A 72,089-nucleotide genomic window follows, 5' to 3' on the forward strand; every position below is an offset into this window, starting at 1 on the left:
TGGATCTTTGGCCAATGTGTAGAACAAGTTTTGTAGACACAGCCCAGAATAGCTGCTGAAGTTTTCTTCAAACACCAGAGGGATCTAAAAGGAGGCTAGGAGAAAAAGAATTACTACTGCAAAGTGGGAGGAAGAGAGGCGGTGGTATGAGATAGGGAGACATTCCCACTTGAGGGGCGGGCAGTGGGGGTGGGGGCAAGTGACTTAGAAGTTTGTAATATCAAGAACAGATCATTTCCTGCCCATTCCCACCCCACCTCCTTGCCCAGCTCACATTCACAGATGCACGCACAAACAACTCTGACACACTCCTGCTACTCATACACTTTTTAAATTACTAAACTAACTAAGGAGCTAACTAACTTCATGAAGGTAGCTTGGGGATCTAACGAAGTAATTCATGCAGAGAGCAAAGCACAGCAGCAGACTCATAATAAGCTATCATCATGGTGGCTGAATGAAAAGGTGATCTTCACATTGCTTACACCTTGAGGAAATTCACAGATTTGTTTTATGCTACCGGTACATTTTCTCTTAATTAAATGCCATTCCATAGCTTTGTTTGAAACTGGGAAACATTGGGTGTACATGAGTCCTGCCTGAAGATGACGCTAAACAGTCCGCCACATGAAGATTCTGTTTTTTGAGAACATGGTGGAGAAGACAGTTTAGAGGGCTTGTTAACCAAAGGTTGGGGGCACTCCCTTTTCTTTTCCAGGCTCTAAAATAATCGGATCTTTTTGAAAGTCAGTGTGTAAACAGTCTAGAACTCCGAGAGACAAGCATCAAGTATAAGACTTTCAACTTAGATACCATTTGGTAGTAATTAGATATTCTCTGTATTGCTTTCTCAATGCTCCTCCAATGAGGTTTCTTTCCTGGAATTGTTTCAAATATCCAAGTAGAAAAGGAGACCACCTTTCTCCTCACCCTCAACCCCATGAAATTCTCATGCCAACTGTTTCCCCTGTAAATTAAAAGTTATTTAAAAAAAAAAAGTATTCTCTCCCATCCAACTCCAGGTATATAACAGCTGCTGCTTCCTTTACCAGGTTAGTGATAGCGACGCCCTGGTACTAATATATATTGATGGGTAAAAAGATGAGACTTTTATACCCAATGTAATTGACAGGAGCAACTTTCTTTCTCACTTGAAGCACCAGGAGGAAGATTTCCTCTGTTCCCTGAAAGAAATGTCACAAATTATTAAAATATGCTATAAAGTCTCAATAATTGAAGCAGTGTGGTACCACTAGATGAATAGACAAGAAGGCCAATAGAAAAGAATAGAAAGTCAGAACTAGAACCAAATGCCTGCAGGAATTGGATAAATGGTAAGGGCAGCATCTCAAATCAGTGGCGTTCAGACAGACTTTTTAGCAAACAGTGCTGGGGCAATTAGGTAGTCACATGCAAAAAGACAAAGTTAGATTCATAACTACCATAACATTCATTAGAAGAAACATCAAATAAATCAAAGATTTAAACATGGGGGGAAAACAGAAGAAACTGTAAAAATATAAGAAAACACAAGTGAATCCCTTTGTACAATCCGAATAAAGAAGACCTTTCTAACTATGATTCAAAATTCATAGGTGATAAGAAAGAATAATGATGATTTCAGCCACATAACAAATAAAAGCCCTCTGAATGGCAAAATAATAGTAATAATAATAGTAATAATTATGATATATCAAGAACAAGGTCAAAAGATAAGTGACGAACTGGGAAAGATATTTGTAATTCATATCTCAGGCAACATAATCTCCTCACTATGTATTTTTCACAGAAACACAAATGCCCTTAATCATGTGAAAAGATTCTTATTCTTAGTCACAAAAAGACAACTAACTGTAAATCAGAACTGTATTAGGAAACCATTTCTTGCCTATCAGATTGGCAAAAATCCAAGCATGTGACACACTCTGTTAGCAGAGCAGTGGAGAAAAAGGCTCTTATATAATGCTTGTTTGAGATTCCTATGAAGCAAAATTTGACAGTAATCATCAAAAACGCATTTATCCTCAATTTAGCAATCCTACTTTCTGGTATCCCACTGCATATGAAATAGATCACTTATACAGCTTTATTCATTGCAGTGTTGTTTGTAATTATAAGATTTCAATTTTAGTATTCATTAAGGTTATCTCAATGCCCTAAATACCCACTAAAGGGGACTAGTTAGATAAACTATGGTACAGCCACACAAATGGAATATTATGCAGATCTAAACAGTAAAAATTAGACGTTTTCTGCATTTTAATATGAAAATATCACCAGATGTGAAGATGTTGTATAATAAGAAATACGTATTTGATTCCTGGCAGAGCTCCCAAAACTCTTACAATTTCCCGAGTGATAAGAGTGATAGAAACATCTTTTTTTATCTTATTTGGTTTTTGTCCCAGGTTCTTGACAAGAGCTTGTAAGACCCTTGGAATTTGGGGAGTGATAAGAATGTCTCTTTTATGCTAATGAGGTGACTCTAGTTGGGCTCTTGGATAGCTTCAGGATGTGGCTGGTTTCCAGAGAAACAAGATCAAGGCAGGATTAGAAGGTTCAAACTTTCGACCTCATCTCCCAGACCTCTGGGCAGGAGAGAAGGGGTAGAGGAGATTGAATTGCCAATTGCCAATGATTTAATCAATCATGCCTATGTAATGAGGCCCCCATATAAATAAAGGGGTTCAGAGACTTTCTAAGTTGGTGAATGCATCCACTGCTGAGAGGGCGTATATACCAAACGCTACAGGGACAGAAGACCCTGTGCTCAGGACCCTTCCAGACCTCCCCTTATGTACCTCTTCATTTGCATGTTCATTTGTATCCTTTTTAATAAATCAGTAATAATAAGTGAAGTGTTTCCCTGGGTTCTGTAAACCATAATAGCAAATTATTGAACCTGAGGAAGACATCGTGAGAACTCTCTATTTGTAGCCAAATGGAACAGAAATGTGTCCCTGGTGACCTGGCGTCTAAAGTTGGGGGCAGCCTTGCACAACTGAGCCCTCAACTGGTGGAGTCTGCACTAACTTGAGGTAATTAGTGTCAGATTTTTTAATGTGAGGAAAACCCCTACACATTTGGTGTCAGAAGTGTTCTGTGGGTAGAAACTGATCACAAGTAGTATTACTGGAATATTTATTGAGAAAAATGGGGAAAGAGTGAAGCTTTTGTGTAAGAAAGGAAAATAAAAAATATATTTGTATTTGCCTATACTTGCATTTTAAAAGTGTAATATGAATACACAAGGAACTAAAAAAAATGCTTAACTAATTTGGAAAGAGAATCAGAGTAGAAAGAGACAAGGGTGAAGATAAAATAAATATATATAATTGTTTTATATTGTTTTGATTTTGAACCAAAAGAATATATTATTCACTCAAAAAATAAACTGAAATTTTAAAGGAATATAACATTGGCACTGAATAAGACCTAAAAACTAGAAAACAAAACAAAACAAAAAAAACCATGCTTCTGCTTCCTCCCCTTATTTGTAGCATATGAAAATCACATCCTCAGATAAGGCTCTGCACAACCCCTGCAGAACCTCTTTGCCTATTGACAGATGAACAGGGGTCTCTACCTGCAGGACATACTTGTTCAAGAATGCTCAGGCGCAGGAATGTGATAAAAGGAAGACTCCATATTTGAAGAGAAGGAAGAATGTAGGAGCATTGAATGCATGCTTGGAGATAAACAACCATAGCTACCCTTCACCCAAAGGAGGCAACTTAGGCCCTATTTTGCAAGAGTGGAACAAAGCAGGACTCTACGGTCTTGTGGATTCGGTCTGGCTTATTGGTTACATTTTCTAAGAGAGGCAATATACCGTGGTGCTCAAGACTGAAGTCTCCAGAATCAAGTGGGCTTGGATTACAGCCCCAAGTATACCATTGATGCGGGATGTGAACTTGGCTAAGTTACTCAATTTCTATAAATCTCAGTTTCCTCATCTGCAAAATATAGGTGATCATTAAGAAAATTATCCATATACAGGCACCTAGCACGATGCTTGGCACACAGTCAGGGCTTAGTAAATAACAACCATCAATACTACACATCCTATGCAAAAGATGACCTGTCGTCCTGCATCTCACCAAGAAACTATCACGCAGAGGCACTGCAGTTTTGAAGGAAACATACCAAAAATTTCACTGTCTCTGTCATTTTATTTTTCATTTTAGCTCACATTTAAGTTAAAGAATGTGAAGTCCTCATTTGCACAGCTCCTGTTGGAATCCTGTGTGTGAAGGTGTAGGTGTATGAAAACTCTTTCAAATAAACCTATTCTTCAGATGCAGTCCTAGAGGGCCCCCCTCAAAGCAGGAGGCAAACCATTTACAGCAATTTAACCATGTGGAGGAGAAAATCTCAGCTAAGATTGGACTTCTTTGACTGACTCAGTATATTCTTTAAAAGCAATTAAATCATTTGGCTTCAGAAAATCTTTTCAATACAGTTCAATACAGGTACAAATAGCAGCTTGGATATTTTTCCCCAGCTTTATTGAGATACTATTGACATATATGTAAGTTTAAGGTGTGCAACATGATGATGTGATACACGTATGCATTGTGAAATAATTACCATCTCCATCACCTTACATAATTACCTTTTTTTGAAGTGAAAACATTTAAGATCTACTCTCAACAATTTTCAAGTATGTAACACAGTATTGATAACTATACTCATGCTATCCATTAGATCCCAGACTTATTCCTCATATAGCTTAAAGTTTGTACCCTGCAGCCAGCATCACCACTGGCAAACACTAGTCTCCTCTCTGTTTCTATGAGTTCGACTTTTTTAGATTCTATGTATAAGTGAGATCATAAAGTACTTGTCTTTGTCTGACTTATTTCACTTAGTATAATGCCCGTAAGGTCCATTTATATTGTTACAAAAGGCAGGAGTTACTTCTTTTTATGGTTGAATAATATTCTGTGTTATATATATATTTATATATCACATTTTCTTCATTCACTCATCCATTGATGGACATTTAGGTTGTTTCCATACCTTGGCTATTGTGATTAACACTGCAATGAACAATGGGGTGTAGATATCTCTTCAAAATAATAATTTCATCTCCTTCAAATATCGACCCAGAAGTGGAATGGCTGGATCACAGAGTAGTTCTACTTTAACTTTGCTGAGGAAACTTCATACCATTTTCCATAGTGGCTGCACCAATTTCCATTCCCACCAACAGTGCACGAGGGTTCCCTTTCTTTTCAGGGTTTTATCAACTCTCGTTGTCTCTTGTCTTTTTTGATAGTAGTCATTATAACAGGTGTGAATGGTGTGGCTTTAACTGTTGCATAATCACCTTGGTTCTTCGATTCTCTCATGCCAGTGTTCATGGTAACAGTAATATCTGCACCATAGAAGGGACTCAGTAAATTCTATACTTGGTGACTAAGAACTGAGCCATGACCCAGAGAAATCATTTCACTGGCACACCAGTGCAGGGGCGTTTTTCTTATCTTCTGAGACATCACAAGCTCTAGGAGTCTGGTGTTTATCTGGGAATCCCACTGAGGGAAATCCAGCATACTTAACTCCAGTGGTGTTTCTATGGCCATTTCACAGTTATGCAAGGGGAAATCAGATTTAGTAAGGCCTTTATTGGAATCAATGCCTTTGATTGACCTAGTTTCACAAGCAGTTTGGCAATGCCGCATTGTCGAAAATCATTTGCTATCAATGTGCGTGCAAGGATGTTTATCAAGTGCTTAGTGAGACTAGTCATAGTAACAGAGAAGGTGAGGGGAGTCTGCTTTGATTTGGAGATTATTTTGCTGCCGTAGGTAATCTGATAAATTTTTTAAGTGGAATAATAGTTCTTGCTTCATATGGCTATTGTGGTTCTAAATGAGTTAAGATAGATAAAAGAGGCTAGAACTGTGGGTATCGTGAGAGCTCAGTAAATACAAGCACTTAGAACAAAGACTCCTCCTATTATGATACATAATTATTATCCAGTCCCACTCTGCAGAAGAGAGGTTATGCTGGAATTTAAGTTTTAATCTAATCAGTAATTTGAACTACATGAATTGCTAATATTTGATGAACTGGGACCTGAAAAACTGACAGCTTCTTATGGTTCAGCCTATTTAATTTAACTCTCTTTTAATTTAAACCTTGCTGTCTCAGAGAAGGAAGCGGAACTTTTCCCATTACAACCCAACCTCCTATGTGACATTCTAGGGTTGTAGTCTCGAGGACAAACCTCTTAGACTGGGTGTTTCCATCTAGGTCACCACTTTGCCATTTATGTAGCTGCCGCAAGATGAGCAGTGGTGCCTCAGTCGCAGGCTCCGTGGAACAACAGGCTGGGCTTTCCCCAGGCATGGCAAAACATAACTATATTAAATACCTAGTATGATTCTCTTTACCAAGCTCTAAATACTGCGTAACAACCAAGTAGTATACAATTCAGAGTAAGGCATTTGTTTTAAATAAAATTAGATACATGGGCTTCCTATGACTGAAGTAATTGAACTGCTATCTTTACCTGTTTAGAATAAACTTGGTTTTCTCTATTCTTCTCTGATGAAAACCGTTTAGTTTTTGACTTATATTTCAAAATTCAAAGAGATTTTATGTAGCTCCTCATGATTTTAGAGTCAGACTCTCTTGCAGTCAGTTTAACTCTACCATTTAGCTATCAATTTCTCACTGGTTTGAGAGAAGGCTGTAGGTGCCCCTTGTCCACTTCTCCATGGTGGTAGAGAGGAAGGTACATGGTTTTGGAGTTCAAAGAACCACAGGCGTGGCACCATTTTCATTACTTCTGAGCTCCTCTCATAAGAGCAGGACAAATTTGAGTGTTCTTTCGTGCCATCTGTGGCCATGGGAAATTCTAGGACGCCGTTTTACGACCTTTCTACTAAGATGCTCCACAGGCCACACAATCATTTCTAATTTTTGCCAAACATGGGCTAGACATGTGGCAGATTTCCAAAGGTTTGCCACCTCTCTAAATTCTACTCGGGAAGTGAGACAGAGATCCCTTTTCTCCTCAGTAGTTCCCAAACCAGTGATGTGCTGGTAAATGTTTAACAACTAGTTCCCCATGGGGAAAAGTCTTGATTTATCATGGTTCCCAATTTCTGCAGTATAAATATTTCCAGCACGGCCAATTTCAAGCTACCAATGTGAGAGCACTGAGGTGGAGTTGGGAATAGATGCCACATTGGCTCCCAAGAGCAGGAACAGCTGGCTCCAGCACACCATTGCCCCAAACTAACTGAATTGTCTATAAATCTCACTCACTCTGTCAACCCCAGACTCCAGGAGAGTCTCAGGGAAGGACCCCTCCTCAACAACCCACCAACATCTACCCTTCTCCTTCCCATTTCCATTCCTAATCTGGCCACTTTGAGTATCTAGGGGTCTAGAAATATTGGCTTTGTCTGGCTACATAATCATCTGATTTTTATCTTTTGAAGACAAAATTCAAACGCTTAACTCTCTACTTCACTAAATATTCAATGACAATCCTTTATAGGTAATAATGGCTTATGGTTTAATGCTCAATTGGGAGAGAAAAACAGTTTAACAGAAAATAGCACATTGGCGGATCAGGGAAGGCAGGATCTATATTTACTATATCAAAATATTAACTCACTACATTATAGAGAATTCACTCCCTCTCTCACCTCCTAAACCATCAGCGAGATTACACCCCTGCTCACTCCCCACGTGACAAAGTCACAGCATGTGCTTCAGGGGATGCTTAGACTACAAGCTTAGGTATGCAAGAAACACAATTTCACTTATTTTTCTCAATAATGGAAATTAACTTTTTAGCATGGTAATTTGGCCAATTTGTTAAAATTTAAAATGTACACACTCTTTCGACCCAATAATTTTGTAGTTTTTGATATATACCTGTTATAAGTTGAATTGTACCCCACCCCCCCATTCATATGTTGAAGTTTTAACCCCTGGCACCTCAGGATGTGACTGTATTTGTAGAGATGGTCTAGAAAGAGGTAACGAGGTTTAAATGAGGTCATCTTGGTGGACCCTAATCCAATGACCATTATCCCTATAAGAAGAGAAGATTAAGACACAGACACACACAAAGGAAAGACCATGTGAAGACTCAAGGTGAAAAAAATCATCTACAAGCCAAAGAGAGATCTCAGAAGAAACCAACCCTGACAACACCTTGATCTCAGACTTCTATTCTCAAGAAAAGTGAGAAAATAAACTTTTGTTGTTTAAACCACCAGTCTATGGTGCTTTATAACGACAGCCTTAACAAAAATACAATTTTCTAAAAAAAGAAAAGTACTTGCATAGATTTACAAGGCAGATGGTTGTAAAACAGAACTCCGACTTTAGACTTTTGGAACTTGACTTCAAGGAATCACAGTACTGCAATAGACCCTAAGAGTGCCCCTCTACCTGCCCCCCAATCTTAGTGCACCCCCACTGACTTAGGACAGAAGCACCTGCTCTCTTTGGCCTGAGAGTTTTCTCATCCCTTCCATGGCAGAAGTTGCCAGGAAGTTGATGCTATTGATGTTCATTCACTTGACTCCTCATCCCAGCCTCCTTCAGCCAGTAACTGATGTGAACTCCCACATCCCTCAATGCCTGAGATAAGCGCTCCCAGAGTTTTCCCAGCTGTACTAAGCTCCAGTTAGTAATAATACACCTCTTTACTGGCTACTTCTCTGACTAATCTCCAGAGTAGATGCATTGCTGCAGTTGTTTTCAGTATGAAAAGCATCCTCTTTCTTTTCTCTTTTTTCTAACTTCTCTTTCAAGTTCCATTCAGGTGGGTGGTAGAATGAAGTCAGTGGAGAGAATGCTTGCGGTCCGGACAAAAAGGTGCCGATGTGCTGTAATATACCTGTCAGGACCCTCCGGGCCCTTAGGCCACTGCCCTAAATTCCTGTCCCATTTGCTAGTTAGAATTTCTTAAAGTACTAAGTTAAAATAATTTTTATTCATTCTGGCATGCCTCACCTTCTTTAAAATAAAGCAATTTTAGGAAGTAAAGTGGAAAATAATAATAGTTACAAATATTGAGCTCTATATATATGCATAATTTCACATGATTAAAATTATTTTAATTCTCACAATAACCATTTGAGACAACATATAATTATTGTCTCTATTTAACATACACATCAATTATAGCTCCGCGTAGTTAGGTAACCTGGCCAGGATCACAGAGCTACCAAGTGGCAGAATCAAGATTCAAACATTTTCTTATCTGACTCTAGAGTAAACTCTGTTTAAAATGGACACTTACGGGTGTCCTCTTTCAAAGCATCTTTGTGGTCTTGTTAAGATTCTTAAAGAAAATCCATTGTAGAAAGATGTGTGAAGACTGACTCATTCAGCCCGAGGAAAATATGGTAATATACTCTAACACATTTGACCTTGTATCGTCGCCAAGTCTGAGTATGGGATGTTCAGCAGAGGCCATGGAAAAATGAGTTCTAGAGTTAACCATTGTCTTGGACCCATGGGAAACCAAAAGGCAAAGACAGGGCAATGTTCTTTAAAGCAGGTTGGATTTGGCAGAGGGAGAAGCATACAAGATTTGTTATACTTTTATTTTAATTTATGTGAATAAAGAAACTGAAGTATGTGACACATGGTATTATTAACACACATGCAAACTTGTACCCATGCACACACACAAACCACACATAGTATATTTTAACTGTGACTTAGATGGAATTTTCATTATCAGTGACTAGGAGTTTAACAAAGGGAACCTGACACAGGGAAAAGGAAGACTTGCTGGCTGTCTATGCTGCCCTTCAGAGAGAAGAAATGAAAATTAGTTGTCACAGAAAATTTGAAAATCATTGAAGAATGAGTGGAAAATAACCTTTCTCCTTATATGGAATTAACAAAAAACAATAGCTAAATGTCTAATAAATTATTTTGTAACTTGCGACTGATTTGTTTAAGATTAAGTGGACCTGAAAAGAACTAAGATTAATGTGTTGTGCATAGCAGAAAATATCTGCAATTTTTTGCGTGCAATTTTAATGAATGAATGAATGAACATAATCATTAAATTTGTAAAATGAGGGTTATCAGATGTTTTTTCTAGAAGCTTCTCTAATCAAAAGTATTCAACTTCTAAGTTTTATTTTTATTATATTATTTAAGTAGTGACTAAAGAAAACTGTACATATTGATATATTAGTCTCTACTGTCCTGTGTTTTCATATTTCTTTAAATTATAAACACAAATCTGAAAGAAAATTTTTTCTTGGTCCCTACATTTTGATTCTAAATGAGGAAAGAAACTGACATGTTCTTAGATCATGAATCTGTGATGTTTTTAAAGTCTTTTCAGCTAAAATTAACAGTAATTAATTTAAGTGATCAGGCTAGGGTGATCGTTTATGCCAGGTTAAAATCTCTAATTAGTAAAGCACTTCAGATGTTTCATCTTTGTAAAATTACAAGCTAAAGTTTATAACATTACTGGTTCTTTCTGAAACAAAAGTGTGAGTATTGTCATACAAACCTATTTTCAATTTTCTTTGGTTTCTCCAGAACCTTTACGGTTTTACTTGAATAATTGTTAACGGGAACATCAAATGCTAAGGTACTTCCTGTGGGCAAAATTTTCCTGAGTGACATACCCAAACTCTGACTATAATTGAATTTATAAGTGTAAAGCTTCTATATTTTTGCATTTTATATTTAGTTTACATTTTCTTCTTCAAATTATAAAACTTTGAGTTTTACTTAATTCATCTTTTTAAAAAAGTAACGAAGCAAAATAGGTATTCTTTGTTATTGGCTGTATATTCATTCAGGGACCAATCTTACTATCATTGCTTTTATCAGTAATTATGGTGGGTCCTTTATCTCCACATTGCCTGACTCATACCTGATAACATCTCCAATTCATGGTTACACTAATATAGCTTGCATATATCAGGTAATTGATTCCACCTTTTAGAGTCGCTGAGTCACAACACTGTAGTCACAGACTTTTTTGCTTTACCGCATAACGGAAGTAGACAAATCATTTCAGCACCCCTGCCCTAAACTGCCTCTGTGTAAGCTGAATGTAGGTCATCACATATAGGGCTATGATGCAAGATGCCATGATTTCAGGATACACTGCCTCCTGCTTTCCAGATTTAATCTTCGTTTCTCTAAAAAATGCTTTTCTCCCATTGTTTTAATGAAAATTCGCCTTCAACATAATAGAACTAACATTTTGAATTAAATACTTTTGAATATATGAAACACCTTATGAATCTTAAATTTCATAGATAAGGAACACAAGCTCAAAGAAGCTTAACCAGTTTGCTCAAGATTATTATAATCCAAAGCCAGACTACACGATATCAGGATCACATGGAATTCCACATAGATTTTTCAGGCCCCATCTCTGGCTAGTTTCATGGGTGGGTTATGGGTAGTCTCCCTCTACAGTCTATTATATGCTATTTGTGGCTTGTTACTATTTTCCAGGTGAATTTTAGCCAAGAAAAGAAACTAAACCCAAAGTACTGTATTTTTATAAGGCAAGGAAGATGTGAATGACACACTAAATGTATAGTAGCTTATCTTGAGCTGCCTTTTTTTTTCTGAAATGGATCTTATCAGAAAATGACATGGAAAGAAAAGCAAAGACAAGTGTAATGACTGCAGTGGTGGGCTTGTAAACTGCCCTGGGGAGGTAATTGGAGAGGAAGTACTGATTTATAATAGCGTTTGCTGATTTTCATGGTATAAATACTCCCACATGGCCAATTTCAAACTACTGATAGATTAATAACTTACTCACAAAATTTCTGAATATTTAACAATTGGCCCGAAAACCAGCTCCAGCATACTACTGGATGTAGAATATATTGGGGAGAAATTGAACTATTTCCCAACATCTACATTGTCCTTTAGGTGGTTCAAATTGGTTGTGAACTCCCCAACTTCACTCTGTTGGCCTCATGCTCTGACTTCCAAAAGGTACTTGAGTGACCCCCAGTCTTTATCTCTCACTCAATTTCCAAGGACATACTCGGATAGAGGTCTGGGGCTCAATGAAGGCATGGATGGGACTAGCAGATGGAGCATTTAGTGGAAGAGAAGTGGATGTCATCTTTAAAATGATTGGACTTTCCCTCTTACCTGCCTTACAGCAGGGGTAGTACTATGAGAAAGCTGCCTTCTGCTTGAGAGAGGATGCTATCCTTGACAGGCCTGGCAGGACTAGAGGGGGAATGAAATATGAAGTAAGGTTTAAGGAAGCTTGGCTCTTAACCTGAGAGAGTAAAAGGGCTGAGTCTTTCTGTCTCTCCACTCACGATAGGAGAAAGACACATACAGTCAAAAGCAGAGTGTGGGTCAACATTAGCGTGAAGTTGAACAACGAAGGGCTGAAGGTACGACTGCCCTGCTTTTCGACCACGAGTTAAGCTAGAGAGACAGATTGCCTTTTCAGAGCTCCCACATCACCAAGCCCAGTGGGGCAAAGCCATAGCTAGTCCAATGACAGAGACCACTCTTTTTCCTGGAGTAGCCTTTGTGCAGCCAACTCATCTAGGGAAACTGAGTGATGATGGCAGTTTGACAAAGCCTAGCCCTGAGCGTGCTAACATGCCTAACGCCACCACATGTAAAAGTACCAAAAACATATTTCAAAACCAACATAAATGATTCCAGGATCGCCTACATTTTAGATGATTTGTTCTTATGGTAAACTTCCAGAAGTCAGGATATTTTCTGGGTGTCTACAACAAAGGTACAAAATCCATCCTTGAGCTTCCTGGATAGACAACCCCACAACACTGCTCTATATAAGGGCAAACTTGTTTTGAATAACTCACTTTCCTTCTAGTTGAACCTATTCGTATACTCTTTTTCCTGACTAGAAAGGTAGGTGTTTCATTTATCTTCTAAGAAAACAAAGTTAAAAATTTAACTCCCAAATGAATCAACCAGAGAACTGAATCACAGTAAGACACAATTTTAGCATGCCAGAGTAAGGTAGTGTGGGTAGATTTCAAGTAAGAAGACCTAGATTTAATTTACCAGTTATGAGACCTTGGTCCAGTCATTTAAGAGTAGTTTCCCATCTGCAAAATGAGGATATTTGTGCTTAAATTTCATAACATTTCCTACCATATACAAAGCAATTTATCGTGTTCTTTATCTTTCTCAAAATCACCCTTCGAGGCTTCTTAAGAATTCAGATTCCTACGTAATCCAGCAATGAGAGCAGAAATGAACACACAAAGCCTCCAAACATGTATTTGTGCATTTTTATCTGGGTTCTCAACCAGAGACACAAGGAAATCTCAGCATCTAGGGTGAAGATGAGGGAGAAGGATGAACAGAGGCAGTAGGTGTGTACATTTTGGAAAAAAACTTCCATTGTGATTCTGGTATTCTATCCTCAGTCCAGCTTGTGGATATACCAATTTCAACAAAAAAGACCAAACCACCAGTTTATAATATTGATTTGGGTGTATACTCTATGGAGGGTTGGAATGCACTACAGGAGGATATGAAACTTTTATGATAATGGGAATACAACGTATTTTGGTCGTGGTGTTGGTTTTACAGATGTAATCGTTCTTTCCAAACTCATTGAGCTATAATTTTAACGATTGCAGTTTATTGTACATGAAAGCATACCTTGATAAAATTGATTAAAACATTGAATTAACAATCCCAACTCCTAAATGCTAACAAATCTCATGGAATGTTTCTCAAGTAAACTACTTATCCACTAATTCAAGTGCATATCCTTTAAGTTGCTCTTAGTATGAGTGATGAAACAATACTGATCCCTCAACACTATTCTCTTCCCTGGGCCACTAAGTAGGGCTTTCAAGAGCAGTCAGTAGTATACTACAAGGATAGACTGTCAGATACTAAGTTAATGACTCTGACCTCATGAGAACCATACCCTAATCCATTTTACGCCCGATAGGTCAATTCATGTGAAGTGAAGTATTCCAATGGGTGAACTCAGACTTTACAATCTATAGCTTAGGTATGACAGACTGTGAGTTATATAGTTTCCTACAAGCTACCTATAATTCCCTTCTATATTGAAGATTATTGGTCAGCCATTGAAAATTGTCCTAACCAACTAATCAACTTTCAGTTTCAAATTTATTTCACAACTAATATGCCTCAGTTCATATTCGTACAGAAGCCAAGGCAATTTATGTTCTAAAATCCAATTATACAGTAATTTCTAACTTTTATTTCTATCTTCAGTGACATCTTTATCAACAATTTTAAAATGTCAGTGGGATGTAAGCAAATACTTGTATGCCCACAGTTCTTTATAACCTCATAACGTTAACAAACTAATATTGTGAATCAGATCTGTACAAGCACTTTTGACTTCATTAAGCACTTTAGAACAGATTTTCCATTTGTTTTCTAACCAATAAGCATGAATATTCTGTATATATTTATAGTACCTTCTACGTATTATTATAAAAATTGTATGTAGTTTCGTGAAATCCATTTTTTAAAAAATTAATCATGATTTGCAAGACAACAGAATATAGCCTTTGAGTATAGAAGCATAGTTAAGTTTGTGTTAAATTTTTTAAAAATAAAATAAAAATAAATTTTTAAAAAATGACTCTGCCTTGCAAATTCTTGTAAAAAATCCTACATTTGTGCAAAATATTGTGGACTTAGTTTCATTGCATTTGGATTGCTGCAAAGGAAGTATAACATTTCACTAACTTGTTATGAGTAGAATGCTTCTAAAAGATAAGTATTTGTTCCATGTAATAACATTCTGGAGAAGTCAAAACCTTGAAATAAACAGAATTTAAACACTTGATCAATTTTTATTTTGAAATAAAATAAAACTACAAAGTTTTAGTTCTCCATTATACAAATAATTTTTTGAAATTTCGACATTATTCAAATATAAGCCAGTCCTTATACAAATAGAATACACACAAAGATCAAAAAATACATATTCTCTCAGCAAACTTTGTCACATAAATAATAAAAATATATACAGCTGGCATTTTCGATCTAAAATAAAATTATCTTAACACTGTAATCACATACAGAAGGTACTAAAAAAAACACTAAAGAAAAAGTTAAAGGAACAAAAAGTTCATTTTATGATATCTACAATTATAAAGCTACATAGAACCAATTTTAGGGAAATATATACTTCTCACTTGGATCTTAATGTTTACTTCACTTTCCTCACTTTTTAGAATATTCTCTGGACAGGTGAAATTCACAATTCTACCAGCTATCCCTGACACCTAATACAAAGGTAGAACATGTGAAGAACTACATAGTCTAAGTCTTTCTCCTTTGGGATGAATGTAAAAAGAATTATTTAAAAGTTAAATTTGTATGAACCTGTGTTAAAATTTTCCAAGTAAACTAAATTAGCTATTGAAAATCAAATAATTCTTTTTAATAAGAAACGTTAGAAAAAAATCCAAAACTTGAAAAGTCTTAACAGAGTAAAGCAATAAAGAAAAACTGTGCCAAAGGTTCCCTAGATAAAAGCAACTCAACTAGGTTTATCTTTAATTATGTTTTGCCCCAGAAATTCTCCTTCCTTTTCTGAGCTCGTGCCAGAGTTTGAAAAGCTCGGAGACTAGAAGCTGCAGAGCGAGCAGAAATCTCAGATAATCTGTCCTCATCTGCAATGAAAGAATTATAGTCAGTATGAAAAATATCTCTTCTAAAAATATTGTTTTATAACATTAACAAAAGAAAAAGCATCAAGCTTTGTAATGTCAATGTTGACTCTGACAGAAAAAAGTAATCTATTGAAATATAAGATATTAATTTTTCAGGATAGCTCACAGTAATTTTCCAAGTTTACAATATTCAGAAATCAAACATTTTAATGTTAAATAAGCATTCTGTTTCCTTCTTGAAATCCCACAATGCCATTACCTCAACACACAGCTCATGAGTTCAGTATTACTTGGAAATACTTCATCATCATACTGTCTTGTCCTACTTTAAAAAGCACAGCTGTTCTGAGCAAAAAGCTTTTTAAAACTTTGTAAAAATAAAATGCCATAACTTAACATGGTATTTACATCACATTTCTAAAATAATCTCACTTAATATGTAGAAATAATATTCAATTTTAATATGCTGCCCTTTATTGCTGAAATTCCTTGTTCTGAGTACACAAATCTATTATAAGATCACTTGTAAACACTGTTCTTCCATTAAAAAGAAAACAGAACTGGATTCAAATTGTCAAAATATTTGCATTTTAAAACAAAAACTTTCCTAGCTCACTAAATTCTGAAAAAAGTCCCACACTTGCTAAGAGGAGAAAAAAACCTTTAATGTGCATGAACTTAAAATACATAGATATTAATTCAAATTTACTTTCAAATTCAAAATTTTTACTTCAGTAATATCATATTTCTAAGGAGGAATTAAAATCATAATTTCATTGTTCACATCAAGATTCAAAATTCTTCCTGCCACTATTTGAAGCAAATGGACTGTCAGAATGGAAACAGGAGAAAAAAAGTTCATTTTCCATAATCATATATTTTTTTGAGTTGAAAATTGGCAAGTATAGGCATTTAGAACAAATGACTGATATAATGCTAGGCCAAATTCCTGAACCCACACCTGGACAGGGGGTAAAAAAGAAAGAGTATTAAACTTAGTGTGATGTGAGGCACAATCTCTTATCATCTGTTTGCCCTAGAAAAGATTTTCCAAGGCTTTAGGTTCTAGTTTATTCACTTATAAAATGGGGATAATTTCACCCCCCTCAAAAGATTTCAAAGACCCAATGAAATAACATCTGTGGAAGTACTTTGTAAAGTATATAGTGCTAATCAATTATAAGATCATTATACTATTATAAACTACCATATAATAAAACTTCATACTTTTATGTTATTTCACTATGGAAATACCTTCGTCATTAAAGGCTTCATGCTGAGATAACTGGAAATTGTTCTTCTTTGCTTTTCCCACTTAAAAAAAAGGCAGATAGGAGGTGAACACACAATATAAATATATATATGCTTGACTTAAAATGTACAGCTGAAACTTACCAGATTTCGTTAACCAATGCACCACAAAAAAATTAATTAATTTTTTAAAAAAGACAGAAATTATCTTTCAAAGGTACTCAAAAGTATATCCTATTTATAGTAAACCCTTAGTAAAAGAAGGCTGTCAAAAATCCTATTAATTTTAAATATTTAATAATTACTATTAAAGGGCCATTCATTAATTTATAATGTGCTTATTATTAACAAATACGTAAAAAAACAATGAGTAACCTTCTTCTCAATGATAATGTTGATCTATTCTAACCTTAAAAGAATGTAGTAGGTTTCCGTTTAAAGATGGTAGATAGAATGCATACATTTATAAAAATGACAAAAACCCATAGGAAAGAAAATGGGAGACAGGAACACAGCAACAAAATTTTGGAAAATGGAAATCAAATGAAAGGGTAGTGAGTGTGTTATTATCATATGGAAGTAGGGTGAATCCTCAAGCAGGGGAGGGATACCAAGAAGCAGCCACTTTGTTCCCCTAATGGCTCAGCGTTTGGGAGTACTGAGTAGTACTGAAAGTTGGAGTGAATGTAAGACAGGATCAGGAAAGTGGTTTAAAGTCTTTTTACAAACAGACTGCCAGATCCTTCTTTAAATTTGCACTGGTGGGTAACTGCCCCTCTTTCACAACAGGAATGGAAGTTTTGTCTCTAAAGGTTTATCAAAGCTACTCTGACTAAAGGACACCAGGTTCAACTGAGGACAAAGGTACCAGATTCAAAACAGGGATATTATATATATCATTTATGTTCGAAAGAGATAAAACATGCCATTCATGAAATAAAAACAGGATGCCATACAATGCAATATAGATAAATATGCCTTACTGCTAAATTGTACACCTGAAACTTACTGGATTTCGTTAACCAATGTCACCATAATAAAATTTTTTTTTTTTTAAATAGAGATAATACTACTTTTTGAAAGAAGGGGGGAAAAAACAGGATGTCGTATAAAAGGAATATGCAGTGTTAAAAAAATTCTTAGAAATTAAAAATATAGCAAAATTATTTTTTTAAACTAAAAAGAAAAGGTAAAAGATAAAATTTAGTAACCCTTTCAAATTAAAATAAACAGAGATGGCAACTAGGAGAGGTAAGATAAGAAAATAAAATCACGGTCAACATGTCCAACATCTGAAGAATGGGAGTGCCAGAAAAGAAGGAAACAAAGTGGAGAAGAAGAAATTACTGACAAAATAATTCAAGAAAATTTCCCAGAAGTGAGAACCAAGTTTCCGGACTAAAAAGGTCTACTGAGTACTAGCAAAATGATTAAAAAGAGAGTTATTGTAAAATTTTAGAGCATTAGGAATAAAGAAAAGATCTCAAAAGCTTCCAGGAAAAAAAAAAAGGCAACATACAAAAGATCAAAAATAAAAAGAGCATCAGACTCCTTAACATTAAAAGTGAAAGCTAGAAAAGAGCAGAGTAATGCTTAATAAAACTAAAGGAAAATAATTTATGTATGACCTTGAATTATACATCCAGGCAACATTTGGCAATGTCTGAAGACATTTTTGGTTGTCTTCAAAAAGGGGTGCTACTGGCATCTAGCACATTGCCAATAGGTTTATGGGAAAGAACTTGAGAGACATCTCATTTATACAAAAGTGAACTTGGGTATAGCACAACCAACTGTTCCAAAGATGAGATTTTCTCCTATTTAAAGAGATTACATTAACTAAAAAACTAAATAACATCATTTATTAACATATAGCACATACTTATAGCCTTTGTACCTCTCAGTATAAGACTGTCATTTTAAAAGACAAAAAATTAAAACCACAATAATTACCATTATGCTGAAATTCTGGATCTCTCAGAGAGCCCTGAATTCGGCGGGAGGGATGCCAGTAGGAAGAAGGACAGGGTGGAGAAGGAGACTGTACAGGAGTGTTTGTTGGATATTCTGGAATTTTTGAAACTGGAAGAGTTGCCTCAGCAAATTTGGGGTTATTGGTTTCAGAATCTTCCCTCAAAGGCAGGGGATCAATTGTTTTTATACCAGCAGCTGGAGAAGTCAGGAGAGCTACGGCACGACTTTCTTTCTAAATGAAAGAAAAAAAAAAAAAAGATACATATGCATGTGTACATATACAAATAAACCAAAGATTTAAACACAAAAAAGTATCATAAAAGCAGTAGGAGAAAGTATGGGGAAACTTTATATAATTTCTATATGGAGATTTTATAAGCCTAACAACCAATATAAACATATTTAGCTATATAAAATACATATATAATCATTAAAAAAAATCAAATGAGAAAAATATATAACTTGTATGACTTATGATGAATTATCACTGCTACATAAGTATTTCTTTAACATAATAAAAGACAAATCTAATTAAAAAGAAAAAAGATATGTATAAGCAATTCATATTCACACAAAATACAAGTGGCAAACATATTCTACCTCACTTATAATCAAATAACTTCAAAATAAAAGCAATGAGACACTAATTTTTCACTTCCTAAATTACAAAGATTACTTTTTTAAAAAAGTATAATACCCAGAGCTGGCAACGATATAGAAAAATTGGCACTACAATGTTGTTGGGAGTATTGGGAGGAGGTGGAAAAACAGAGCAAAAGCCTTTAAATTTTGTGTTCTTTGACATCACAATAATACTTGGGGAGTATTTACACAAGAGGGGATAATAAAAATATGAACAAAAATGTAGCTAAAGAATGAATTTCAAAATAGAAAAATTAAGAAATAGCAATAGGCATGTAGTTTTGAAAAATAGATTTCAAAATAAGCATCTGATTAAAACAACTGCTATTCCCCATTTAAAAAAAAAACAATGGTATAACTATAGATTGTGTATCACGTTGTTATTAAAAATTTGAAAGAAATGATATTTAATAATATAGAAATGTTTACAATACATTGCTAAGTGAGAAAAATAGATTATAAAGTCTTATCTACAGCATAACAAATGAATACACTATATACCTAAATAATTCAAAAATTCAAGTGTAAGTCCTTGATAGTAGGTGTGACATCATTTTTCTTTTTTATTGTGGTATTTTTTATTTTCCACAATAATAATGTATCACTACCCTAAAAGTCCCTGTGTATAGTCTTACTTTTTGAGACTATAAACCAGTAAAATCAAATAATAGTCCCACACTTTCCTGATTACTTATAATTGTTGCTTTTAGTTATTAACTTTGAATTTATCAATGCAATATTCAAAACACTGCTTTCTGACCTTAGGCATAATTTTCTGCAATTAAAGAGCTTATTGCTTCAAAGTGAAGATGGTCTCGGGTCTTATCCAACGACCATATTTTAAAATCAAGATTTAAGATAAAAACCACAAATCTTTCTCTTGCTTCCCTTTTTAAGTATCACTTAGGACAATTGTTCTGATTTTTTCTTTTTCTATATATACATACAGAATTTGAGATCTCTGTCGAATTGGTTGTACTATTGTTAAAAAGACCTGAATGAAATCTGTAGAAAACTTTTAACACAGAGGGTTCCCAGGTTTAATTTAACTTATTTTGTGACCTATTTTTGAGCTTAAAGCCTTACTGGCCTCACTGCTTCCACTCTCTCCAAGTACAGTCCATTCTCCAATGAGCAGTGAGTGATTTTATTTACCATGTAAATCAGAGATTTATAATTGCTTTGTTGCTTCAAATCCTCCAAGGGCTTCCCAGTGCCATGAGAATAACATCCCCAATCCTTACTCAGCCTCCCTTTTCCAACCTCATTGCCTACTCTCTCTTCTTCCCTCTCCAGGCTCCTCCAGTCACACCGGCCTTTTCACTTTCTTTAAGAACTCTCACTGTTGTACACTTATGCTGCTGTTCTTTCTACCTGGAAAACAATCTGTGCCCCAGATCTCTGTGTGGGCACCTCCCTCATTAGTCAGGTCTTAGATCAAATGTCACCTCCTCAAAGGTGCCTGTCCTGATGGCCCAAAGTAAAGCAGCCTCATCCACCCTTGGAAGTCATTTGTGGTTTTAATTCACAGCACTTACTACTACCCGAAATTGTCTTTCTCAAAAATTATTTGTCTATTTCTCTCAATGAAAATATAAGCTCCACAAAGACAGGGATTTTGTTTGGTTACCAATGAATCCCCAAATCCTAGACCAGTGCCTGGCACACAGTAAGAGCACATTAAATGCTGAATTGAGTGAATGAAAATGAACTCCTGATACTCCCCTCAAAGCCAGTTCCTGTCCAGAGTTCTCTTACTCAGTGAATAGCACTCCCTATCAATCCTTTTGGGCAAGCCAGAAACCTATAAGGCATTCATGGTTTCTTGTACCTTTTATCTAACCGAACACCAAGCCTTGACATTATTTCCCTTACACAATTCTTCAATTCCATCCATTTCTATCTATGCCCACCCACCTTAGTCCAAGCTATCAACATCTCCTACCTAGATTACTGCAATGGCCTTTTACAGGTATCCATAGTCTATTCTTGTCTTCCATGGCAGTCAGAAGGTCTTTAAAATATTTCAATGGCTTGCCATTGCTTTTGAGATGATGATAGAAATTCTCAACATTGCTATCTTTTCCAGCCTCATCTTGTACCTGCTTCCTGCCACACACTATACTGGTCTGTTTCTTACAACCTTGCATTCTTCCTCTCCACAGGATCTTGGCACATGTGTCTTCACCCTTTTTACCTGAGTAACTCTTTCTCTTCCTCTCTATCTCAACTAAATTATGACTTCCGAAAAGCTTCCTGACTTCCAGGACAAGGTCATTTTCTCCCAGAACAGTACTATACACATCTTTGAAATTCTTATTAGTTTTAATTTAAGTTCTGTAAGTTCCATAAGATCATATACCATGTCTATTTTTACTATCATTACCGCATGTGTGTAAATGGATAGAAAACATCTGAATGAATGAATGAATGAATGAATGAACAGACACTGGGTTTTGAATATCATTTATAAAATGTGTAAATGGTACTTGATGATTAAAACAATACCATGAGACTGCTACTCTAAAGTTTTGATAAACAGTATTGTTCAGGGGTTAAAAATGTGGGCTCTGAGGATAGACTGCCTGGAGCCAAATTCTGCCCCACCATTTGGCAGCCAATCAGAAAAAAACAATTCAATGCTTCTGCCTTACTAAAAATATGATAACGGCATTGTCTCTACACATGAAACACAAAATTTTCTAAATTCTGAACCTATCATTCATTTATTACATATGACTAAAATAATCATTTCCTGAAGAAATGTTTTTCCCAAAAATATAAATATTTACCTTTCTAAAATCACTCTTTGAAGTTTCTAAACCATCCTGAGAGGACATTCTTTTCCTCTGTTCTGGGACCGGAGGCTTCACTTTAGATGGAGACACTAAAACAGCACCACCTGGAAAAATGCCCGAGATGGTAAGTCTCAATTAAACTAAACTTTCATGTAGAAACAGCAGGTTAAATAAGAACTGCACAGTGTTTGCCTATTACCAACAGCTGGAGTGGTAAGATCATGATGAGTCCTTTGGATTCCACCACGTTCTCTCAACTTCGGAGTGGGAAGCCTGCCTCCTTTTCCTGAGGATACAGAAGAAGAATCCGACCTACAAATTAAAATAATCTATTATGATGCATTTTCTCCAGGAAGTATTATCAAAAACACTTTGCCATCTTTATGCAATAATAAAGTATGAAACTTTTAAAATGAGGCCATTTTGTTTCTGAAAACATAAACAAATCCATATACACATAAGAGTGACTGAATATTGGAAAAGAGGGAAGGTCACTGCAAGTCAGCAACAACAGAGCAGAGGATTCATCCATTAAATCAGGGCCTAAGTCCCATAATAACTGCAAAACTCATGAACGTGTGATAAGGGATTTGGACTATGGACAAAAAGCACCATTATCAATGTAGATGTAGAGAATCATTCCCCAAAGAAATCTGCATACAACAGGAATTAGCTATTTGCCAAAATCACTTATTTTAATATTATAAAACATTATCTTTTCTTTCTTCTTTGGTATAACCAACTGGTATTAAAGAATATCAGCCATTTTCCTTAAATCATAAAGAAAGTCAGTCTTCTAGACACATTTACAAATATAGCAAATTATAATTAGCAAGATATAAATGAAAAGAACACTGACTACTTCTCCCCAAGTAGCTGAGTGTTCAAGTATTCAATTACCAATTAGTGATGATTCAAATACCAGACTGAATCAAATTAGAAACCATACAGAATGCCTACTTAGTAACATTAAAGTAAAATCTCTTTATTAGTCATAAAACCAAAAGCATAAACCACTATACTTAGTGACAAAACAAAATACATATTAACCATGTACAATAATGCTGCTATATACTGATTAATTCAAAACTCTCACCCTTCTTTTATCTTGTCTGCCTTAGATTTTTCATGTACTTCCAACTTCTCTAAGTCTCCCACATAAACCTGTCTGTCCTTTTCCCTTTCCTCTTCCCTTTCCTCTTCTTCTTCCTTTGGTGGTTTCTGTATGTCTTCATTGGTGTTCTCTGCATCCCAAGCCAGACGCCTCCTAACAGGTATGATGGGAGCATCTGACACGCCCAGGTTCTCCATGGTATTTTTCTGGAGCTGTTCTTCCAAGACTGGTCTTTTTTCTTCTAGTTTTGTAGGACATTTCTGCAAAGTCTTATGGCTTGTAGGATCTCTGCATAACAAAATAAGTTTTATTTTAAGTTTGAATAGTTTGTGGTTTCTAGTTGATATTAATTTTAATGAGTCCATCATTCCCTTCCATTGTTTACAACTGTATGTTTTCCACAGATATTGCCTTGCCCAGACAATGAAGAAATCTAATTAAAAGTTCAATTTACAGAATAATAAAAGTTATGATCTGGAGTTTCTATTAAAATACTCCAAAATAAAATCTATTTATCTCTTCTTACTACCTTCACACACACACGCCTGCTCCACTACTGACAAAGCTCATTTGTATCCCCTAAACTGGCATTTATGCACATAAACTTGTACCCTCGCCCCCAGGTTTAACTTGTTCAGTTACTCAATTAGTTTGTGCACAAACTCAAGGGTACTTATGGATCTAGTAAGCTGATTCAAATTTTAAACTTTAGATCATCTTTTCCAGACATTGTTAAATTGATTTAGTGATGAACTTTTTAATCAGATGCCACATAATTAGAATTTACAGTTCAATTTGGTATGTATGACTATATTAATATACTGTATCAAAAAACTTTTATTTGCTACAAATCAGTGTGCTATTTCTCTTATAGTCAAATGGCGTTCACTTTAAAATCCATAACAGCAGAGAATTCTCCCACAGAAGCAAGACCTAAATTCCACAATAACCATGAAAATTATGAATGAATGATAATGGATATGTACTAATAGCTTACTTTTAAAGTTCTTTTACAGCTACTGTATGATCATCCTTTTCTATTTTTAATTAACAAAGATATTGTAAAATCCAGTCTTCCAGAATTATATTATGTATTATTTTACACATAATTGTGTAAATCAAGTATATATAGCTTTCAAAAAATAAACTAAAAATAATGAAATATAATAAATGCTGGCATATCTCCATTTGACTAGAAGACAAATTTTGAGTGTCATGTCATTTTCCTACATAATTCCATGATCTACATAAGCTACAACATTCCTTTTCACCATACACAAAGAACATCTTACCCAGCAAGATCCAATGCTCTAATGTTGCTACTAATGGTTCCTTCTGAGCTTGTGGTGGAGGAAACATCCCAACAGAAGTTTTTATCAGACAGAATCTGATTCAGATGGTCCCGAGAAAAATGTGTTCCCTGAACTCGTTTCCTATAAAACTCAGCCTTCTCTCGGAGTTCTTTAACCTATAAAGGAGAGGTAAGACATCATGTATTACTGTAAACGCTCCTTTGCAAATATCACCAAGTAGCTTATCAAAGACATTGCACATATACAGCCAGAGACTAAGGAGAAATGAAGGCAAAAATAGCCACATACATTCATCAAACTGTGCATTTTAAAGCAGAAATTAAAACAGTCAAGCTAATGCACAATGCAGTTATTTTATTTCAGGCCAGCAGGCAGGAAGAAATATGTAGCAACTAAGAAAAATACTGATGCCTATTTATTTCAACTGAAATTACACAAGTACTCTATGCATTATTAGTTTTTTAAAAACTCAAAAGCAACCAACCTCCGCATACCACATGGCATTTAGAGAACCCTAGGGGAGGAATACAAAAACACACTTAATGACAGGTTAATGCCATAACTGAATATTAATGGAATCAATGAAATACCTTATTATTCCTTCTAAACATATACCAAACTTGTCAATCAAATTTTTTAGTATTTTAGTAATATTTAATTCAGTAACCAAGACATCTTAATATTATTTGAAAACTAGACATGTTATTGCATAGCTGGGATGGTATCCGTGACAGGTAACCTAATTACTATTCCTATTTCCTTACCTCTGGAAGATTACTGGCAGGTCAGAAATCCCTAGGCCCAGTCTTACTTTCCCGGTTTTATATATAGCTGCTACTAGTATAGAAGCCCCCACTGAGAGAGTCACGAGGCATTCCCTTCCAGATTCCTCAACATTTCTTGGAATCAGCAAAACCTCGAATTTTAAAAAATGTATTAAATACATGGTAATTTTTAATCCCACAAAATAATAATTGTAATACAGTCGACAGTGATAGAATACAAAAAAAAAATGTTCTGATGAACTATAAAGTGATTTGAATTTTCTAATATGCAAATAACATTTTCATGTGAAATGGAGCCTTCTATACTCATTTGAAACTTTCATTTTATGCATCATACTGCCACCTGCTGGCTTCCCTAAAAAAATTACACTGCATCTTAAAATTCTGTCTAAAGTAATGTTACAAACCGAAAAATTCAAATAAGATAATCTTTATTCTCAAAAAACTATAATTTTTTTTCTATCATAAAGATGTAATATTAGCATTAAAAAGATATCTGGACACTGCTAAAATTCTTTTTCTTTCACATAAAGGCAAAAAAGCAAATCCTGAAACTTGGCATTGCAAAAGCAATTGGAGAAACATGTCCTCGGCTCCTTAAGACACTATTGAATGCAAAGAAAAAGTGCTACAACTCTAGAGAATTAGCGAAAGCAAAGGACAGCATCCACCATGGCAATAAGAAACCATATACACTTCTCTAATGGACCAAACCTGGAACATTCCTAAAGGATAATTCAAAATATTATTTTCTTCACTGCCAAAAAAATTGAGCCATGTTCATTTATTATTTCTGTCAACTCTATACTTTAAAGAAACTTAGAGTACAGTAAGTTCTCAACTAATATTTCTTTCTATGCCATTTCATTATAACATGATGAGATGCCATAAGAATGTAACTCTTGTTTATATCAATTAGCCTATGGTAAAACTGGTTTCATTATATGAGTTTTTGCTTAAAGTCGCAGAACCTACCAACAATATTAGATAAGGATTTCCTATAGTGCTTTTTTAATTTAACAGGTAGAACTGAGACACATGAGTTGACTCGAACTAGTAACCAAAGTATCCTGAATGCACAGGAACCTTGTTTAAAGTGCCCTGCTATAATCCAGGTTTTATTTCTAACACATACTCCTATGTTTCAAATGTTTCATAGCTACTCCACCACCTACAATGACAAAATCTGTAAGCCCTAGCATTGCTTCTTCCTTTGTGTTCTTAAAGTCCTTCTTGTATATATCCATTAGTACTTAATTCATCCTACTGGAATGAATTGCTCACATCATTCTCCTCCATTAACCTATGAATTCCTTGAGATGAGGAAGAATGTAGAATTTAAACACTGTTCTGAGGGTGGACTAAGTGCTAGTAGGCCTGAGCTAGAAGGCTGGTAGCCAAAGATAAGCAAGAAAGTCCCTGATTCAATGTGCTCACAGTTTGGTAGAGGAGGCAGACTTCCTCTATGATAAATTATTATCATAATATTGGTATGGTCTAGACCGTAATAAACAAATGAGATATAAGTTCAAAAGGAAGGTCTATCAGTCCTGTATTGCACGTAGGGTGGAGTGGAAAGGAACAGTGAAGGAGACTGCATTCTATCCATGTGGAAGCACCTTACTGTTTTATAAATGACAAGAAAAACAAATAACCCCTCCACATGCCAGTGATCCAGTTTTAACTGACATCAACTTTTGCGGGAGGAAAAGGAGATACAGAAATACTGTAAAACTTTGGTTTACTCAGTTTTATAATGACGTTCAAAACAATATTTTAAATTTACTTTATCAGCAATTTTTATTAATAATCTTAGTTCTAATGGTGTTTTACAAATACATAATTTTAAATTTCTATAATCCTACACTAAGATGAAAAATTAGGAGGTTTATATCTCCCAAAGTAAGGTGTTCCACTAGAAAGAGTAAAACAAATTGACAGTATGAACTCAACATTAAGAGCAATCCCTACAGCCAACAACCAGAGCCATTAAAAAGGATATAAACTACCCTAAACTCAAAAGAACACACATACCTCTTTCCAGGTAAAGTAATGTCATCAGATTATATTATATAATAAGCACTACAAGTAGAATGTTTTCATTTATGAATTTCTTTTCCCAAATTAAGAAAATTAAATCATTTAAAATGTATATGCAGAAAATGGGGGTTGGGGATAGAAAAAACTCAGAAAATGGGGGTTGGAGATAGAAAAACTCATTTTTCTCAAAAATCAACCCCCTAAAATGAGGAGTCATCTTATGCCTAGTAGTCCTTCCAATGTCTGTCAAATTACAGAATGTTTCTTAAATGTGGAACTTTATCTTGAAATAAAGTCCTATTTGTGAAAGACGCATTAGAAAAAAACTACCCAGAGAAAAAATTGATGGTCACCAGATGGGAGGAAGGTTGTGGGGATGGGTGAAAAAGGTGAAAGGGATTTAAGAAGTACAAATTGCCAATTACAAAAATAGTCACCAGGATATAAAGTACAGTAGCATAGGGAATATAGTCTATAATATTGTAATATAATAACTGTATGGCATCAGATAGGTACTACACCTAACAGGATGATCAGTAGATAAGGTACATAATGTCTAATTACTATGTGGTACACCTGAAACTAATATAATACTGTATGTCAACTGTAACTGAAAAAAATTTTTAATTACTTCGACCAGTATAGTTTGATTAGATTATCTAACAATTATGAAAAAAAAGAAATTTAACACAGATTCAGTAGTTAGTATGAGGATGGGACCTAACAATTGTAATTGCTGATTATATTTAAAACAATCCTTTAAGTGAGCATTTAAAAAGCAATAATGCCAGTGATTATATTATGGAGATAAGAAATATACAACCACTGGACAAATAAAACCAACCACCCTAGTGTTATATAACTAGGTACCTGGGACTTAGGATAAAATACCCAGTAACTAGACTATAGATTTTCAAAGTACAGTATCTCAAACAACATAGAATGAAATGAAGATGAAAAGTCGTGAGAAAACTCTAACATGACTTGAAAAATGAGTTAATTCTGATAACAAAGTCATTGATATCCAACTTCAGTTGAAGAGTGTGAATAATAATCCTTCACAAAATGTTAGGAATGGGAAAGTGGGGGAATACCTTATATTTAGATACTTCATAAGTAGCAACATGCAGTAAATGTCTTCCAGAAAAAAAAAATCTAAGACTTAAGTAAAACATAGCCCATATTAAAAGTCTATGATCCAGGTCAACTAAAACTGTTATCATTATCAGTTATCATTATCATTACCGACCTCTTTACTACAAGTTCTTATTCTTTACTAACTTCAATTTACTTTTTGAATTATTCTGAAGTCATGGCAAACCATACCACTGCTTTAAATATTTACAATCACCAATAGCAATTAATAAAACAAACGCCCAGAAGTCATATTACCAAGATATAACAGAAAATCTTGAAGACAGGTCTTAATAACAACAAAAATGTCCTCTTCTATCAGGGCAGGATAAGGACTGTCATCTTATCGTAACTTCAGATATGACAATCCTGTCAGTCCATCAAATGTTTAGATATGAGATCTAAATACCAACTCACCTTAGTTTAAAGAAGTCTCAGAGACTGAGAGAGAATTTTTCCAAAACAAGGAGCTTCTAGTGAACAAACCGAGTGAAGCACCTAAACAGGAAGGCTTGTGGCTGACACCCATTTATTGGCCACACTAGCCCTCCATGGCCACAATCTGTACCCTGTCTTTACCTCCACTTTTCCTCATTCCCCATCAGACTCTTCAGACACAGAGCTCTTTGCCAAGGTCTGGCATGGTCATAAACTGCTCAGAAGTTTAGCTGACTCAATTCCTTTCTTCCATCATGGCTACTTTTAATGTTCACATTTATAACTTGAATTTTGCCCCAAAATTTTACCCCAATCTAGGACAGCTTCGAGCTTTGTCTCTTACTCTGTATATATTGCCTCTGAGCCATGCTCAAGTAGGAAAGTAGAGAGGACCAAGAGGAGCCACGGAGGAAGAAATCAAGTAACCTCCTGAGTTTAGGAGCACAGGAGTCACCAGGACATGGGTCCGAGATCTGCCGGTGCAAAGAGCAACAGCCCAAAGTGCCAACAACTTCGCCCAGAAGCTGATTACATGTAATTGTTAGCCATGGTTTTAAGTATGGAGCTAAATAAAATATTCATTCTCCATCCAAGTTATCCCTCTCTTTACAATGTTAAGGGGAGGGAATGTTTACTGATGTCTAATCTAAACTGCTTTAATTTAGCTAATCCACACAGAAAAGACAGAAAACCATAAAGATGTAGTTTAAAAGATGCTAATTATACAATTGCCAAAAAAGCTCCACTGTTTATCCTTTGACTATAAGAAGCTAGTACTAAACACTAGGATTACCCTTTCCCTCAAACCTTTCTTTAGGATCCTCTGAATTTCCCCCATATAGTCAGGGTGTCCCAACACTGTAACTCAAACTTCCATCAGCACGGGCCACTCCTTCCTTGTACTTACAGACTGTAAAAGCACACATTGACAGGGGATACTACTGTCAGACAAACTAATCATGAAAATTAACTAATCTTCAGTTGTGAGGGTGGATGTCAGGATGTTATAAAATAATCAAATCTATCATGCTACAATTCTAAAAACTGACTTTATTAATACATCCAAATATTCATTGTAAAAAAATTTTTAACTTTAAAGACTATAATAAATATTCATCTCTAATATTTTAAATAATCTCTAATTAGTATTTTTAAAAAGTAAACACACTGATAAATTATATCCTAATACATACAACTTTAAATTCCTGATACTTTTAATGCTATTATTGTATTATACATCTTTAAATTGTAGTCTCTATTACTAAATTAAACTTATTGTGAAATTAAACTGACATAGGCTCAAAGAAAATGGGGGCTTACTGAACTCACCTGATTTGGTATGTTTTCCTTCACACGTGTCCAAGCCCCAGCTTTATATAAATACTGGGCTGGGCTCAGAAACTTAGCTCTATATTCAGAATTCACCTTCCTAACAGAAATGAAATGAGAGTAAATTAAACTATTTCAACATGTCAATCATCTAAATACTATGCTTTTTATCTTATAAAATACATACCCAAGCCTTTGATGTCTCCATGAAGTGAGCTTCTTTTTAGGCTGGTTTAAGTCTTTTGATTCCATCTCTGCTTCTAATTTTAAAGGATCATCTATCTTATTACACTAAAATGAAAATAATTTAATCTTTTTATGCTTAAAATATTTTATACATTAAAGTGAAAGCATAACTGTTATAAAGTATACTTGGACACTGTATTACAATTCTGTTTGTAGAAGTAAGCTTTAACAATTAAAGATAACATAGAAATCACAAGAAATCAACAAGCGAGTTTTGAAACTAGTATATCCAGTTAGCTTTTTGAAGTATAGCTCAAGATATAGGTTCGTTTTCTAACGACAAAAATTTTAGATCCTTGCTAGGAAAAAATTTTTTAATTAACAAATAAACATCTAAATAAACTTCATGTTACTACCTACTGAACACTGATCTTACATTTGCCCTTGATATTCTAAATTTGCATTTAATTGTGTTACAGTAATTAAGGTAAGGTCCCAATGAATAACTTACCACTTTGATTTACTAAATAACAACTCGTTTCTCTCTCTAAGAACATCATAGGTCCAAAAATATATGTAACATTTTACTTTTAGTCATAATTTCTATTTTTAGAACCCATAAAATATCAGGTATGACATTCCAGGAGATTAAAAAATAGGACTTATATTTACTTATAATTTACAATAATTTTAACCTGATATTGTAACTTAAATAGCTATAATTTCACACAGAAGCAGGTGTTTGTATATCCTAAGGTAAATCATGTGAATTATACTATGATTTGACATGCTAAAACTTTGGTTTAACATACATGTGCGTATGTGTGTTCATGTTTGATTTCCATTATTTGATTTAAAATACTTTAGTGTTTCTGTCACTACTGTTACCCTGGAGCTCACATTACTGTAATATCAATCATTTGATATTAGAGCAGACTTACCTACTATATTTGCTAAGCATTCATCACACTGTATTATATTTAGTTTTTTATAACTTTATCTCCCCACTAGCCTAAGAGCTGCTTAGGGCTTAGAGTAGTTATCATTGTATTCTAAGTACTTAACCAGTGTCCAGCTCCTATAGGTGCTCAATGAATATTTGGCATTTAATGAACAAATGAATTAATGCGCTAATAAAAAACAAAAATCTCAAGCAGTGGTAAATGAAAGAAAATGAGTAAAATCTAAATTGAGGATTTTGTTTTGTTTAAAGAATTAACAAATACCTTCTTTTCAGGAGATATTGTTTCAAAATGTCCGTTCTCTTTCAAACCATTTCTTAATTTTGGTTCTTTCGCTGGAGATAAACCCTTGAAATTTCTTTTATATTCAGTTTCATGGATGATTGAGTTACCTTTGAATTGTGGAACAAATTTGCTTTTATTGTGGAAAACCTTCAAACAAAAATTACTGTAGTTTAGTTTTTTGTGGGTTAAATACAGAACTTAGTTTTCCAATTACTTAAAAATCTCAAATATAAAGTTGAATAAGATATAAAAAGGCAAAATTATATATAACTGTAATTTTACTTCACATGACCAATTAACATCCAAAGGGCAACAAAAGCAAAAATAACAAATGGGACTGCATCAAACTAAAAAGTTTCTGTAGAGTAAAGAAAACAATCAACAGAGTGATAAGACAACCCATGCAATGGGAGAAAATATATGCAAACCATAGATCTCAGAAGGGGTCAATGTTCAAAATATGTAAAGAACTCAATAGCAAGAAAACAACACAATTTAAAAATGAGCAGAGGCATAAAAACAGACACATAGATCAAAAGAACAGAATAGAGAGTCCAGATATAAACCTATGCACGTATGGCCAATTAATTTACGACAAAGGAGCCAAGAATATACAATGTGGAGAGGACAATCTCTTTAATAAATGGTGTTTGGAAAACTGAACAGCCACATGCAAAAGAATGAAACTGAGCCACAGTCTTACACCATATACAAAAATCATCTCAAAATGAATTAAAACTCTGAATGTCTAATACCTGAAATCATAAGACTCCTAGAAGAAAACATAGGAGGATAAACTCTTTGACACCGGTGTTGGCAACGATTTTTTGGATGTGACACCAAAAACAAAGGCAACAAAAGCAAATATAAATAAATGGGACAAAATCAAACTAAAAAGCTTCTGTATAGCAAAGGAAACCATTAACAAAATAAAAAGGCAACCTCTGAAATGGGAGAAAATATCTGCAAACCATATATTCAATAAGGAATTTACATTCAAAATAATAAGTAACTCATACAAGAGAAAAACAACAATCCAATTAAAAACAGGCAGAGGAATTGAATAAACATTTTTCCAAAGAAGACATATAATGGCCAGCAAATACACAAACAGATGATCAACATCATTAATCATCAGAAAAATGTAAATCAAAAACACAATAAGATAATCACCTCACATCTGTTGGAATGGCTATTATCAAAATTAGAAAAGATAACAAGTGTTGGCAAGGATATGGAAAAAAGGGAACCCCTGTATACTGTTGGTGGAAATGTAAACTGTTAGAACCATTATGGAAAAAGCACAGAGGTTCCTCAAAAAATTAAAAACAGAACCATATGATTCAGAAATCCCATTTCTGGGTATATTTCCAAAGGAAATGAAATCTGTATCTCGAAATGATAGCTGCACTCCCATGTTCACTGCAGCATTATTCACAGTAGCCAAGATATGGAATGAATCTAAGTGTCCATCTATGGATGAATAAAGCGAAAAACGTGGAAAGATGCCACACAATACATGCACACACACATTTCACACACTAGAATAATATTCAGCATTATTAAAAAAGAAGAAAACCCTGTCATTTGCAACAACATGGATGGATGAACCTGGAGAACACTTGCTAAGTGAAATAAGCCAGGCACAGAAAGATAAATACTGCATGATTTCACTTTATGTGGAATCTAAAAAAGTCGACCTCATAGAAGCTGAATAGAATGGTGGTTGCCAGGGGCTAATGGGTCGGGGTAATGGAGAGATAGATTGTCAAAGGGTACAGTTTCAGTTATGCAGGCAAATAAATTCTGGAGATCTAAAGTACAGCATGGTGACTATAGTTAATACTGTACTGTATACTTGAAATTCACTAAGTAAGGGTAAATCTTATGTGTTCTCACCATAAAAAAAAAAAAAAGAAAAGAAAGGAACTATGTGAGGCGAGATATGTTAATTAGCTTGATTGTGGTAATCATTCATAATGTATACATATATCAAAACATCACACTGTACATGTAAATATATAATTTTTACTTGTCAATTATACTTCAATAAAGCTAGAAAAAATCCAAAGGTCAACTTTCTAAACTCATTACTATTATGTTCTGAATAATAGTTATTGTAGTCAAATAATGCTTAAGCCAAAAGAAATAATGAACCATTATCTTTTCTTTCCAAAGTTCCCTACCCCTCTCCCAGTTTGGTAATGAGATTAGTAGAATAGGCACATTTTAATAATATGAACACAAACATTAGCTTTACAAGGCAACTCTGTTGTCAGCTCTACAAGTTTTTTCCCCTCCTTGACAAGAAGTTTTTTCTTCATGCAACAACAGAAAATAACATTTTGAATATCTGGTATGTTCATGTGTTCAGTTTTTGTTTCTCTGCTTGCTTATTTTTAGATTAAAGTAAGGAAAAATTCAGATAATTATTATTCTATTTTTAAGTGTTTCTTTTTATCCTTAATATTTCACAATATTATTTCCATTCTATGGTACATTACTACTGATTACAAGGAAAGCAAATGAAAAAAGATGGTGCTCAAATAAGGTACATTATTGCTTTATAACTATGAAGAGTACATCTTCATACAGATAAAATCCAAAAGGTATAATTCGAGTACTTTTCTACCAAAAATTGCTTCGATTCTTTTACATATTAAGACATCCTTTCAGAAAATGGGTATCTGGTAAAATAAACTGAACAGCTCCTTTACAGGTTCCCCAACAGTAAGGATTCAAAGTTTCTGCCACAGAACCCTTCAATCTACAGACCCTGAAACTGATATGCTTTGAACCAACAAAGAGCATTTGTTTCCCCCAAAAATTTCTTTGAAATCCTCACTAACGAAAGCAGTAAGACTACCAGTGAAGGTATTGCTAGTGATTTATTTTATATCATACTTCTGATCCTATAAAAAGAACCTTTCTATACAATACTTTCACCGAAATATGTAAAAGTTGTCAAAGGGGCTTTAATTTGAATCAGCTCTATCTTAAAGTTGAAATACTCTATGAAAACTGAAGAATTCCCAATTTTTAGGTCATAAGAATATCGTAGGTACACTTACTATCCAAGAATACTTGTAAGCCAGCAAAAGAAGTACTGATTCTATTTAATAGGTTCATAAAGGATATGTATCACTACTTAGTTATTTTATATGTTCCTAAAATGTTACATAAATTTCAGTTTTTAAAAAAGCTGAATAACGAGTAAGCCCAAAGCTTCCACAATTTTTAGAATCACTGGTATTGCCATCTGAGTATAAGATGACTGATGATCTTGCCTTGCTGAATCTAATTATTCTCCTAGTCCTTAGGGGTAATATAGTGAATGTTGAGATACAGGAGAAATGAATGTGAGGGTGTGTGAAGGTGTATACGTGTCATGTGCATATGTATGTTTGTGTATGCTTATAAAGAAAAACGCAAAGATCAGGAGAAACAAAAATCTAAGCTGTCATGGCCTCTGGGGATATTTTAAATGGAAGTATTTCTTACGTAGGCCAAGGAGTATGTTTAAGAACATAAATGAGAGTTAAGAGCCTAAGAACTGTCTAGAGGAGGATAGTTGTAAAACGGAGGATTTATTAGTCATGGTAGTCCAATACTGAAATTGTGCAAGGGTACAATAAAATCTAATATCACATTTAGTTATCATTATAGCTTTCGAATATTACATAGTTAAATATATAGTTAAATATATGTCAGTTCCTATTACTGTTCATTTGATACAAGGACAAAAGTATATATCTTATGTTCCTTTCAATGTATTTTGTAGATATTAAAAAAAATATCCAAAGCAGTTAGAAAACAGAAAACATGTAATACATTAGTCAACTAAACACATTTTAGGAGAAACCAATTTAATAATTTTTTAATACATAAAAAACTCACAGTATGCAAAAACTTACCTGTCCCCCCGTTTTCTTTACCCTGTCTCATATTTAGTATATGTGATGGATCTGGCAACAATGATCATCAGTAGCCTAGGACAGTATAATATTACTACTATAAATCACAAGTAATAGGATGACTTTAGCAAGACTCTAATTCTAACTTTCTAGAACCTACCTCCAGGCCTGCTTGAGTATCTAATTTCTTTCAGCAATTAGTTCTATGTATATCTGCATGACTAGTTTAGATAACGATATTCAAAAATGTATTACATCCATTAAACTACCTGATTGGCTGCAAAAACTGGAGCAGTTTCTTTAGGGGTTTTCCAAACAAACTGCCTTTGGTATTCAGAATTTCTCAAGACATTATGTGAAGGAACAACAGTCAATCCAGCTTTCTTCTGCAGAAGTCTATCCAACTGTTAGGGAAAAAAATCCCACTCAAAGTCATTAAAAATTTCTATTCAAACTTTTTTTTACTGTGGTAAAAGTACATAACATGAAATTCACCTTCTTAACAAATTTTTAAGTGTACCTATAACTACATACACGTTGTTGTACAACCAACTTTTTTAAATTGTTAATCTCCCTTTTAAATTGTCAAACTATTTAAAATTCCTTTCTTAATACCGTCAAGGAGTTATTATGCACCCCAGAAAAAGATTAACAACATCTCAGTTCCTTCCTACCAATTATTCTTAATTAAATCTATTACTAAAAGTCAACAGCACCTTGGCTCATTCACACTTTGTTTCTAAGAAAGCCCCCTCCCCTGCCCACCAGACTTATACATCACCTTCCTTGATTTCCCCTATGCCCCCAGCTTTCGCAACAAGCCACAGGTTCTTCTCCAACACTTCTAAGTGCCTCTCCGTGGTTCCAGTCAGTGGCGAATATGAAATGGGGAAGAAGCACAGTGGGATGGAGAAAAATGTGGGAGGCAGTAAGATATCTGCACAGATCCCTGCAGCCTCTGCTTATGTGCTCACAGGAACCTTCTGCAAGCCAGCTATGACATAAGAGAGCAGAACTGCAAGATCTCTGAGATCCAGCCAAAACCCTCCTTCCTTTTGCATTTCATCAATTGAGATTCTGTTTTTTGTTGCTAGTATACAATCACAAATTGAAAAAAGCCTAGGAAGAAGTCAGCTCACCATCCCTGCCAGAGGTAATGGCCTACTCCCCTTCTCTGTCTCAACTTGATCTCTCCCTTAGGACTCAGGTGCTGATATATGATGAATAAAATCCAGAAGCAGGCTGTCCACCCAATGAAGGGATACCTTAGTATAACAGTACAAAGTGACTATTAAGAATACAACTAATTCATGATAACTAAAGTCAATAACCTCTTATTAACTATTCTATAGACATGAGAACAGAAAACAATGGAAAAATTTTAGGCACAAAATGAAATATTACTGAAATGATAAAATCTGCAAAGAATTCTACGCTTTCATAACAAAATACAATGAACATACTTACCTTATTATCTACGTTTCCTGAGAGAAGCTTGGCAGAATGTTCCAGTTCCACATTTTCATTAACTGGTATATTGTTTGCTATTACATCCTTATTATTTTCCACAATATCTGAAGCTCCTTCAGCTCTGGAGTCTGCAGAATGAGATCTGGTTCTCTTGGGCACCCTGGAGGCTTCTAGTGCAAGGACTCTTTCTTGGTTAACATCTGTTTGTTCTGCCTCTTGTGATTCTGGTGCTTCTGTTGATTCTGGGGCTTCAGGTTCCGGTGATACAACCACATCATTCTCTGAGATAGCTCCGTTCCACTCAAGATATTTTGAAATCTGTGGATCATGGTAAGGGACTCTTCTTTTTGAAATAAAACTTGGCTCTTTTGTGATTCCTACAAAATATAGTATACAAAAGTAGCAGCTACCAAAACATAAAGTTACAAAGACAACTTCCAATAATACCTATGAGAGGAGAAATGGAATTTAAAATTCAGTTGAGATACACACACAATATCCTTCAAATTACAGGATAATAAAATAACTACAGTTTTTCAAGATAAAATTTTTAATTTTGCTTTAAAGAAATATTAAAAGTTTGACCATAAAATAATTTTTAATTGGGGTCACAATGTTCAAGTTATCCTCACACAAGTCACTAGGACCACAACGTGATGGGCCTGGCAAGCCAGGCAGTACATGCTGCCTCCGTTTCTAATTACTTTCCTGTGCTACTTAACAAAACAATGGGCCCTGGTACTGTCAAAATTTGGAACTTGTCACAAAGCTTCTCTTATGTAGAGCAGACCAAGATGAGAAGGGATGAGATGTTATTACGCTGGATCTTGGTTCTACATTTGGTTTGATTTCCTGAGAATTAAAAAGAATGAACTCTTTTAACAAGAGCTAAGATACTATTTCTCTATATTTCTGTCTGGCAAGCAAATGTCCAAAAAACTTAACCTTCTACCCAGGTAAGAGGAGCTCTGTGGAATGGCAGCCACTAAGATACTGACCCAGTTTGGGGCCATTCTTTAAATAGAAAGAATACTGTGCAGAGTGGGGAAGAAAGATTAAGACTAGAAGGGAAGAGGAGAGGGAAGACGGACAGAAAATGTGGCATGAGGTACCCAGAGTTCTCTGGCTTCTATCATGGATGTTTTGGCCACTGAACCCAGCGTCCCTACCCTTACAAGGCTTCCCTAGATCCGTGGTCTTCAAACTGGGTGCATATATGTCTGGAGGCACATAAAGACATTGTGGGGGGAAGGGAGGTACACAGAAATGGGCAGCTTAAAGGAATCATTTTCCAGATCTTAACTTCCATATGTGCTATTTCCTGACACTGATCTGCCTACGAGATGCATCTGCCATCTGTAGTTTTATTTCCCACCACCCCCTTCATAATCACTTTCCCAGTTCACAAAAGACATCTCCCTCAACCAGCCCCATGGAATTGGGGGAAAAAACCTCATAAGTGGGAAGGAAAAACAAAGAGCCAATTCAAGAAAGCATAACTCTTGAGGGAGAATATCTGACAGCAAAGAAGGCAAAGATTAAAAATAACAAAAGAATAGAACCTTATTTCATCCAGCTCCACACCTTTTCCATCTACCCATCTTAGATTTAAAATTCAGGTCTAAGAGTATCATCATTTGAAATGCAAGCATGCATGTTAACACATTTATTTGGACTGAAAAAGTTAGACCATTTTTCTCACAAAAAATTATTTTGATTAATTTGCCGAGGAGGACAAACTTTACCAACTACATCTATGATGAACATTTACCATAAATTGAATGAGCTAAATTGGCAGCTCCAAAATTTTAACAAAATATATGTAAAATACATATACAATATGCATATACTAGAAATACACATCTTTAGATTTTTTATACTTATGTTTTTATACATATGCTTTAAAAAAAACAAAAATACTAAATATCAACTTAAAAATGTGAAGGGATACTAAGACTTTCTAAATTCTTTTAGGGGGTATGAAAGCTAAAAAATTTGAAGACCACTGCCCTAGACCTCTCTCTGTTTTAACACAGAGAGGGGCTTCTGGCAGAAGAGCAAAATCAATAGAGAAGATTTTCAAGTGACCTGCCCTTCTCTCCCAGCACCAACAAAAATACACTATGGGAAAAAAAAATATAGTATATTAACAGAACATCCAGCCATTGCTAGGTAACAATGCTGTTGTACCTGGCTAGCCTCCCACCTCCCCTTCTGAACATCCTAGAGTTCTCACTCTGGCTCTCCCCCTCACCTAAAAGTGTCCATTAACATGCCTCCCTTAGACCATTCCTACTTTTGTAATGTACCATTCTCCAGTGGCTTTGCTCCCATGGTCTCATTTCCTCTCCCCTCTACCCTCAAATACAGTTGATCTAAACTAAAATGTCATGGAGGCAACTAGCTGGTTACCCAATTTCATAATATCCCGCTCTAGGCCTTCATTGGGGTATCTACACTTTGAGATTTACTTTGGATCCTTAATCTAATGGAGCCTCAAATTTGCAGAACTTCTGGTCATCTGAAGAGGATTATGAGCACCGCCATGCCCAAGAAGCAGGGACGCCCAGTCTTTGAAGTCAGGCTTTGGGCAAAGGATCCTGATGCTTCAGAGGAGCCCTAAAAGAGCCACTCCTTTAGCCCACCCTTCCCTTTGTTCTCCAAACACTCTCGTTTTACTAATTTCCCAGGTTTGGGACCCCACTCATAAGCCTTTTATTTTCCTGGCTTCAAACACCTAACATTTGAGGAACTTATATACCAAACATCAGGTACTCTCACAAATGTCACATATGAAGCACCAAACATTCATCTGTATATGTATGAACCTAGCCCTTAACAGGCAACATCTCATTTACTCTCTCCTTGCAATCCTGTGCAATGGGCTTCCTAAATCCCACTTGGTGAAAGACCCCAATTGTCCAAGGTCAAACCACTAATGTGGATTCAAACTCAGGTTTATTCATTCATTCAGATATTAGTTTTAATAAGCACTAAAGTGTGTCAAGACCCTGTATAAGGTAATGGGTGGGAACAAGGTGATGAAGATTAACAAACAGAGCCCTGCTCTCAGAGATCTTATTCTCTAGTGAGGAAGAATTAAGCAATAGGTAGAATACAGTCAGTCTGTCTTTCTTCCCCTCTACCATGCTCTAGGGATCCTTGGTCCAGGGCTCTGAATTCCCTGGGATACGGGAAGGAAGTATGTATGATGACAAGAATGTGGCCTCTGCATTCATGGGTTTTGAACAATACAGACTTGATTTCAAATCATGGTTCTGTCGTTTACTAGCTGTGAACCTTGGGCAACTTACTTAATAAGCGGAGTCTTCAATACCTTGGGAGTACTCCTCCCCAGGCTTAGCTACTCTTAGCTTTCATGTCCCAGCTCAAATACCAAATCTAAAGCATATTTCTTCCAATCCATCCCTCCACCAAGCTATCTATCATGCTACAATTTTATATAACAACCTAAAATCTCCTAGCTTATTTGTTGAGTAACTTCTTTACTGCTCTTCCCCATAATTAAGGGTCTTTGTCTGGTTCAAGGCTGTATCTCTAAGAAGCTGGGAAAAGTCCTGGCCTATAGTAAACCCTCAATAAATATTTGTTAAATAAGTGAATGAGTAAGTCGACCAGGCCAAATAAACAATGCTTCACAATTTTTTAATTATTTTGCAAATTTACCCCAAGGTTTATTCAAGCTATAATGATTATTAGTTTGTCCAACTTACCTAACTGATCTGATCTAAGTCCAGCCCATGGGTACCTTCGCCCCACTGAGGAATTACAGGACTCTGACAAATATGACTTTTTCCACAGAAAGTTCCTCTGGTATTCACTCAGCCCCTGTAATAAAAATACAAATTTAGTACAATGCAATTAATGAACGTTGTTTTAAACTAGGTATCAGTAAAAAAAATAATTTCTGAACCTCTAAAAAGGGTTGCAAGACTTAAAAGTGATCATTAAACAAAGAAGAGCTCCTTAATGATAGCTAATATTTGCCCAGCCCTGTGCTAAGCAGTTCACACATTTATATCCTTTAATCCTCACAGTCACTGGAGGCAAATGCTAGCAGGAATCTGAGGCTCAGAACATCTACCCTTCTGCTGGTTGTCTGATTCCAACGCCTAAACTCTTGTCTAATAATGGTAACAATGTAAATCCTCATCACTATAATTATCCTAATTACTCTCACCGAGTACACATTATGTATTATGCCTAGTACCTTTAGAAATTTTGTAAAGTCAAGTGAACAAAGACAAATTCCCTTCCCATTCCGGATACAACCCCTTAAGATAAAAGGCTAAGATAGGGCTTGTGGAAAGCTGTGGTCAATCTTTATGTTGAAGAGTGCCTGACCCTGTCAGCTACCAGCTACCTGAACTTCTAACGGACCCTAAACAAATACGACTATGAATAATGTGTATTTCTTATACCTTGTCTTTACCATGTTAAGGTCCCATTTCTCAAGCCTTTAAAAGTCATATGCACTTAAGAGTTTTAAGGGGGGAGGAGTGTTAAATGCTAATCTGTGAGATGGGCCACAGATGTCCCAATCTGAAGCCGCCTTAGTTCCCATCATAAAGTGCTCTCCCTCCATCTCCACTCCTCTGAGCCTCCCCAAATAAACCTATCTCAACACCATCAGAGACGGTAACTCGGAAGTGTGTGTGAGCAGAGAGGGCGCTACGTAAGAAATGAGCATCCTCCAGGACCGTGGCAGGCAGGATCGGGGGCTGACAGGCTCTGCGAGGCCGAGGGGTGCGGCGCAGAAAGCCGGCGAGGCCCGCGCGCCCCGCTCCCGCCCCGCCACAGCTCCCCCCATCAGCCTTGGGCCCGGGGACCCCGGCCTCACCTTGAAGCGCACCGGCATGTCGCCCGGCGCTGGAGCCCCCGCCACTGCGACAGTTAACGAGACAAAAAGCCCCGAGGGGGCGGGGCAACAACAGTCAGTTCCCTAGCAAATCCCTCGGCCTGGCGTCCTGGACTACGCGCCGGCGCATTCCGCGCTCCCTTCCTTGAGCTCCGTCGCTGTCTTTCTCCGCCCACACTTAAGCCTAAGAACCAATGGATATTCGGGAAACAGCTCACCGTCATTAAGATTCGACCAATCAATGCCCGAAAAGGGGACGCCTGCCTCCCGGGCCAAATCCCGAGGGTTAATTGAGATGGCGGGCGGAAGGCCGACCAATGAGGCTCCCGGAACCGGAGTGGGCGGTGCCCCGCGGGAGCTTCGTCCTGAGGAGAGCGCACAGGCCGCTTGTGTCGCGGGCTCCCGCGCAACAATGCGTCTCTGCGCTGGTGGAATTCTTGTGTCGCCGGCCTCGCTGGGCCAAAGTGTGTTCTTAATTCCACAACGTGTGACGGAACCGAATGTTTGTTTTTCTAAAGTGGAAATGTTCAGGTCTCTTCTGAATACGAGTTCCTACAACCGACAACAGTGTTAATACACTTACTGTCAACATCGAAAGCGAAAGGCCAAAAATAAATAAGCTTAGGTAGGGCAAAAAAAAAATTTATGGAATCTTATCTGCTAACTTCCAGTAATGTTCTTGCCTCCCACACCCCCAAAAGTATGTACATATAACTCAGATTAGAAAACATTAATGCTTATGAGTCGCAACTTGCAAAGCTTTAGCCTTGTCTCTCCTCTAACCGTTTTTTAAAATAAAATTCCATCTGATTTTAATAGACTATTAATAACTATTTCTTGAGATCCAACTATTGACAGAACACTGCTGACCCTGAGATGGGAAAGAAATAAATTATCCAGACAGTTCTCTTATATACTTGAGAATGAACATATATTTATTCAATAATGGTATAATGTATCATGTATGAAATTTCCAAATTTTATAAATGATAATGGCTTTAGGAATTGGAGAAGGGACTCATCCCCTAAGAGCAGAGATGATCAGAAAAAAAAAAAAAGAAAAAGCCTCAGGAAGAAATATTCAGACTCAGCCTTGAAAATTAGAAGAACTAAAATAAGTAAAAAAGAAAATGGGACGATCAAAGGGCAGATGTCTGAATGGAATGCTGCCAAGCTTTTTCCAGGAACAATGAAAGCATTGCCTTTTACTTTTGTCATTTGTTGACTAAGGAAAACTATACCCTCTTTTCAACTTTCAAATATTAATACCAATTCTTGCTGCTCTCTTTTAAGCATGTTCTGCAAAGGCTTGTCTTCTTGAATCATAATTGATGTCTCTGTTCCTCATCATCACTGAGATACTTAAAAATTCATTTGAAGGAGCCACCTGATATCTGAAACAAAGAGAATATTAAATTAGTCCCAATTCACCACGCATCCAGGGGGCCCTTGAAAAATGTTAATTGGTGATGACAGCATCTCTATCGTGTAAATTAAGAACGGCACAAACAAGACACAGTGGAACATAAAACAAAAGTCCTCTGCAGGAAGGCAGCCCAGATCTTACAGAGTAGGAAAGACACAGCTCTGGTTGAACACAGCTTTGTGACCATGTGATGCTATGGTGAGTCAGTAAAAGCAAGCGTGTAGAATATAGCCTGTCTGCTAAACGAGGGCAATGATAACTGCAGTAGAGTTCTGCTGAACAGGGAATAGAAAAACCAAACAGCAGATGGTAAAAATGGCTGAGTCACAACCTGAATTTGCCGAAATGTATTATAAAAAGAAGAATATTTTACTTAGTTATTTTTCAAGTAAAGCCTACCCCAGTTTATGATACGAAAATGTAAAAATGAAAAAAAGGAACAACCTTAGCGAATGAGGGTTTGTAGCCTGTGTTTTATCAGCTCTTACACTCTCTGATACTTCAGGAACAGACCCAGTACCCTACGAAGTTCCACCCAAGTGTTTGGGGAGTCTCTAGGAAGTGTCTCATATGTGCTTATAGCATATAGTATGCCCAGCAGCACTGCCAATAGCTGTGCTATTCCAATAGCCATGTATCTGTAGGTATCACTCTTGCTACTGGCTACCACAGCCACATATATTGGGTATTGAGTCTCCACTGGGTATAGTATGAAGCCTCCTCAGACAGCTCAACCTGCTGGTGATCTGTGATAAAATACCTCCTTCCCTTTTTTTGTTACCTTTCATTAAGTAAATATCAAAGTATACAGGAGAGCTTTTGCATTTTTATTTTAGCCTCCCTTCTCTCCAAAGAACTCAAAGTGAAATCCATTGAAACTAGGCCAGAAAGTAATTCCTCAAGTGATCAATCTCATTCTGTGCTTAGATTGCTTCTCTCTTCCACCTTGTTCCTCTTATTGAGACAAGGGTGCCATACCTGTCTCCCTTTTCTCTAAATTTCTGTTTATTGCCTGTGAGAGACTAAATTAGTACAACCTCTGTAAAGGGTAATTTGGCAATCCTTTTGAGACCCGGCAATTCCACTTTTAAAACTTTATCCTAGAGATATACTTACTTGCCTATATGTGAAAAATATTTATTTGAGGTTGTTTACTTCATTGTCTGTAGTAGTGAAAGTAAGAAACAACTTAAACATTCATCTGCAGAGCACTAGTAAAACACATTACCGTTCCTTTAGGACCCAGAGCAAGAACAGGCTGTGTAGCACATCCACACTGCAGTGTAAGCTGCCCTACTCCTTCAAGCCTTCTGACCCAGAAGATCCGGGGGGTGGACCCCTGTTGAGCTGGACCCCCTTCAGGTTTCAAGATCCAAGAGTGTCCAACCAGGAAAACAGAAACTACCAGAAGCATTTCAGCAAAGAAAACAATACAAGCTATTGGCTAACAACTTATTGGAGAACTTTAAAAAGCTAAAAGAAGAGGGGATTGTAACCCCAGGAAGCAGCTCACGCCCTGAGGCTGGATAAACAGAGGGAAATGATGATGTTACTACAACAGAGAGATTTGCTGGAGAGACCTTGTAAAGCTAGTCAGCCCTAAGAAGGGGTCACTGCCTGGCTGGTGCTGATGCTTCTGAGGGGACAAAATGAGGCTGCCTTTGGAATGCAAAAAAAAGAAGGGAAGGCGGGGGGCCAGAAGTTGGAAACTGCAATGAACTGCCCACCATGAAGCAAAAGGTCATTACTAAGGTGCTACTGAGGAAAAGAGAGCACTTCAGTCTCTAGTGTCCTCTCTTAGCGGATCTAACAGGGAGCTAGCAGGGTCCAAAGGGTCTGCTGAATCCAAAGGGTGAGACTGGCACACGCCCATACAACCCTTACAAGGAAAGAAGCATCTTTTCATGAGATAACATGGAAGGATCTAAAAAGAAAAAAAAAGTATTTAAGAGTGTAATACTATACCATATGTTGGGATAAAAGAAAGATGAAGAAAGAAAAATATGATATCATATAATGGCATCATTCACAGATACTTTCCCCCCATTCATGAGTCTAACTCCATTAGCAGTAGCTATGAAGATACAGAACAATTGTATTCAACATACGTATAAATCTACGGAAACTTTAAGGTATTGATAGCTATTAGGGCTAGGCTCTTTACATAAAATAACTCCTTCCATTGAACCTTTCTAAATTCACTTTGATGTATCTATGTTACTTTACATATTACAATATATATATTACAATAAAGCTGTTGCATCTCTTAGAGACAAAAACATATCAAAATCCTTTAAAGCAACTTTTATTTGCACTTGAAATATAAATATACTACTCATTCTATTAAAAATAAGAAGTCAATCACTTCACAAATCTAACATCTCTTTTCATTTTCTCCATAGCAATTGAAACATAGGATAATTTGTATTTTCCTCCAATTATATTTCATTTTATTTAACAAACAAAAATGTATTATATATAAGCAAAACACCGTCAGACAACAAGGGTTGAAGAAAAGATACAAAGATATGTTAAAAGATACAAAGACACAGCCCTTGCCTTCGAATCTAATTACAATCAATTTGGGGGGACAGACACAAGCACAAAGACCACAGGAAATGAACAGAAATAAGAAAGCGAAGAACGAGATAAATGTGAACACCCCTCTGTTCTGAAGATGCTTTTAAATCTAGTGCCAGGAAGTTTGATCCAAGACTGAGGACTAAAGAGCAGACAGGATAAGGGAGCTCCCTTTAAACTGCATCCTGGGAAACACCTGATCTGGAGGACCTTTCACTTTCTCTTTTGTTCTGCCCTAGGTAGCTGAATCCAGGCCAGATGATCCTGGGGAAGATTTAACTGACATTTGCTCAAGATTGGTTCCCAAAAAGGTAAATTACTTGCTGTCTGTTGTCTCTTTTATTTCCTTGTTGCCTCAGAAATTAGAATAAAGCAGTTTTAGAAACTACCATTTTCTCAACATAGTGATATTTCAACCTGTGGTTGCATATGTATAATTTAGTCTGAAATAGCTTACAAGGTAACTTGAAATTCCAGTTCCCAGGCTTAGTAATGCGCTTGAGCTCTTCCTCTCAGATCATACTTAACACGGGCTTTCCTTGGTAAATCTTGAGCTCAGCCTTTGCCAATAAGCAATCAGTCTGACTGCCGCTTTCTTTGGCATTTTTCCATAGGTATTAAGTGTTTTATCCTCATATGAATGAGTTTCTGATTGCACGACTGAAAAAAAAAAAAAGACAATATTAAATCAATGGATTCTGTCTCAGAAGGAAAATTGCTGATACTGTACATTAATGTCACTAAGAATAAACAGGGTCTGTGATTAAGACTTACCAATGAGCCAAGTGTAATTTGCCCTCCGGACTTTTAGCCATGGGTTGCCTTTGTTGACAAAGAAGTATCTGCCTTTTAAATCCGTGGGACACCTTTTGGAGAGACTCTAGGTTTTCTTGTCAGCATGGACCTGTGTGTGTGTGTGTGTGTGTGTGTGTGTGTGTGTGTGTGTGTGTGAGCCTAGGGGACTCATAGCCATACAAGGCTATGGCTGAATAAAGTATTTCTCAGTAAGGTGTAAACCACTGCAGTCCTCATATACATACCATAATAATATGTTGTGCTTCCACTGAACAAGACAGAGGGAAGAAAATTTGGGGACATAAAATTCCTTTCATTTTAATGCTTTCACTGCTGATGATTTTTTCTAAGTATTGGCTTCCATTTTCTTCCCTGATTATTCATTGCCTTAAATTACCATCCTACAAAAGCACCTCCAGGGACACAGATTTTTCTAGAATTGAAAACTCTGCAGATTTGGAAGCATTCATTTTCTGACCTCTTAAAACCAAATGTCATGTCTTAAGGTCAAATCAGAGGATGCTACCTGCCTGCCTTCCTAAGAACCTTGTAAATCTCTATCCTACCCCAAAATAAATTTTGGAATATTCTTTTATCACATAATTAATGTATATGCACCTTAATAAGTATAGATCAAGTCCGAATGTTTGTGATTATTCCTTCTGAAATCATTGTTCTATGAGTAATGCTGTATCAAATATCAATAAGGGACCCAGAATTTTTCAGAACACAAATTAGTTTTCTTCTCCTTGGTTACTTATAATTGTTAGTTCCCTTAAGGAATTTTTATCTAGATTTTGCTGGAGCGATGAGTTCATAAAAATCTTAGTATTATGTTTTTCATCCTTCAGTCTCACAACCGCTATTAATTGAATTAATGCTGTTTGATAGTATAAAGTCTGATATGCTCTATTGTAAAATACTGCACATATAAATTTAAAGAAATTATTTCAATATCATTGAGCACCTGTGGAATAAGTTTTAGGAATCATGCTCATTTTAGTTAATCGTAACTGTGGCAGATACTCAGGCTGACTCACTACAAATTCATTCCAAGCTCCTCAAGTTCTGTAGATGCTAGAAAGCTAAAAATCCCTATGGCCCTAGACTCCTTTGTGGTTGAAGTTCAGATGTAACTTACATTCCGCTGATGAGAAGCACTTGCATAAAATGAATTAGATGGAAGAAAGGCAAAGCACAAGCCTCTGTTGTGATGGTGTAAATCATGGCAGTAGCAGCAGCGACATGGTTCTGAATTAGCACCTTCTGATCACGGCAGAAGTGACAGGGTTCTGGAGCCAGGGCTTGTAGCAGTGGCTTATCAACTTAGTGGGTAGTTTCCTGGTTCTTCAACTTCATGACTCGTAAGTCTGATCTGTGATGTGGCCCTGGAGTCTACTTCTTCAGCCCTCCCAATGATGCAAGCTACTTGTATCAATCACCTGTTGCCACAAGAATGCTGTATAACAATCATTCCCAAACACAGCAGCTTAAAACAATACCATTTATTATCACTTATGAATTGATGGGTCAGCTGGCCAGTTCTATTGGTCTAGGTTGAGCTTGGCTGATCTCACTGAACTTGTTCCTGTATTTGCAGTCAGCTGATGGATTAGATAGAGGCTGATCTCAAATGGCCTGAGCTAGGACATCTCATCACTGCTCCATGTGGGCCTTCATCTTTCAGCAGGCTAGCCTGGAGTTAAAAGTATGCAAGACCTCTTAAGGATTAGGCTTCAAAATGGCGCACCATTTCTAGCACAGTCCAATAGCCAAAGCAAGCCAAAAGGCCAGCCAGGATTCAAGGGGTAGGGAAATAGATTCAACTCCTGGATGAGAGGAGTTACAAAGTCACATTGTAAAGAAGGAATGAAAAATTGGGGCTATTGTTGCAATACATCTGCCTCAACACTAAATATAATCTTTCTGTTTGAAATAGCTGTAATAAATTATGGTCTCCAAAATTTAACTCTGACTAATACAATCTCTATTCTCTCTTAAAAACTCAGTAAAATTACAGTAAATGAGTAAAACAGGTATAAACTAGTGATGTTAAAGAGAATGGCAGGGGAAACAACTGCAAAATAGAGATATTGACAGATATTGGTGATATGTACCTCTGTTCCCACTGGAAGTTAGTCTCAATGCAGCCCTTAGGGTCTTAGTCACCAAAACTTTAGGAGTGAAGGAGGGTACCTGTCAGCACCAGTGCCTGTCTCTGGCTCAAAACTCTAGAGACAAAACACTAGACATGAATCTTGCTGTCCCCTTTCCCTTTCATAGGCTGTCTCCTCTACCTCCCTTTGTGGCACAGTGTTATGTTTTGTCCTGCGGCAGACCATCCACAACCTTGTGCTTCCAGAGATTCTGGTGATGTCGGTACCATTCAAACAATTAGAAAAGCCAGATGCAGGGGCCAGCAGAACATTCTTTTTATGAATTCCACAGGCAAGGGAAGGATGGGAATTGGAACTGAGAAGATCACAGGAACCCTAACCTAGAGGGGAGCAAGGGAAAAGGAACTGGACCTGAGGAGCTGAGCCCAGGTTTTGTCTTTCTACCTGTAGATGTATAAAACACAATATTATGGAAAATTATCAATATCAGTGAACCAAGAAGAGAAAAAATTATTACCTCCCTAAGGTTGAGTCCAAATATAGCCATTTATAAATTGGCTACTACCATTTGTCTAATTACTATGCAGTAGAATAAGAAGTGTACATTTCATAAAGTATGCATTTAATAAAGTGGTTGGAAATCTACTAAACCCTGCATATATGGACAGCCATTAGGATTTGTTACCTCTTCCTTGTAATCCAAGGCTCCCCGCCTAATGCTAGAGGGCACACTCACCAGAGGACAACTTCATTCTCTTCCAGTGAGAGAAAACTGAACAAATACATGTGTCAAATAAATGTTCTCTTTACAGTATAAGCCATTTCCTATTTGAATTGTGATGCTCTCTTGATTGTGGGCTTTTATTGTTAGAAAAGCAAGTGTCCATTTCCAATTCATGCTTTATCTTAGCTAAACTCAGTACGGTATATGCAAATACTTTGTGAATGGAAAAGTGTTATAGAAATGTGAGCAATTCTTCATATTAGTGTTAAGAATAGTCTTTTGTACCACTCCTCATCTTTGCTGTTCTTAAATGGTGGAACATACATAGTTTAACATTATTAATCTATCAGTCTTAAATTTATTATGAACAGTACCTTTCTTCTTATCTTCTAATATTTGTCTACATGTCTTAAGACTGTATGTGCTGTATCAGAATGGTTCTGTCAGGAAAACAGAGGCACCGTTAGTGGAATAAGGGGCTTCATCTGTAGAAATGACAACTTACATGGATGAAAGAGGAGCTGGGGAAGTAAAAATCTAAAAGGTAGCAGCCAGACAAGTGAGGAAAGAGTCACTGATGTCTTTAGTCTGGAGCCATGGAGTGTGGATGGAGACACTCAGCTCCTGGGGGCAGAATTCAAGAATTCTGACATAGCTACAGAGTGAGAGCTCATGGAGAGGGCTGTGAGCCCGTGTCTGGTGAACCTCTGATAAACCTTAGCAACCATTATCCCGAAAACAATGGTCTCTCTTCACTTCTGCCTTCTAAGTCTTGCACAAGTCACAAACTCAGTCTCATTCACAAACTCCAACCAAGAACCACATATGAAAGGGGATTCTGGGAAAAAAAGTTCCCAACTTTAGATAGGAGTGATATTAATGGTGCCAGGTTGCCAACAGGCAATGCAGCACACAAACAACTCTAATACCTAGGAGTTACCATTTTGGGCAGTAAAAATTCTGAGATGTTCAATAATTTGCCTGAGGTCACACGCTAATAGGCTGAGCTAAAACGCAAACCCAGGTCTGTCTGATGCCCAAGGTCATACTTTTAACTAATGGCCCTTCAAAATCTATATAAATACTGATTATCTGTCATAATATTTTTTTAATATTATTTCCTGACTCTGTGAGTACCAGAGGCATATGTTTTGACTATGCTAGGACACTGTGGCTAAGAGATACAGATTTCAAAACTAAAGTGATGTGTTAGGGATGCATGTCTCCTTTAGGGCCAAGCTGGGACATTTGTGCTGCCAGTGGTATCAGGTGAACTGTTAGACAACTTACAGAGCTACATTTCACAAAGTTCCTTTTCTTCCTCTGGTTGGAGAAAAATTAATATCTACACTCTTCAGTTCTCTAATCTTTCCACGTACTGGGCCCCCTACACAGTGCTACCTTGAACCCTCCTTTTGGGAAAAAAGAAGAGTATGCCTTCCATTACCTCAAGCCCAGTGAAAAGATCTTCAAGGGAACATTTGGAGAGCTTGACACATATTCCCTGGACCTTGTGAAACAGAAAGGCTATTATCTAATTCCTGCCTGAGGAAGCACAATGATGAATAATTACAGCTAGAGTTGCTGGTTTAATGGCAGAATGAAGAGAGGCAGGTGCATTAGGAATAAACTACACTTCTGCCCACAGTAGGACAAAAATGTCTGAGTTTCCTTGTGGATCAAGTTGGGTAGATGGGAGGGAGCCAACTTGGGGTCATGTTCCTTCCTACCTAAGAGTGTTACCTAGAGGGGAAATGTGACACGCTGGTGGACTGCCAGAAGTCCAGGTGTGGAGGGTGGGATCGTAGTGGCCGCAGTGGAATAGTCCCACCCACTCCAAGGGACCTAAAGTCAGAAGTCTTCAGTGGGCACACCTCCAAAACATCCCTCAAGGCAAAGAGCCAGCAATTGTGCACCTGTCACCTCAGAGGAAATCATCAGATTACAGACTGTACAAGCCACAAAAGATCTTTTTCATTAATCCCCTCTCCTTTTGAGCCTGGCCCTGGGAAGGTCAGAAATGGCATCTAGAAAACAGGGGGCAGTGAAAGGACAAGGTAAACTAAGGAAGTAGAGAAGTCAATTATGCTTCTCTCTCCAGTCAGGCATAATTTTGTGGGGGAGGGATGGCAGAAGGAAAGGAAAAAGGAACTGGATCAGAGTTTTGTACTACATGGGAATTTAAAAATCACCAATAGAAGGCTATTCTTGTAACTAAAACTGACCAAGGGATTTTTTTCCCCTATCTAAGAGTAACTGTAAAACTTACTCTTTTACAGCTCCATTTGGCTGAAGACTGCTTTCCTTATCCAATATCTGAATCCTCATTGTTGTGCATACAAATAAATCTGCTTCGGCATTATAAAATTTTTTATTAAAAAATTTTATAAAAAGGAATGGAATTTAACAGGGAGAGATGGGAAAGAATTGAGTTGATTTCTGCTTTACCTTATTCAGTCCAGCCTGTAAGTAACATGATTTGGTTATATGCCAATATAATATGAATAATGGGAGAACATAAAAGAACTCTTAGCAACTAAAAACATTATAGCAGAATCTTAAAATGTCATATAAGCATTAGAAAATAAAGTCAAAGGTACCTCCTGGAAGTTAGATCAAAAAGAAAAAAAATCCATAAAAATAAATAAAAGACAAAAAAAATCAATGGTCATTGAGGAGGTCTAAAATCTGACAATATAATAGGAGTTTGAGAAAGAAAAAACAGGAGCAAAAAAAATGTAGAGAAATTTCAAAAAAAAAAAGAAAGAAAGAAAGAAAAAGAAAAGAAAAATCATCCCAGAATTGAAAACACAAGTTTCCAAGTTAAAAATGCTCATCAATCATGTGCATTAATTCATTCAGTGAATATCTAAAAGCACCTTCTATGTGGTAGGCTCTATTCTAGAACTATAGCAAAAACTAAAACAAGCAAATTCCCTGCCAAAGAGCTTGCATCTTACTGGGAGGAGACAGTTAATAAACAAAGAAGTAATGACATATGTCAGATGGTAATAGGTGTTATTAAGGAAAATAAACCAGGATAAAGGAATATGAAATTATGGGGCAGTGGGAGGGAATTGCTATTATAAGTCAGTTGGTTGGGGAAGGCTTCTCTTATAAGGTGGCAGTTGGGTAGAGGGAACAAGAGATGTAGACTTTCTGGAAATGTAAGCTCAGCAAGGACAAGATTCTTTGTCCACCTTGTATACTGTAGACTGCCATGCTGGTAGACTGCCATAAGTCCAGGTGTGGAGGGTGGGGTCATAGTGGCTGCGGTGGTATAGTCCCACCCACCCCAAGGGACCTACAGTCAGAAGTCTTCAGTGGGCACACCTCCAAAACATCCCTCAAGGGAAAGAGCCAGCAATTGTGCACCTGCCACCTCAACTACCTAAAATATTGCCTGGCACAGAGTAGGCACTCAAGAAACATTTGTTGAATGAATGGCTCAAGGCATGTGCAAAGGACTGAGACTAGAACATCCTTGGCTTTTTCAAAAAATGCCAGTATAGGTGGAGCAGAGGAAGCTTGGGAAGAAATGGTAAGCAATGACTTACATGGCATGGCAAGGATGCTGGATTTTCTTCTGAGGTAGATGAAAATCCACTGCAGAGTTCTAAACATCAGAGAGTCGTGATATGAATGACATCGTTACAGAACTACCCTTGCTTTGAGAGGCAAGTAAACTGTAAGGGGACCATGGTGGGAGCAGAGAGACCATTCTAGTCCACTCAAACATTATCAGTCGCTTAAGGTAGGGTAGTATCAGTGGAGACAGTGAGAAATGATTGGATTACCAATAAATCTTAAAGACTTGCTGATGAATTAGATGTCATATGTTAAGGATGAAGCCAAGGTTTTTAGCCCAAACAACTAGAAGGATGGAAGGGAACACAGATGTTAGGTGCAGATGCAAGGACCAGATGCAAGGACAAGGGTGAGAAATTAGGGGTTGTTTTGGATTTATTAATTTTGAGATGCCTGAAAGACATACAAGTGGAGATCCCACATGTATTTCTTTGCTAAATAGATTCATTTAGAGGAAAAATGCATATTCAAGTGTATCTTCCTCAATACAGTGCATCTATCTCAAAGGCCAGATGAGTGACCAGATTTTAAGGCTCATTTCTAACCCTGAGTCTTGATAGTCCAATAGTCCTTCTCACAGCTAGAGTAAAAGTTATTGATGCTCTTCTTTTACAACTTCTACGGGATCTTTTCTTCCCCACTTGCAGTCTCTTCCTTTTCCACATTGCATTCTCCTCTTTCCTCTAGCTTCTTGAGGTAAAGGTCTCTCTTATTTGGGAGTGGGGAGGAAGAGAGAGGAGAAAAACCCTTCATTTGACCATCTTGTCCTTTCTTCATCATTTCTCTGACAAAACTTGGTTACTTCCCTCTCCAGTTTGTGATGAAGCTTTCTCTCCTTAACCCTGATTCCCGTCTCCAGACCCCTCTTCAAACCAGTGCCTTTCAAGACCAATCCTGTATGTAGCCTGTTTTCTGATCCGTTCACCCTTACAGGCCAGGGACCAGCAGGCTGGGCCTGTGCACCATTCCCTGTGCTTGACTTCGTAGTGTGGACCTCCCTTAGGATTCATTCTTAGCCATCTGCTCTCCTTTCTGCATGCTTTTTCCCTCAGAAAGCTCATCTATTCCCATTACTGCAATTAACACCTGTTTACTGATGACTCCCAACTGTTATTTTCAGTCTTGACTTCTTATCAGAGTGGACTTCCTAAGAGTAACTAAGCAAAGAAGTGATCTAGTAAAAGCACTGGAATTAGATGGTTTGGATTTAAACCTCGGTTTAAATTATAAACAATATAACCCTGGGGTCATATTTAACTTCTCATCCTTCACAAAATGGGAATAAAAACATAGTGTCAGGCACATAGTAAATAAATGTTAGCTATCTTTATTGGAGATCACACTATCACTGCAAACTCAGTTTATACAACACCAAACTCATTTGCTTCCCTCCACCTTTAATCAGTTCTCCAGTTTTTCTTTGATATTTCTAATTCTCAGACCCACGGATTTGAATATTTGTAATAATCTTTGATTTACTGTCTAGTTCAGTTTATTTATCCAGTCAATTGACAGGTCTTGCTAACTTTTCTACTAATTTTTTCTTGAAACATCACTTTGGTCTTTTCATTCCTCTTCATATTTTACTATGCTCCAGACCAGCCCCACATCTCCTCATACTCACACAACCAGAGCAACCACTTCCTCACTAATCTCCATGGACTCAGCCTCCAACCCCAAAAGCACAGAAATTTTCTCTGAGTTTCCATCTATTGTTCTCTCCTTCACTCAGAAATGTTCAGTTCCCTCTGTTTCATTCCCATCAGGTGAAAATTCCTCTAAGCACAGAGAACTTTCTGGAACTTACATAATACAGCTCCATTCTGTGCAATCTTATCTCCTTCTGCTCACCTGCTTTACCAGCACTGTTTCCTCACTGCCCCAATACCATCTCATGCTCCTTCTGGCCTCTCAGCTTTCTTGCATGTTCTCATCAGGAATGACCCCCATCACTTTTTTCCACCTATCTCAACCCTAAATCTTCTTGAACCCGGCTCAATCTCAGCCTTCTCTCCGAAGTGTATAAACCCACTTGATCTCATTCTTTTTATTACTGCAGCACCTGAAATCAGCATTTGATCCCAGTTACGTATTGTAGCATATTATTCCATGTAGTTTCCAATATATAAGTCCTTTTTTGCAAGTCCTTTTCAGATTATAAGATCCTAGGAGGTTGTAATGTTTCCTAAACTTTAGTATGTCTGCTCCACTACTTCCCCACTCTGCACCTAAGAAACTCATAAGTAAATGGTAAAGACTCTGAAAATCTTAATGATAATATAAAAATAATAGTAATACACATTATACACTATATGCCAAGTACTCATCTAAGGAGCTTTACGTATGTTATTTTGTTTATTCCTCACAATAATTCTATAAAGTAGAAATATTATTATTCCCATTTTACAACTGAGGAAACTGAGGCACAGAGATGTTAAGTAATTCGCCATGATTGATAAATGACCCAGAGTAATCTTCACATATAGATATGGGAAGGAATGCGAAATATAATCTAGGAAAACTGTATTGTAAAAAATACATTAAAGACCCAAGGAAAAGACATCCCTCACTTTAGAGATACAAAATAACTTTTTCCGGGCTATAAAGGGAAAGGAATAAGTAGGGATTGCATTAAAAAAAGAAAAAGAAAAAAGATGCAATTTGCCAATTATTTCTCTCATTCTAAATGAATCACAGAAGAGACCTAAAAAAACGTCTGGTCCTACCCCTATACCCCCATTCTCATTTTATAAATAAAGTCACTAGAATTGCTTTGAGAGCTCACCCTGCCCTAGAAGGAGATACATGGTACACTCTGAAAGTCACATGCTTCTCTTCTTCACCTTGTCCAAGGACCAGTGTTGGATATGCAGAATAAATGAAGTGCTGCATTAACTTGTGTCTGTTTGAAAATCAGTCAAGTATTCCCCACAAATAACAGCTTGTCCACACTTACCTAAACTCTAGGCCTTCACTCTTTAGAAGTGAGTGCCACAGGGCTGAGTGATCCTTTGATGGCTGGCTGAACAGGCTGCACTCTTTAACACTGAAAGCAACAGCCTCAAAAGCTGGGCTCTCTCCTCCAACACTCATCACCTCCCATGAGTGAAGGAAAGAGTGTAGCTTGACTCCAGCACATGACTAATGCGGTGAGTTGAAGAGTCGAACAAATCAGTCACTTTCCTGTGGCCTAACTAGGAATTTGTACCCTTTGGCTTTTTGTTAGAGAAAGAGGGAAAAAATGTGGCCTGTTACCTCAGAAAAATGCCCAGTGAGGGGCTGGTACGTCAGAGTATCTGCCCTGGTTGCCTCATAGATGTTTTGCAAATCTGTTTTAAAAGTTCTCAAAATATCCTTGCTTACAGTAGTAGTTAAGAAAATGAATGGGAATTAAGAAAACTTGCAATATAATTAATGTTTTATACCACCTCATTTGTATTCAAATGTTTTTTCTAAGCTTAGATGATCTTCATATGGGTGGAAGACTTTAGGTTTAATTTTCTTAAAGACAATTAACATCATTTTGAAATAGTAGTCATCTGTATGTCAGTCTACCCCAAGCAAAATATTTGTGTGTAAGGATGTTTCAGGTGCCACACACATTCTTGACTGGTATTCAAGTAGATTATTAGCTGTCTTGTCCCTAGAATCTATTCTGCCTTAATGTAAAAGTTCCATCTAAGTCTTTTGGCCTGGATTGTCTTCAGTTCAAAACAGTCTGCATGCCAAAGTGGCACATTCTGGGGAGACTTGTTTTGAAGCCCCTCAGCTTCTATCCTCCAACACTGCTGAAAGTGACTTGAGGCACTACAGATTCAAAAGGCAGCCTGCCAGATGAAGCAGAAAAGCTGCAGGAAGCATATATTGTGAGAGAAAAGTGAGTACAGATCCCCTGAGATAGGTGTGCGTTAATGTAACCATGGTTTTTAATCTCCTCAGATACTCTCTCTGTTAACTATACACGCCTTGTATAGTATGTTCAAAAGAAACATGATAATAGCTAACAGCTGGACTCTTTCTAGCACTTTCTTATCAAGTACCTTCTAGTTTTCAGCTTCCCAGAACAAAGAGTGTGTCTCATGCTTAAGCCCAGAAGCTTGATTTATAAACTTAGTGTAATGAACCCTGTCAAAATTTTTATTACCCATTGGTTTGTACCATAATATATGTATGGAGCAGCTATTATATAAGGATGACTTATTCTGATGCACTAGAACTTTCCATTTGTTAACTTTCTCTTAGCCCTGGAAATTATAATGTCTCCTTTGTTTTTATTTAGATAGTTGCCATTTAGCCAGCTGTCATAAAGATAGCCATCTCCATCTGATTTCTTTGGAGCTACAATTCACATATTAAACTGGAATCCATAACTTTTATCCACCTTGGGTGGTGAACAGAAAAGATCCTGTCTAACAATTGGTCTAACATCTGTGTGTTCTCTCTTCATGAAAGCCAATCCCAAGTTAAATCTTGGACTTCGTGTAATTATTACAGTCCTTCTGGAACCCACGAATGCCAAGTCGTTTGTTCCACAAGACGGCCTGGAACCAAGTTGTAATCAAACCTTTCACTTGTCCCACTGGACTGGGCTATGAATCATCTCCCTTTCTTACCCACCTGGCACAGATAAATAGCAACTGAATAGCATTTTGTATCCTGAAGAGGATAATGTCCTTAAATTACCATAAGGTACTAGCTGTTGTATTCACTTGCAGCTTTTATAAAGCCAGACATATCTCGGGAAGGCCAAACTAATCTCAGGAAGCAGCCCACATGTGGAGAAATCCCATTGCAGAGTTCAAAACCTCTTAAGGAGATGAAGTAAGCAGAATCGTCCTCATAATCACCTGCCTGGGAAACTTGAGCCATGGCATCTGAACAGCACTGGGGTTCCAAGCAATGACACCACCGTTTGTTCTCAGGTTAATTTCACTGCCTAAATCCTTCTGTCACCTGCCTCTTCCCTAGGGGCTGAGATAATAAAAGATTGTTACATCTATCAGCAAGTCCATCTGGTTCACTGAAATCTCTCTCACAAATACCAGCTAGTCAGAAGATGGGAAGAGTAGCACAAAGTGGTCCGACTTCTATAAGTTCCCCCTAACTTTGTGAAAAAAAAGCACTAGCTTCCCCTTCACTGCAAGCAGCAGCCCATAAGGTAATGGATCCCTTCAGAGCATTCAGATATGGCCTAAACTGGGTCTATATATCTGGCTTGTTCCTGGTATTCTATTCAGGTTAAATAGAATACAGGTTGCAGCGCTTCATTCTTCCACTGAAAGTGACTTTCTTTCTTAATCTTTATAACCTGGAGGGAGTACAAATAATTTAGGCATATTCAAAAAGTAACAATGCATTGACAACATAAACAACAGAGAAATCTTTACTCTTGCCTGTAGATTCCTGCTGAATTGTTTAAGAGTCAGTGGGGATTGTGGTACTTATTCATGTTTTATCGCTGTCACATTTGCAGCACTCTCCTCCCCTAGTCTGTGGCTAGAACAGAATTTCCCAAACTATACACTACAGTAGTAAAGAAGGCAGACTCTGGAGCCACCTGCCCTGGTTTGTATCCTAGCTCTATACACCAGCAGTGTGTTTTCAGGCAAATTACTCAATCTCCACGTGCCTCACTTTCCTCATTTGCAAGAAGGAGACAATAGTGCCTACAACATGAGAAGATAGCAAGGATTCATTTAGTTAATATAGGTGAAATAATTCAATAGTGACTGGCTAATTGTTAAGTGCTGGATATTATCATGTTCCGCAGAGCTCTAGTTCCAAGAGAGGTTCCTGGGGAAACAAAAGTCTGGAATCAAGTAAGATTAGAAATGCTTCACACTAGCATATTTTATCAAATCTATAAAGCTATCGATTAGCTACCATTAAGAAAGAAAAAGCAATGACAAACTAGAACACAGTGTTCTCCCAGAGATTTGACGGTTCTCCTGATTTCACTTGCATTGCTCTTTTGGCATGGGGTAGGCATTCCTTTTGTACCCCCTCAGTAACAAAATACAGCCTTAGTATCTTCCTTTCTTATGTTCTATCAAGCACTTGGTTATGGCTTTGCAAGAAATTATGAACTTGTAGTTAACTCTGCAATAATGAATTTTTGCTGCTCTAACATCATACATACATTGTTTCCATACCTTTGGCATATATAATAACTCTTAATTTCAATGCCAAATCATGGTGTGGTCTTTATGAAGATGTTTGAAAGCACAATTGAACACCACATGTGCAGATTTAACTCATTCCAGTTCTTTTGTCCCTGCAAAACCACATGAACTAAATGAGGCTTCAGCCGTCCTGGCATCTGGTCATCTGCCCCCTGCAAATGCTGGCGTATGGCACAGGAAAGCAATGACTTATTCTACCTTGACATTTGGGATGAGAACCAGCAATAAGAAGATTATTTCTCAGGGAGAGAGAGAAGATGCATTCAGGCATGGGAAGTTGGGCCACAGATAAAAGTCAACTCAAGGCTTTCACTTCCAGCCCCAGAATGGTAGCAAGCTAAGTGAAAGATGGCACCTCAAGTACTGCCTGACAGTCCCACTGGCCCTCTGACTTGGGGGCCATTGAGAACTTTGTGAGATATTCAGGCCCACTCTCACTGGAGTTAGAACCAGACTAGGTACAGAGGTTTTAAATACAAGGGCACTATCCTCAGGGTACCCACTTCACAGCCAAGCTTTTAATTCTTTCTCCCTGTCAAAGAGGCTCAGCCAGCCACTCCAGTTTTGTAGCACTTCTCACATACTCACAGCCACTTGGCAGCAAGATGTCAGATGCTTAGATGCTTAACCTCCTGCTGCGAAAGAAACTAAAGTGAAGGAGAATGTTTTAGATGGGATTATTTGAAGGATGAGAAAACTATTAAATCAGCATTCTTTTTCTGTTTTTCTTCTTAAGTGACTCAAAAGGAGGGGAGGGAAAAAGAGGGACAATTCAACACTGGCAGAAAGTTGCAAGAAAATTGGTTATGAATGTTCTATTCAAAAGGAGATACTGTTTTCTGTTTTACTCTAATGTCAGTCTCACTATATTATTTTGATAATTCAAAGCTATTTAGTAACGTGGAAAACCTTATTTAAAATATTCACTAGGAAATTCTTATGATTCATCACTCCAGATTAAGGATAGCTTGTCTTTATGTGCCAATATCTCTCAAGAGAACAAAGAATATCAGATTTTCAAAAATCTAATTGAATATACTCACAAAATGTTTACTAATACAGACAACCTGGTATAATATCCATCTGATACCCTGTAGATGATAACTAGTGTTATTGATTTGATTTCACTTGTCTTCAAGAAGTACAGTTAGAGCCATCTATTTATGGGGACTTCTTAATAATTGAAGCAAACACTACACAGACATTGAAACTTTGGTAATTGGAGCCATAACAAAATTGATAACTTTAAGTTGGCTTGGCTTCTCCATGCAGACATTAATAGAAATATGAAATGATTTGTTGAATCAACAAAGGTTTTTCCCACATGCAAGGAGTAAAGTAAGAGCAAGATAGAAGAGAACAAAGAAATAGTAAAATACACTTCCTGGAATCACAGCCGTGAGACTGAGCATGGAATAATACATAAGAAGAAAGATGTAGATGGAGGTATAGAGATGCATTCAAGGAAAAATTTAGTAGAGAAGGTAGCTACAAACCAGTGAAGGAACTTAAAGATGGTAAGAAAATAAAGCTAATCTTATTTTTGTGGCAGCCTCTGGAATTGCCTGGAGGATGGAGAGAGGCCCCCCAAAAAGGTGGCATATATCATTGATTTCCATGGTGATGACTAAGTGTCACCATCAGAGCATTATGACTTCAGAATAGAAACAAGGATATAAAAAATAGCATATACTGTACTAGCATATCCCCTTTAAAGCACTCACCAAGCTCTTAGTATTTATTCATTAATTTTTATAACGTCTGTGAAATAGGGAATATTATTCATTTTATTTCAGAGATTAAGAAACTAAAACAGGAGCAATCTAAATGGACACAATGTCTGAAAAGATATATTGCTACTAATCTTTTACCCTACAGTATAAACTTGTGAAACAATCTATGTGAAAGACTGTTTCATTGGTTTCATGGTAAGTGATAGGAGTATGCTGAGATAATCATTTTTGGAAAATGTACTAGCATTGAATGGAGGAAAAACCATTTCTAACAACTATTCTTATGTTTCTCCTTTGCTTACAAAACAAGAAACAGCAGACATTTCAACCTTTTCAACAACTCAGCATTGCTTGCCAAACTTTTTGTGTCAGAGATTGCTGGTCCTTCTTCCCCATGGGTTACTTTTATTGCAACTGGCATTCTTTCAAGCTTTTTATATTTTTTTCTAGGCTTTTTTCACTTTAATCTTCTATTCTGTCTCCTTCTCTCCCCCATTTCATTCATCTGTCTAATAGGCCCCTTCAAACACACCCTCAAAACCAGGGGCGGGACTTCTGACTATATCACTCTAAAGTTCTTAGAACACTAATTTACATGGAAGGAAGTTTGGATAGCAGTTAAAGAGGCTTTGGAATCAGACTAAATGAATTCTAATTCTGCCTCTGCCACCTACCAGGATGGTGACCTTGGACCAACTACTTCTCTTACCTTAAAATAAGATTATGTTAGTATATACTTCACTGGATTGTTGAGGATAAAATTGAACGATGTATATAGAGCATTTAGTAATTTTTACCTTTTTTATTGAGCTATAATTTGCCTTGTAACATCATACTAGTTTCAGATGTACAACATAATTCAATATTTGTGTATATTGTGAAGTGATCACAATAAGTCTAGTTAACATCTGTCATTATATGTAGTAACAAAAATTTTTTTCTTGTGATGAGAACTTTTAAGATCTACTCTTAGCAACTTTTATATATACAGTACAGTATTATTAACTATAATCACCATGTTGTACATCCCCATAACTTATTTTATAACTGGAAATTTATATCTTTTTACCCCCTTCACCCATTTCATCTACCCTCCAACCCCACCCCCACCCTCACTTCCGGCAACAACCAATCTGTTCTCTGTACCTATGAGTAGAGCATTTAGTAATTATAATTACCAGAGCTATGAAAAGCCAGGAGTTCCTCCCTAGGTGGCTGTCCTTTCACTTCCTCTTATCCTATTTTATGTTCCCCACCATGGCTCTAAAGCCTTTTGACACTAACCTCCTTTTGGAGGTTTCTCTTTATTCATATCTTGAAGACAAAGAGAAAGAATACTCAGAAAAGCAATGGTCATGCTCAGCACCTATTAGGACCCCAGGAAGTAGCTGAGGGTCAATAGATCCAGAGACCAAAGTTTTCTTTCTGTGTGTCCCTCTTACAAATCATGTAGTCTTAAAAAGCTAAGTCTCAGATTTTCAGTTTCCTCTTGTGTAAAATGGCATCACAATACCTACTTTATTGGTGATCATAGGGATCTTATGCAAATTAAAGGTGATAATGAATATGAAAATTGCCTTGTACAATATAGCATGCAATAGATGCTCAATAAAGTGTGAACTGGATGTAACTATTAATTTAAAATATTACCTATTCTCACTTTCTTCAAATTTAACAGTAATTAAGTAAATTCTGGTATATCTTATGATGAAGTTACTAAAGTCACATAATAGAAGAACACCTATTGACATGAAAAAATGTTTATGATCTATTTTTGGGTTTTGTTTTTTAAAAAACTACACAAACACACACAGACACACACAGACACACACAGACACACACAGACACACACACACACACACACAAATCAGAAAAGTAAGCTATAAGGATTTTTGCCAAAATGTTAAACAATGATTATCTCTAGGGCATGTGGTGTATGTAATGCGTGTGTATGTGTGTATGTGTGGTTTTCTGTTTTCTAAGCATTCTACATTGAACATGAATCCTTTTCCTTTTAAGGGAGAAAAAGCAAAAATGAAACTAAAAAAAGACTGTAATAACTTTTTAAGTATTATATGGTGATTCTTAGGTACATAAAGCATGACTATAGAAGAAAAGCAGTAAAAGCAGCAGGGAATAAGGAAAGAGGAAGAAGCAGCCAAGAGAGAGAGGAAAAGAGGTCAAAGAGAGGACATTTGTTAAGTTGGGGCTAAGACTCAGAAAGAGCCTTGTCTTCTATTTGTTCTACAAAGCCTGTGGGGATACAGAGCTGTGTCCCATCCAGGCAGGGCACCAGCATTCAAAGTTTGCTGGGGAACTGGTAGCCCCTCAGCTTCAGAGCTCCAGTGGCTTGAACCATCTTGTCCTTTCTGTCTAGGGGCCACAGAAAGGGTGATGTCCTTGCCTGCTTACGTAAAGCCATCTAGGTCATCTTTTAGATGACCTTTCAGTGTGGTTTTCGAGCCTCGGAGACTTTAATTTACTAGGGTTTGATTTACTCTCCTCCCCTAAGCAATAAACCAAAAGCGATCACCACTAGGTGGCATGCCCCAAATACGATTTCACTGTGAAACTGACAGAAAAGGGAACCACAAACACCCTATAAGTCAAAAGCATTGTTTGAGGCTTGAAGACTATTTAAGGTTTTCAGTTTCTCTCTGTTAAAAAAAAAAAATTAATAAACGAAAACAATCACCACCACCACAACGAACACTCCACTCCAGAATAATAAATTCAGTGTGTTTCTCATGGACACATCCGAGAGTCTCCTTGGAAGACTTGTCCCCCACCCCCAAGTCCATCGGTGTCTACAACCAACGACCCCATTCTTTGCCAACTAGAATAAATTAAGTGCCCCATATAATACAAAAGTGAAAGTAGGTCTCTGGTGCCATCACAGAATAAAGTCCAGCCATAGATGTAATATTAGTTGAAGAAGACAAGAAAAGTCCCCATCTAGAATCTGTTATAGTGAGGAAGGACTAGAATAGTATTCTGCCCGAAATGAATATACTCCTTTTGATCTAATAAGCTTCTCTTTCTAAATATCAGTGCTACTGCCAAGTCCTCTATATTTGGCTAGGGCTATCAGTCATTTACACCTTGCTGTGGATTAGTTTTCTCTGATGTCTGTTCTCCTTAAAGTTACATGCTATTTTGTGAGAATAGGATTTGTGTCAGATAGCCAAAGAGAGGGATAATTTTGGATCTCATGAAAGGAGCACCCAGACAGGATAAGACAGGGTGGGACCTTGAATTTGAGGGTTCTGCATATGGCTGCTGAGACTCACTGAACTTTCGGTATTTTTGAGTGAGGAGAGAAGAGAGAAGATGGAGAAAGAATTTAAGGGAAGTGCTGAAAGAAAGGGATGTGGCAAGACACATTTTGCATAATTTGCAGATTTGCCTAGGACTATCTGGATTATAAAGCCCAAGTGATGAAATGTGAAGAAATATAGGCAATTTAGTATTTTCCTGTTTTTTTTAAATAAATATATGAGCTGTAACAATAAATATAAAGACAGGTTTTTTTTTTTTTAAAGCAAACACATCTATATACACACGAATGGATACTACTACCCCTTTCAAAATAGAAACCTTAGGAAGCTGACTGATCACTCATTTTAATGATGCAAACCATTTTGGAAATGCCTCTTTTTAAATTGATTTTAGCTACTGGTACATATCTTTTGAAAAACCACAGTGCTAACAAAACATCATTCTTTTTGAAGATGGATTTCGTTTGTTGATAAAAGCAAAACTCATTTGGAGCTAAATTTGGCAAATAGGAAGGATGATCAATAAGAATTTTCATTTCTGGTCAAAAATGAGATGTGACTTTGAATTATTGGTTAGAAGTATATGCCCTGGTATCAAATTGGGCCCCAACCCACATTCTACTATTTTATTAGCTTTATGAATATAAGAAGAATTAAATCATTCTGTGTCTCTGTTTTCTCATCTACAAAATGCAGATGATAATAATATCTACTTGATAATGTTGCTATGTGAATAAGTGAAATAATGCATGTAAAATACTTCCATGGTGCTAGTACATACTATTTACTAAATAAATAGTAATATTGGTAATAGTGGCAGTGCAATAAAAGTAGCGACAGCCACAGTAACATGTGGCTTATGAACTCAAAGGGGCAATTAAAAAAAGTATAGTCTCCTGAAGTAGCAACTTTCAATAGCCACACTAATTTATATATGTTCTGACATATTTTTAATCTTCTTTTTTGCTAATCAGCCAATCCTTATTTAAACACAGGAAGTGCATATTTTGCAAAGAGCTCCTCCAGTCAATGGAGAATATTCAAATAGGCAGTTTCTGCTTCAGTGGTTTTAAATTATTGTACCAATACATTAGAATTAATTAAGATGCTCTGTTCTCTAGACATGTCAAATTGTATGTCTTTTGTTAATTCACAATAAAGATGTACCAAGCTTATGCAAATCATTTTAAAAACTACTAAAATAAATCTACTTGGTCACTGAATATAATAAATCTAGTCAGTCAACAAATAATTATTGACCATGAATTTTGGACAGTATGAGCTGGCCACTGCACCAGCCACCAGAGAGATACAGGTGAACCAACAGACATAAGAGATCAGAAAGAAGTTATTGTATGCTTAAAACTATTTCTAACTAAGGTGCATGCACATGCACAAACATACACATGCACATTCACACACACAGACACACACACACACACACACAGAGCCTCATCTCTGTGAGAACACCTAAGACATTGGCAATAGTAGTTGCCTCTGGGGAGCAACCATTTTTTTCATTTTGTATTGTCTGAGTTACCATATGCATGCATTCATTACCTTTTCAAAAAGTAAATAGAAACTAAAAATTAAAACTTACATTAAACAAAAAATTTAGTAATGAATATCTATGATTAATCCATTTATTCTAATTATGTGAGATCTTCGTGCTTTCCTCTCAACTCAGAAAGAAAATTAAATCCCTCACTGCAATATAGTACTGCTATTGATCCCCAGCCCATTAATTACTCCTAATTTATCTTTAAGCACACAATAACAGCTGGGCAATCAATCAATCCATGAGCCACAGTGATGGCCCGTGGAAATGCCTGCTAAATGAATTTGGTCTTGGTGAGGTTATCAGGATCTCACTGTCTGGCGGCATAACTATTCCACCGCTAGCCAGCAGGATCTGCAACCCACACAGCAGAGTCATCCTCCATCTAGCAGCATCCTCATCCATCAGCTGCGTGTCTCCCAGAGACTCTAAGCAGTGACATTCCCCACGAACGCTGAAGCTCATTTTCCTCTTTGAAGCTCATTTTCCTCTTTGAAGCTCATTGCTATGTGCTTGACTCCAGAGAGCGGTATGTCCTTCAGCTTTAACCTTGCCAAAAAATCTGTCAATCAGCCTATCAGCAAACATTTATTAATCATCTCCTATGTTCAAGGCACCATGATGGATGCTTTTGGGCGATGTCAGGTAATATAAGATGTGATTTCTAATCTATAAGAGTTTGTTGTCTAGTTTAAGAGGGAACATATAACAATTCAAAAGGTAGAATCATAAGAGGTAGAATATTAAAAGTAACACATTAAGAGGTGAAGGGAGAAAGAGATCTAACATTTACCAAATGCCTGTACACTGTGCAAGGTGCTTCCCATATGCTATTCATTTAATCATCCTGCCAGCCTGCTTTTAACTCCATTTTATAGACTTAAAGATTAAGGTTGCCTAAAATCACACAGATAATGGCAACTCCTGCATTAAAACTTCAGAAAGTCTGATTCCAGGGTTCTGTTCCTCTGACTCCAAAGCCTTGCTCTTTGCAGTGTGTATCATACCTCTCCATAGAAAATAAATGCTCTAAGAATTCATTGGAAGTCATCACTTTGAATCATAACATAAGACATCTTGAATAGGTGATAAATTTGAGGAAAGCTCATCTCTACTCCCCTTGCATTGTTGCAGTAGCCCCCCCTCACAGGTCTCCCCACTTCTGCCCTTGCCCTCTAGAATCTGTTCTCAAGAACATCCAGAGGGATCATGAGAGTGCTCTGCTCAAAATCCCCAGAGGCATCTTATCCCACTAAGAGTAAAAGCCAAAGGCCTCCATATGGCCAACGTGGCTCACACAATCCTAACCATCTCCTCTATTCTCCCTGCCTTCACCATTCCCCAGCCACATTTGCCTTTTTGCTATCTGAGCCAGGCACCTCCTTCCTCAGGAGTCTTGCATTTTCTCTTCCTACTTCCTGAGGTACCCTTCCTCCATACATTAGCCTAGTATCACCCACCCCTCTCCACATCTTAGTTCAAATGTCACTTTTTCACTGAGGCCTGTCCTAACCGAAGCCCCAACATACCCTACTAGCAACATCTGACATATCATGTGTTATACTTGTTCATTTTCTACCTTTCTCCACTAAAATGTCAGTTCTACAAAGGCAAGGATTTTTATCATTTTTTGTTTTTTTACTCTCGGCACCTTGAACAGAGCCAGATGTATAGTTGGCAGGCAACAAATAATAGTTGAATGAACAAACCTGGTAGTCTTTGCCTCAAAAAAACTTTTTGTCTTTTGTTTTTATAAAGCACAGATCAAACTAAACGACCTGCCAAGAGGCAAAGAGAGATTGCATTTAAATAAAATTTAGAACAAGTTGCAGAATTTTTATAGTATAATCTCTCTTTTTAAAAATTATATGTTTTGGTGTATATTATTGAGCACTAACTGTTTCCTAGCAGTTTGATAAACATGCTATACATAGGCCATGTAATACACCCTTTATAAACGTTTGTAATTGTATGAACAAAGTTCCGGAAAATATATACCAAACTACTGAAGAGTGAAAGTGAGGTTTGAGGGAGCAAGAGACTAGCTTTATTTTATACACTTTGCCATTAGTTGAATGATATAAAATGATAATTTATTATTTTAAAATTAAAAAAGAAAACATCTGAAGAAAATATCAGCCTACTTGTACTGAAAACTTTCCATTTTCATTTTTAACTTCTCACAGAATGACTTCCTTTGGATTTGGGGCCTGTGATAATTTACATGGTTGTACTCTCTCAGGAATTCTTTCTTGAATGCCACAGAAAATAAAACAACTGTTGGTACCATCCAGAAAGCAAAGGATCATTTCCTTTTTTCCTTTGGGTTGCAATTTTTTTCAAGATTTCTTGTTACAATTGGCATGGTTATAAAATGAGAAATATTGCAACACAGGATTGCCACGAGCCCCATTTTCAGCCTATCTTTATGTTCCATGCATTCTTAAGATCCCTATCACTTCAGTATATACAGTTTCCACATCTGTACCATAACAACATGGTGCAATTGCCCTTTGCAATGCTGCAGACCAACAGCAAGATGCCTGCTGCAGTTTCACAATATACAGTGTCTTTCCATTTCAGCTAGACAAATGCCCAGAAAAGCTAAGCAGAGGATTCTTAAGATTTCTACACAGAGACCAGGCCTGTCAGAACTGAAGTGGCTCCACCCAGTCAGCAAAGGACATTGCATGTGGGGCAGTCTGCCTAAGTCCCTCTATCTCATGTTTGTTGTTTAGTTAGGCAATTTTGACTGTTGTTCACAGGGCAACAGAGCTACTCTACCACCTATCACATCTGAGCTCTCCCTGCTGCACTTATGAGAAATACTTCTGCCTCTCAGTGACCACGCCCTTTCCCAGACTGGGCGCACAGGAAGTCAGGCCGGGAGGGGAGGAGGCGTTGCAAGTTGTGGGAATCACACAATCTCCTGCACTGCTGACCGAGATCTCCTCCACCCCTCAGCCTAGAAACTGGCGCGGAACTAGCTTTCCTCCTCCCCCACCCTCTCGGCCTGAATAGCTGACTTGGGTGATGTTTACACTCATGTTTTCATACTTAAGAAGTTTTGTATGCAGAGATAAATTTGCTCATTACTCACACTGCATATAAGAAATCTTATACTGAAACCTCTATTAATCAATTAATCAAGTCATGAAAATGGAAAAAAACTAGATAGAGTTATATGTGTTTTTTTTATGTTTTTATGTGTATATACATATATATTTTTTTCCAGCGGTAACAGTGGTTGCCAAGTACTTGGTTTCAGTCGACTGCTGAAGTATACAACTTGGTACAACTTTTCTTTTTTTTTAAATTAAATTTATTAGGGTGACATTGCTTAATAAAATTATATAGATTTCAATTCTATAATACATCATCTGTACATTGTGTCGTGTGTTCACCATCCAAAGTCAAATCTCCTACTATCATCATATATTTAACCCCCTTTACCCTTTTCTACCTCCCCTTTGCCCCTAAACTATTGATACAACCTTTTTGAAAGATAATTTGACAACATGTATCAAAATCCTTAAAGATGTTATATCCACGAGTAATTCTATTTCAGGAATTTAATCTAAGGAAACACGAGATACACATACAAGGATGTTCGTCCCAAGGTTACATCCATGAGAATGGAATATTTTAAAGCCATTCAAAATAATATGTTGAGTTTTTAAGGGTATGAGGAAGTGCTCATGACAAATGAAAAAGCCTTTATATTTATGTAAAAATGTACATATTCTATGTAAAAATATGCATGTGTACATGCATGTAATATATGTATGTTAGTGTTTTTGTGGGTACAAACAGAGAGGAAGCACTTTCTTTCTCTTGAACTACCCTCTGCCCTTGCCTACCAACCGCTGTGCTCTCTCCCACTTTTCTTCCTAGACAATGGCTACCTGCTCCTTCAGTCTCCCATTCTGCATACTCCACCTCTTTACAACAGATACATTTTGGAGGGTCTCACATCTCAGTTCTCAGACTTTCTCTGCACTACATTTAACTCTCCAAACCAGTCCCATCTCTTTTCCATTCTCTCCATGCTGATAATCCTCAGATTAAAATCCCTAGTCCCATTCTCTTCCTTGGAACTCCCAGCATATATTCAACTGCCTGCTCAAAATCTTCACTGGGGTGTGAAATTTTCACTCAGACTTCTCATATCCAAAATTAAACTCTTGATTTCCATCACCATGCCTGCCCCCAACACCTGCTTCTCTCTCATTGTTCCCCATCTCTGTGAATGGATTATCATTTCATCAAAAATAGGACTAGAAACCTGGACCACATCCTTTTCATGCCTTCTTTCCTTACATCCATTAGCAAGTCCTTTTGTCTCCATGTTGAAAATATACACCAAATCCAACAACCTCTCACCGTCCCCACTACTCAGCCCTCAGCCCAGGCCACCAGCATCTCTGCCCTAGATTTCTATAAGAGCCTCTCAATTGGTCTCTCTGCAGCCACACTGCATGCCTACAATCCATTCTCCATACAGCAACCAGCGATCATTTTTTAAAAATAATAAATCAGATAGAAAGGCAAGAAATTCATAACCAAAATGTTAAAAATTATCCAGAAATGATGAGGTTACCAACCGTACTTATTTTCTCTGTCTGCTTCTCTGTTATTTATCAAATTTCTAACAATAAACACATTTCACTTCTACCAGCAAAAAAATCAAAATGTTTTAAAAAAATAATAATCATTACAAGTTTCAGCTGGATTGTGAGGAGTATATCTCCCATGAATCAGTACTAGCAGACCATCATCAAGCAAGCCTCTGAGCAGTAATGAATGGTCAACCTCCAAATGAAGGACAAGGAGCAATGGAGAAACATTCTAAACCAGGGCAGCAAATACATGGCCTTGTGATGCCACTTCTCCCTCCTGTACACATAGCAGACATCACTAAATGATTGCCACTATTGCCAGCTGAGCTTAGATGCAGCCTCAGAATTCTCAACACAGAGGCAGCCTCTGTCATTCAGTTAGGATTGACATTTAAGAAGAAATATATTAGTCATCTGTAATAAGTATTCTATCTGAAAATTGAGAAGTTAAATTATTATGCTCCCTTTTATGTGAATATAATGCACTAAACATTTCAAATCATTTTTACATCCAAAGTCTCATATATTTTCACAAAACCTCATAAGGTAGGTAGGGCAGATATCTTTATCCCCCTTTTAATGGAACTGATGGCCACAGTGGTTAAAGTCACACAACAGAGCTCTGATCTCCTCGTCGCCACATTACTGTGTGTTTCTCTGTGGTTCCCATAAACCTCTGCAGAGGTCAAAACTGCACACCAGACACTGACCACAGCAGAGAAGGGGGTGGGGACCGGCGTTAGCACCAAACTTGAACAGAGATGGACAATAGGTAATGAGTAATTCGTTACTATTAACAACTTTGAAATAAATAGTGGAGATACAGATGAAGTTCACAAGTTTCATAACAAAAGCCATCATCCCCTTCAAGGGCAGGGCCTCTGGAAGTCAAACATGTTTGTTGGTTATCATAGCAACCATGATTGGCCCAACGCAGTCCATTTGACCTACTCTGAAGTAGCTTTTCATTTGGGGCTCCCAAGCCTCCAAAGAACAGATTGCTCAACTGGCATTAGCATCTTTTCACACTTTCCTGTCACCTTCTCTGCAGTTGTACAGAGGTTCAATGACCAAGAAAAATAAAATGTTCACATGACCGTCACAAAGTAGGGTACAAAATCCCACTGCTGTTCCAATTGTCTGAAAAAAAACAGCTCTATAGACCACTATGCAATTCTGATTGCCATCGGAGACAGTGTGAGAGAAGCCACTTTGGCCAGGGAATTTCTTTTTCCTGGTGTTACAATCAGACTGACCCTGGTAGAGACTCGTTTTATATTTTTTAGGTGCAAGGCTAGGCTAGAGTAGGGGGAAGGAGAATATAG

The 72,089-nt window shown here is 36.9% G+C and overlaps 1 protein-coding gene across 9 annotated transcripts; it reads right to left on the reverse strand.

Annotated features, from left to right (window-relative positions):
• Positions 1–14,830: 14,830 nt before the first annotated feature.
• Positions 14,831–42,320, reverse strand: SAXO6 (stabilizer of axonemal microtubules 6). 9 transcript variants are annotated; one of them, XM_039865948.1, is made up of 15 exons: positions 42,147–42,312; positions 41,020–41,134; positions 37,283–37,662; positions 36,085–36,219; positions 31,881–32,048; positions 30,656–30,759; positions 30,469–30,568; positions 25,227–25,256; positions 24,722–24,897; positions 23,412–23,717; positions 22,515–22,627; positions 22,310–22,419; positions 18,855–19,107; positions 16,905–16,964; positions 14,832–15,650 (listed from the first exon to the last, which is right to left on the reverse strand). In XM_039865948.1, exons 1-15 carry the CDS (start codon positions 42,162–42,164, stop codon positions 15,538–15,540), a joined length of 2,181 nt encoding a protein of 726 aa, XP_039721882.1. In that variant the 5' UTR covers positions 42,165–42,312; the 3' UTR covers positions 14,832–15,537. The 9 variants fall into 9 exon arrangements, with proteins under 9 accessions (XP_039721886.1, XP_039721888.1, XP_039721887.1 ...); XM_039865950.1 differs by having other exon boundaries at positions 15,532–15,650; positions 16,878–16,964; XM_039865952.1 differs by lacking the exons at positions 41,020–41,134; positions 42,147–42,312 and adding an exon at positions 36,955–37,080 and having other exon boundaries at positions 14,831–15,650; positions 37,283–37,408.
• Between the last annotated feature and the right edge of the window lie 29,769 nt (positions 42,321–72,089).

Source organism: Pteropus medius, unplaced genomic scaffold (genome assembly GCF_902729225.1).
Source record: "Pteropus medius unplaced genomic scaffold, Ma_sr-lr_union100, whole genome shotgun sequence".
Classification (NCBI taxonomy): Eukaryota; Metazoa; Chordata; class Mammalia; order Chiroptera; family Pteropodidae; genus Pteropus; species Pteropus medius.

What these genes read in the sequence shown, in the direction of transcription:
- SAXO6 (XM_039865948.1), bottom strand. An exon ending in ACTTAGATCAGATCAGTTAG is followed by an intron (nt 37,663 to 41,019) that starts GTAAGTTGGACA and finishes TATATTTTGTAG; the next exon opens with GAATCACAAAAGAGCCAAGT. An exon ending in CAGGAAACGTAGATAATAAG is followed by an intron (nt 36,220 to 37,282) that starts GTAAGTATGTTC and finishes TTTCCCTAACAG; the next exon opens with TTGGATAGACTTCTGCAGAA.